At 41.8% G+C, this 72089-nt stretch overlaps 7 non-coding genes and 1 gene segment (V, D, J or C); 6 read left to right on the top strand and 2 right to left on the bottom strand.

The window, feature by feature from the left end:
* Positions 1-11838: 11838 nt before the first annotated feature.
* LOC132884590 (immunoglobulin lambda variable 2-23-like) lies at positions 11839-12373 on the bottom strand. The segment is given in 2 exon segments: positions 11839-12161; positions 12307-12373. Coding segments are annotated over 2 exon segments (390 nt in total).
* A 24574-nt stretch (positions 12374-36947) lies between these two features.
* On the top strand, positions 36948-37019 carry trnaw-cca (transfer RNA tryptophan (anticodon CCA)). Its single transcript has one exon. It is a non-coding gene; the product is annotated as a tRNA-Trp (tRNA).
* Positions 37020-45867: 8848 nt separating this feature from the next.
* Positions 45868-45950, top strand: trnal-caa (transfer RNA leucine (anticodon CAA)). Its single transcript has one exon. It is a non-coding gene; the product is annotated as a tRNA-Leu (tRNA).
* Positions 45951-46077: 127 nt separating this feature from the next.
* Positions 46078-46159, top strand: trnas-uga (transfer RNA serine (anticodon UGA)). The gene has a single exon. It is a non-coding gene; the product is annotated as a tRNA-Ser (tRNA).
* A 1666-nt stretch (positions 46160-47825) lies between these two features.
* Positions 47826-47907, top strand: trnas-gcu (transfer RNA serine (anticodon GCU)). The gene has a single exon. It is a non-coding gene; the product is annotated as a tRNA-Ser (tRNA).
* Positions 47908-54983: 7076 nt separating this feature from the next.
* Positions 54984-55056, bottom strand: trnaf-gaa (transfer RNA phenylalanine (anticodon GAA)). Its single transcript has one exon. It is a non-coding gene; the product is annotated as a tRNA-Phe (tRNA).
* A 5332-nt stretch (positions 55057-60388) lies between these two features.
* On the top strand, positions 60389-60461 carry trnat-agu (transfer RNA threonine (anticodon AGU)). The gene has a single exon. It is a non-coding gene; the product is annotated as a tRNA-Thr (tRNA).
* A 4007-nt stretch (positions 60462-64468) lies between these two features.
* Positions 64469-64541, top strand: trnat-ugu (transfer RNA threonine (anticodon UGU)). The gene has a single exon. It is a non-coding gene; the product is annotated as a tRNA-Thr (tRNA).
* Positions 64542-72089: the final 7548 nt, after the last annotated feature.

Below are 72089 nucleotides of genomic sequence, written 5' to 3'. Positions count from 1 at the left end.
ACGGAAGGAGCTATTCACAAAATTATTTCACATTGAGTGCTACAAGGGTCCCATGAACACATTAATGTAATTTTTTTGTCCCTAGTGTAAAAAATGTGGACACTAGAGCGAGTTAAAAACAAGTGACTTTTCTGATTTTGCAGTAAAAGCGCTGCCACATTTATAATGTGAGTCTATGGGAGAGCGCGGCTGTCCTCTCCTTACTTTCAGGCTTCTCATTCAAAAACTGTAAATCCTATCGCTCAGGTAGACACATTGTGTGAATCAAGACAAGTGTGACTACAACTTTTGAGAAAGTTGTGTGTGTAGAGTGAAAATTGTGGCTGAGAAAACAGTTTAAATGAGAAAGTTAGAGCTTTTTTTTTTCAAGCTGCCTCCACTCTAAACTCCTGAGCCCCACTGGTGTGTAACGCCATAGACACCCATTATAAAGCCTGAATTTCTCCAGATGTGCTCATGGTGTTTGATCTGTGACTGATCAAAAAGTATAGAACCTAGCAAAAAAGTTGAATGCCAGATCCACACAGGAGAATTTTGTCTCCATTTTAAAGTTTGAATCATGTCTCTAGGTGAAAGACAAAATAAGCGTTATCTCTGCTTCTGTTCCCTCCATTGTCTCCTCCGACGGCCCCGACACACTACTGCCTCCGCTGAGTGCGCGCGCACACACTGCATGTCGGGGCCACGGATGAGTTACTCTCCCTTGATCAATGAAGTTGGCGGGGAATTTGTGGTTATTATCGGTACAAACAGCGCGAATCACAACTTAAATGAGTGCGGTTCAGTTTGACATTATTGTCAGTCCGTTAGATAAACATTTAATTTTATTAAAATCGAAAATTAATATTTAGAGCCTGTGGGCTACAAAAATAATAGTCATTAAAGTAGCCGGCTGGACTTAATTGTGTAGTCGGCTGTGTGGCTGGCAGCCGGCGCTTGTGGAAAGCCCTGATTTTCCCAGTGAGTGACAAAAACTTCCGGTTCACGCGGTTGGGTTATATGTAAAAGTCGCGACTGGGAAAAAAACGAAAAAAAAGTTTAGGGTCGGGCGGTACGGATTAGGGTCGGTCGGGTAACCGGAAACACACTTTTTTTTTTTTTGGCCTAATCTGCTGCACGTATTAAGATATACAGTATATGCCATTTTTGCAAATTAACACCACTACTACTGCCATTATGTTCATGTTGTACCGCACCATTATCACAAAAGAAACTGACCTTTAGAATGTTGCCATGTCTTTTACTGTTTAATCACATATGGGATTATGTTTTTCACATTACTTTGCAGAATACACTCTGCAGAAATTTCCCAATGTGGATCTATCCGTCCTGAGGGGAGCCGTCAGGAATAAGTTAAACAATGTCAGCAAGCTGTTCAAGAAAACACAGTAAGTGTACTCAACAGTGAACACAAACACACACACACACACACACACACAGGCATCAGGAAGGTCACCACAGTCTTAATCCATAGTCAGCAAATGTAAACAATCCATGCCCCATGAGAATGGCCAGGATAGGGCTTAACAAAAAAAAAAAAAAAATGCTGCAATACAACTGCATGTTGAAATTGGCTGGTATTCTCCTTTTAGGCTAGCATTTCTTTTGACCCACTGACACTGCCGTAAAATAGAAATCCATATACATTAGTATCCTATGGCAAACATTGTGTTATATCTTTTGCTAGCTAAATAAATAAATACATACATAAATCATTAATCTGTATTATATCTCTTTCTCTGTTCCTCTCTCACACACCTAGGGCTGAAGCTGGATCTGATGGACCCTGATCCCTCAGACATTGATTTATTTGTGGAAAATAAAAACTTTAATTATATACAAATTGATTCTTCTGTTTTTATTTAGGCAGATGGAAGCATGAAGTCATTTAAGTGGGTTTTTTACGTTTGTGGATACAATTAGGCTATTTATTATTGTTTGCTGTGTGAATTATTGTAGCCTACTTTTGAAACTTGAATAAGAAAACCATGGTTTAAAAAGCATGGTTTGGTTGGAAAAAAAAAACCCATGGTTTATGGCAAAGATTATACCATAGTGAAACCATGGTTAAACCATAGTCATGAGCCATGGTTTTCATGGTTACCCAAAAAAAACATGAATAACTATAAACCATGGTTAATTTTCATAAGGGTGAGGCCATGGTTCTGCGCATCTCCTTTCAGTACCTTGCTCAAGGGCACTTCAGCCCAAGTTAACTTAACTACATGTCTTTGAACTGCAGGGTTAACCAGAGCTGACACAGGCAGAACATGCAAACTCCACACAGAAAGGCCCCCACCAGCTGCTGGGTTCAAACCCAGAACCTTCTTGCTGTGAGGTGACAGTGCGAACCACTCCATCCCCCTGCTGCTCAAGTTAATATATTGTTAAAGTCTCCCCATCAGGGAATCAAACCCCGGTCTTCCACGTGACAGGCAGAGATACTGTCTACTATACTAACGAGGATGACGCAATAACCTCATTTATCAATCTAACGTAGAAACCAGTGCAGATCAAAGTGTAGAAATCACCATATGACAGGGTTTATGTGTGATTCAAGAAACGTTTGTATCTTGCCAATCACAGCGTAAGAATGATTGGGCATTGATAAATGTGGTGGGTGAAAACCATTGTCATTTAAATATCACAATCCTAAATATTATCGGTTTAGAGGCCTTGCTCCTTGACTTTACGGCATGGAGAGGCGTAATATGGTCAAGAAGAGAAACTTATCTGCCCTCAGAATAGAAGCTTTAAAATCACAAATCCAATGGAATAAATTATTTATATTTGGCAGCCTGAACAGTAGCATCACAGGAAGGCACTTACTGCTGGGGTCAACAGCGTTCCTGTCAATAATCAAACTCCAGCTTTATCTTTTTATTCTTTATCTTTATTTTATATTATTCTTTTAACAGGGACAATGCATATTAATAAAAACATTTACATGTAAATACGCAAGATTATAGCCAACGGCTAATTTGCATCTTTAGTCCCTGTGGCAGGTTGATCTTTGGAATAATAAAAATAATAATAATAATAAAAATAAGGTAAATAATGATAATAATAGTATCCAGGCATTAAAGTGCTTGAGTGCAACTTTTGATCAACAGGTCAATACAGTATACACAAACATATAAATAAGGTCAGGTAAAAATCCAGAATATAGACAATCATAAAGTACTTAAATGCTAAAGTCCAAGCATGTTAAAGTGCTATGCTTCAGTGCAAAAATGCTTTAGATGTTAAAATGCAATATGCAATGTCAAAAACAAGCTGATGTTTTCATATTTAATTTATAGGCCAACATCCGTGATATTGGACAGATCACACAGCACTCAACTGTTCCTTTTCAAAATTCAACACCCCCCACCCCACTTGCTTATCTATCTATCCATCTATCAATCTTTCTTTCAAAAAAGCTCGTTGGTCAGACATTTCTCTGCCTGTGTGCAATGGCTAATAAATATGTATTGGTGTAAGAGATTGGCCCAGGCCACCTTACCCTCTACCAGCTCAGCTTAAAACCAGTCTATTATTGATAATAGCCCTCTCACTCACCATTAATGAAACAATGTGCTCAAAGCTTGATATTCACGGTGTAAGGAAATCACACTTCAGCCCAAGATGCAGCTTTAGCTCTACTTTCACAATCAGCATTACAACCCCAAATCGGAAAAAGTTGGGACAGTATGGAAATAAAAAAGAAAGCAGTTATTTCAAAATTTACTTTGCCTTGTATTTCGTTGTAGACAGTATGAACCCAAGATATTTCATGTTTTGTCTGGTCAACTTAATTTCATTTGTTAATATACATAGAATAAGGAAGAAAATAATATTTTTGCTTCTGAATTAAGGTTTATTAAACCCCTTACTGCTCAGCCCGAACAACACACAAAGTTAAACATCATTAAATATGAAAAATTAAACTTTTCTCTACTAAAGGTCTCATCAGAAGAAGAGAAAGAACAGTAAAGAAAGAGTTACAGACAAGTTCACTGTTTCTGACACAGCAAGTGCTTTATCAAAGAAATGGAATTAGATGAGGATTTATTCTCATGAAAGTTTAGTCATCCGTGGACAGTTATGTTGTTTTATCAGAATGGTGTCTCTGAAATTAGATACTAAGAGTAACCAGAGCAGGGGTTCAGATAATACATATGCAGTGTGTATGATAGAAGAGCAGGTATACTCTGTCACAGAGGTTTTATTGTGAAAAGTCGTGTTCTTCATCAAAGAACTGAACATCTCTGGAGGATGTGAGCAGGGTTGTGTGGTTCTCAGTACTTTGCCCACAATAAGATAACTGACTGCGCCATCTAGTGTTCACCAAGGAGAAAAACCTTTATACATTCATCAATGTTTACAACACATAGTGTATACATTACAGAAAGACAAAAGAGTTATGAGCTTTCAAAGATTATTTTAATTTTGCAAATTAATATCTGTGCAAAAAAAAACAGTACAAATAAAAAAATTGGACACACCTTCTAATTCAATGTTTTTTCTTTTTTTTTTTTTTTTACAAATTAACATAATCTCTTAAAGTAATGATGGACTGTCATTTCTCTTTACTTAGTTGAGGGATTCCTGACATGATATGGATTATTACCAGTGTTGACTTGAGCTAGTTACTGTATTTTTATTATTTATGATTTACTGTTTGATGTCAAACACATTAAGAAGGCAAGAAATTCCATGAAATAACATTTGATGAGGCGACACCTGTTAACTGAAAAGCATTCCAGGTGACTGCCTCATGAAGCTGGTTAAGATAATGCCAACAGTATGTAAAGCATCGTCAAGGTAAACAGTGGCTACTTTGAAGAATCAAAAATATGAAACATATGTTTGTTTTTTTAACACTATTTCATTTACCACATAATTCCATGTGTCATGTGTTATTTCATAGTTTTGATGTCTTCAGTATTGTTCTACAATGTAGAAGAGTTAAAATACAGAAAAACCTACAGTATTTATAGGAGTCGGTGTGTCCAAACTTTTGACTGGTACTGTGTATAAAAATTCATAAGGAAATAGTTGTTGAATACAATTGTAAACATCAACAACTAAAATTAAATATTCACATGACATACTTTCTGATCTATCTGGGGATTAAAAATGCAAAATTCTCTTTCCATAAATTTACTTAAATGCTTGATCATTCATACTTTTAAAAATGATTTTTAGTCTTTGCTTCATACTGAAGACTGTGTGAAACAAACAATGCATTAATAAATAGGCCAGCTCTATTCATTTGGTGAAAATACAACTAATTGGTTTGTAATGTTTATTCTAGCTGATACATGAATAAGAAGATGTGGAGTGCAGGCCAGTCATTGGTTTCCTCTGTAAAGCTTTAATATTTAAAACAAACAAATCAAAGTACATGCCATATAAATTAATGTGACAAAACTTTAAATCACACAAACTGCAATGGTAAATTACATGGGCAAACTCCATCCCAACAGAAGTGCCAAAGTGTGTGAGGTTTACCCATCCAGTGGCAGTTCTTGCTTGTATGGTGCCCTGAGCCAAATAGTAGAGCAGGAATCATAATCCGGAAACGAGCGAGGGTCAGTCAATCAGCAAACAATGCAACAGAGAGCAAGCAAAAGACAAGGTCGAGGATAAATGTAAACACGGGTCATACACTGGAAATCAGGGGTAAAACAAACAGCTCGGTAAAATTAGACATGGGGTACTAGACAATACTTTGCGAAGTGGAGAAGTGAGAGCTAAGTATATGTAGGAGAGAGGAGGGTGTACCCCGTCTCTCACCCATAGTCAGCTGGGATAGGCTCCAGCTTGCCTGCGACCCTGTACAGGATAAGTGGCTACAGATGATGGATGGATTAATGGATGATAACAGTGACCCAGTGGGCAGCATTACTGCATCACAGCTTCAGGGTTCTCAGTTGGATGCTGAGATCAGGTTGCTGTCAATTTGTGTGCAGTTTTACATGTTTACTCCGTGTCTGTGTTAGTCATATATAATAATAATAATAATAATAATAATAATAATAATAAAACAACCTTGCAGTTGGAAGTTTGCTTGGAGAAATTGCCTGAAGGTGTGAATGAGTGTGTGAAAGGGTTTGTGCATGGTGCTCTATGAAGAACTGACAGTCCATCCAGGGTGAATTCCCACCTCACAGCTGGGAGCCCCAGGACAGGCTTTGTGTTCATGACAACACTGACCAGCATACAGTGGTAACCAAAAAAAACCCAAAACTGTTTACTAATAATGGAATATGTGTCAATAATATAACTCTTCATAAATTTTGAAAGAGAGAGATTCCCACAAAAGTGCATGTCAGTTTCTTAAAATCATCAGCAGAACAACCAACAATACAACAAAACTGTGTGAAAGTTTTTGTACAGTGCAGTTGGATTTCCTGTCACTGTGGGCTGCAGAGCACAGTAGTATAGTGCAGAGTCTGATACAGCAGCAGAGGAGATGAGCAGATCCACTTCTTTCTTCTTTTCATCAACTTCAGCAGACATTCTTGGAGGAATGTTGGGACTTAGATCTCATCTCATCTCATCTCATTATCTCTAGCCGCTTTATCCTTCTACAGGGTCGCAGGCAAGCTGGAGCCTATCCCAGCTGACTACGGGCGAAAGGCAGGGTACACCCTGGACAAGTCATCACAGGGCTGACACATAGACACAGACAACCATTCACATTCACACCTACAGTCAATTTAGAGTCACCAGTTAACCTAACCTGCATGTCATTGGACTGTGGGGGAAACCGGAGCACCCGGAGGAAACCCACGCGGACACGGGGAGAACATGCAAACTCCACACAGAAAGGCCCTCGCCAGCCCCAGGGCTCGAACCCAGGACCTTCTTGCTGTGAGGCGACAGTGCTAACCACTACACCACCGTGCCGCCCGACTTAGATCTCCACTTTGGTAAATATAAAGAAGGAACTCAGGTTTAGATTTTGGATATTGTCTGTACCAATGCAAGTAGTTGTTTGTACCACTTGAGTCATAGCTGCAGGACAGAGTAACATTGCTGCCTTCATCTCTCACTGTCTGAGTGAAAAGTGGCTTTATTGACGCTGCCATGGAGTCACCTGTCATAGAGAAGAGAACATAATGTGTTTAACCTTTACACCATCAAACCAGAACTACATGTCAGACCCACATTCTGATTTTTCTAACCACCACACAGACTAATTAATCACTCATTCTACAATTAATATTTCTGAAATAACAAAAAGTAAATGAATAAATGTATAACTCACCTAGTGAAAGCCACAGACCCATGAATATAACAGTGAACATGATGAACGGTCTCAGCTGAATGAAACTATTATTTGTGTCTCCAATATTGTTAACATCATGCAGGCTGATGAAGCTCCGCCCCACAGCATCACATGACAGACAGAATGAAACAGGCTGATTTTGGGGGTGTGCCTTTCAATTTAAATATGTAAATATATCCACTGTGATTGGCCAGCAGAGCCCCTTTGTGTGTGGATGGCAGAGTTGGATATTAACCAATCAGAGTGAAGCTATTTACATATTTTGAGAGTTCAAGCTGCAGCTGCATAATCAGCCTGGAGTGTTTACATCCCATGATAAAACAGCATGAGGCAAAAGAACCAAGGTGCTTTTTCAATCAAAACAATATCACAAACTTTACAAAAGCACCTCAGAGAATAATATAAATTAATTGAAAAGAGCATGTCCCTTTGAGCACTCTCAATCAATTTATAATAATAATATTAATCAGCATGGTCTTGGAACATATGAGACACTGGTTTTGAACTTCCCATGTGAAGAATCAACATGTCAGGGTCTGTCCATTCTTCATCAAAAGCTCTGCTTTTTTTATCCATGTTTCTCTTTTTAGAGCACCATGTGAAATTACTTTCCTCTGTTTCTCTGACTGTCTCTTGTCTTTCCTGTGTGTGTGTGTGTGTTTCACTGACTCGAGTCCTTGACTTGAGGACTACACAGATTTCATTGGCCAAAGAAACACACAGCATAATTATTTTTTTTACATCCTTATCAGAAATTGCTGTGAATAAGTCATGATAAATAATTTAGTAGAACAAGTTATTATTACTATTATGATAATGTGATGGATTTATTGACTTTGTAATCACAAAGCCTGTTATTTCACTGAGGTGAGGAACAAACCAGCTGCTGCTCTTGGTAATAATATTAAAGATGCCAGTAAGCCATTAGGCCTTAAGGGAGGTGATGCATTTTGTGCGTGAAGTTTGCTGGATCGAGTGAAGGTTGCAGAGAGAGAGAGAGAAACTGGGTGTTTTATTTCCTTTATGTTTCTTATTTCTTCTCTGTAGCCTCGTGTTCTGCCTGGCCTACCTGTCCTCTTTCTCTTTTTATTTATTTTTTTATTAATTTGCCTCTAAAAAATAAATCTCATGATTGCTCGTTGTCATTTAAACATGAAACTCTGTCAGCAAAATAAAGTATTTACATTATCCAATCACAAACACCTCCATTACAAGTGAACCTGTCCAGAGCCCATTTTATTCACTGCAGCTGTAATGTGCTTGTCCATGCTGGAGGTAAATATATTACAGGTCACACATTATTAAGAAACTGTATTTATAGACCAACTGCAATTTCAATTTTGTTCATTAATTCAGAGAAACAAGTCATTTTGTTGATGATGAGTTGACAATTATACTATTCAACTCGATCGAAAAATCAGATTTGATGCTGAAGCTCCAAAGATTGGAACACAACTGCAATAAGATCTCACATTTGGACAAACTGTTTTTTGTACAGTACTATAAGTACTATGTATGTACGATTGAAGAGAGTCTATATTATAGTGAAAAGTAGTATTCATAATCAAAGAAGTTGAACTCTTTGGGGATGTGATCAGGGCCCTCGTGCTTGGCCCACAGTAAGATAACTGATGGTGCCATCTTGTGGAGAAAGGTGAAAGACTTTAACACACCAAGGTTGTTTTGTTTTCTTAAAATGAACCTTGTCCCAGTTTACCCTGAAAACAAAAGTGTTGCTGGGAAAAAGAAGTCTTTTTTTTAAATTCACAAATCATTACAGCAAATAACCGAACTTGAAAAAACTCATGAGCTTGTACAGATCCTCAGCTCCATCACTCAGGTTCAGTATTGGTCTCAACCACAAACCCTGTGGACCTTTCTGTAAAGCCTTCTGTCTACTGTAACTGAGTAAGCTAGAAAGTCTTCATGTGTCCACAAAACCAAGAAATCTTTATGATTTCGACAGTGAAAATTGGTCCATGCAGACAGCAGAAGTTGTACTTGAAAGCTTTGGCATTTGTATGAAAGTCTATAAAAATCAAATTTCTATAATTTGTTTTAATTTAAAAAAATATATTTACATGTTTAAACAGACAACTACTTTACACTTAAAGTGCATAATTCAAAATGTGCCATTAATCCAGTCATCCAAAAAATGTGTAAACCACCATGAGATAAAAGTGATGAATTTGCGATCAGTTATTGACTGACCTGAGAGTTATATTCACTATAGATCATCCCTGAAGCTTTTAGCAACCTGAGACCTTTAACTGTGAAATGTTACCATCTAATAAGATAATCTGCTTTGGAAATCCTGAGTAATGTGTATTCGTTTTTCCACTAAAAGGATATAATTCATAAATATTGAAAATGTGTCTAATCTAGTAGCTTGCTGAATGCGTGTACATGCACTGAATATGGCAATAATTCAACTGGGCATTTATATGCACAGCAATACCATGATTATAATAAAAACAAACAAACAAACAAAATGGATCAGTGAAGTAGAGTGGCGGCTACAATTATCGACACCTTAACGATCTTTTGGCCGTTGCAAAAGTAGAAGACTTTCAGTGCATAAATTGTGCATGAATAATTACTCAAACTTACACTGGAAAAAAAAAAGAGTTGATTCCCGATTACTTAGCGTATCAGATCACGTGACACCGTTCCACAAGTACTGACACCTTTGTCCACAGTTATCGACACCGTTCCACTTATCAACACCCAGATGATTATTTATTTTAAAAAATAATCAGTGTGTGGTATTAAGTTAACAAAACATAGTTTTTATTTAAAATTTGTTTTACATAGACTTATATTTCGTACCAAATATATTTTATATAAATATGTGGATGTCGGTGCTTACGCAAATGAGGAAGTAATTCTAATGTTTGTAAACAAATGAACTGATAATGTTTAACCTGTCAGAAAATCTTTTTGTTCCACTTTCTACCCACTTTCTTAGTATTTTTGTAAATCACATTTTATTCATCATTCATCATTGTTTGTATTAATTTCTAGTTTTGTAGTTTACCAATAAATGGCAACAGGCAATTGACATTGTAACTGCATGAAACTCCAGGTCAAAGGTCACGTGTCATTCCTCGAACCAAAATATAAAATGTCTACTGATATTGTAATATGTGGTAGATATTTACAACAAACTGAAAAAAAATCTGAATGGAATAGAAAAATCTGAATATTTCAAGCATGTAATTTTCATATGCTAGGAATTTAATTCTCGTCTAATTCTATTTATTGCAATCAGATTCCAAATACTCTATAAACATTCCATTCTGTTATGAATCAGAAAATAATTACTATAAATCACAGCACTTTTAATTATTTTTTAAAGTACTTCATCTACTTCAACAATGTTACACAAAGATCGATCCATAACAGTTGTAAATGTCACTTAATTCCACAGGGTGTCGATAATGGTAGACACCGGTGAAAGTGATCATTATCGACACATCACGTGACTTCTCAAACATGCGTTTAGATACAAAATGGTGACTGTCAAATGAAAGAGTAAGAAATAAAGTAGGTTTAGACAGGATATCGTGAAATATCTGTGAATTTGATAAGTAAAAACATGTCCATGATCTTTCCACCATGCTTACCTGCTATGATAACATCCAGGATTTCCTCAACTTGCTGATCGTGCTGAAAAAAATTCCATCTCAGGTAACGAGCATGTCATCAGACGACAAGATCAAAGGGTGAGGCGGGTCTTCTGGTTGATTAATTAACCAATAATAACCGTTGTAACTGAAACTCACCTTTGTAAAATTGTTTTTTATTGGTAAATCTGAAGAGGTGTTGATAATTATGGACTGTTTATAATTGTAGCCATAATAATAACACAAAAAAGTTGGGATAGGAAAAACAAAAGACTGGGAAAGTTGTGTAATGTTTAAAAAATAATAACAATAATTACAAAAACTAATAAGGTTAATTGGCAACAGGTCAGTAACATGATTGGGTATAAAAAGAGAATCCCAGAGAGGCTGAGTCTCTCAGAAGTAAAGATGGGGAGGGGTTCACCGCTCTGTGGAAGACTGTGTAGGGAAATAGTGCAACAATTTAAGAATAACTTTCCTCAAAGTTAAACTGCAAAGAATTTGGGAACACGTCCTCTACGGGACATAATATCATTAAAAGATTCAGAGAACCTGAAGAAATCTTTGTCCACAAGGGACGCACGTCGTATGGTCAAAGCCATCAAAAATCAGGCCAATGCATTACCATATTCTTTTAAGTATGGGGTTATATTTTGCTGTAAATGAATGAAAGTTGATTGGAATAAATCATGGGGTAAACTGGGCAACAAAGTACTGTAAACTACAATGAATTTAAAACAGTATGCAGCAGTAACACCTGACACACTCCCTCTTTAATTTTATTTTCTGTTTTTCAGCTGCATCTGTTACCACAAATGTTCTTTGTATCTGTGGTTAACTGATAAGTTGGTAAAGGAAGTATCTTTGATCCAAACCATTTAACTTCATATGTACTGTTTGAAGGTTTTTGTACAGCCTCTCACTGACTTTGTATTACTGTGCTGCTCCTACTCTCAGTGCGCAGTGATAGAGTGCAGAATCTGAGATCTGTAGATCTTTAATAGTAAGTTCAGTCGAGTCTGAGGATGTTTCTGAATTCAATCGTGAGCCAGAAGGGTTATAGTCAACAGAACTGTCTGACTTAGCGCCTTTATACAGTAAAAACTGTGGTGCGCTGTTAGGATATTGTTTGTACCAGTAAAGTAGAATGTAATCACTGCTTGACTGATATGAGCATTTCAGAGTAACAGTGTCTGTTTCTTTCCCCACAATGTTGGTCTCTTTGTCCATCGGCCCAATGTTATCTGCAAAACTGCCTGTTTGCAAAGAAGAATATAAAGAAATAGATGTGTGAAATATTTCTGTCAACAAAATACTGACTTACAAAATTAAGAAATTAATAGATTCATACACACACGAGTATTAGTTAATACAATTAATGAACTGATGAAGGTTAATTACCTGTTGCTACAGTGAGAATCAGTGGGATGTATCTCACTGTGTACAGTAAGTTGTATAGCTGAGCCATTTCTGAACACAGCTCTGTGAGGATTCTGTATAATAGTGCTGTATGTGCTGAAGCTGAGGTTGAAACAAGGTTTACACATGAGGGAACATGTGTCTCTAGAAGGCCACACCCAGGAAGTGCAGCTGTTGTAGCAGAACGTTACACAGATCATCACTTCACAGCATCAGTGACAGTGAACTGAGTCACCAGTGCAACACAGAACAAGTCCTGCTGCTGATCAACCCAAAGCATTTTTTAATAGCAATTGTAGTTCATGATGATTTTACCTATGAAATTGATGGATGATCATGATTTGACTCTTAAACAGCGTGATTTAAACAACAAAAAAAAGCACACATCCAGAACTGAATATCTCCGCCTCCATACATCCCTTTATCTTTACTAAGTGCACAGTGGATCTGGAACCTTTTCCTGAACACACTGAGCGAGTCGCAGGAATTATCTTCATTTTATTTCAGTTTTTGGAGCTTCACAAAAGAAGACTTTTTTGTCACAACTTGAGGCACAAGCACCTCTGCCAGTTTCTCTGAAATTAATTTTTCTGAACAGGACTTAAACAAGGTGTGGAAAAAGGTTTACACACAGTGGGTTAGTAAAATATATATATTTTTTAAACAAGACAAAATATCCTTGGCAGTTCATCAGTAGATATCGCCAATGTGGAATAAACACTGATAAACAAGATTTTAGCAGATAATTATTGCACAACAATCCTAAAAAACCCTAATGATACCCTGAATATGCTGCTGGTGTGAAATTATTTTTCTTGTACATTGCACGTACATCAAGTTAATTATTAAATAAATATATGCAAAACATTCTGACTATATTTCAATGTGTTATGGAATTATGTATGGATATTGTAATGTCACATTGATATCACCACATTTTAATCAAATTTAACTCCATGAGCCAAGTGATTATCTCATTTAGTGTCAAATTTCTGCACCTGTAACATTGTGTGTGTGTTTATATATGGGAGGCCATTGCCAACTTGGCTTTGTGAATAACAGTTGAAATAATCATGACTCCGTGAATCCACTCTGAAGCTCCACTTCTCTGACCAGCAGGTCTAGTTTTGCCTGTTTAAGGCCCATCCGCTCCTGATGGCGCCACTCATACAGGCCTCGGAGTAACTGGAGCCGCTTCTTCTCAATGCTGATCAGCTCCCGGGTGCACTGACGCTCTCGGCCAGCTGTAATCTGGCTGCCTGCAATCTGGGAAGTGGCACTGCGGTCTGGGGAAGTGATGGGATCGATACTGTACCTCCTTCATATGCCAAACACCACTCAGCTGCATGCCAGTGTATAAGGGACATTAAGCTCTTGATTGGGTAACAATGAAATGAGCAGGCAAAGGAAAAACATTTTACTGAACTACAACCCTGATTCCAAAAAAGTTGGGACAAAGTACAAATTGTAAATAAAACCAATGCAATAATTTACAAATCTCAAAAACTGATATTGTATTCACAATAGAACATAGACAACATATCAAATGTCGAAAGTGAGACATTTTGAAATTTCATGCCAAATATTCGCTCATTTGAAATTTCATGACAGCAACACATCTCAAAAAAGTTGGGACAGGGGCAATAAGAGGCTGGAAAAGTTAAAGGTACAAAAAAGGAACAGCTGGAGGACCAAATTGCAACTCATTAGGTCAATTGGCAATAGGTCATTAACATGACTGGGTATAAAAAGAGCATCTTGGAGTGGCAGTGGCTCTCAGAAGTAAAGATGGGAAGAGGATCACCAATCCCCCTAATTCTGCGCCGACAAATACTGGAGCAATATCAGAAAGGAGTTCGACAGTGCAAAATTGCAAAGAGTTTGAACATATCATCATCTACAGTGCATAATATCATCAAAAGATTCAGAGAATCTGGAAGAATCTCTGTGCGTAAGGGTCAAGGCCAGAAAACCATACTGGGTTCCCGTGATCTTCGGGCCCTTAGACGGCACTGCATCACATACAGGCATGCTTCTGTATTGGAAATCACAAAATGGGCTCAGGAATATTTCCAGAGAACATTATCTGTGAACACAATTCACCGTGCCATCCGCAGTTGCCAGCTAAAACTCTATAGTTCAGAGAAGAAGCCATATCTAAACATGATCCAGAAGCGCAGACGTCTTCTCTGGACCAAGGGTCATTTAAAATGGACTGTAGCAAAGTGGAAAACTGTTCTGTGGTCAGACGAATCAAAATTTGAAGTTCTTTATGGAAATCAGGGACGCTGTGTCATTTGGACTAAAGAGGAGAAGGACGACCCAAGTTGTTATCAGTGCTCAGTTCAGAAGCCTGCATCTCTGATGGTATGGGGTTGCATTAGTGTGTGTGGCATGGGCAGCTTACACATCTGGAAAGACACCATCAATGCTGAAAGGTATATCCAGGTTCTAGAGCAACATATGCTCCCATCCAGATGACGTCTCTTTCAGAGAAGACCTTGCATTTTCCAACATGACAATGCCAAACCACATACTGCATCAATTACAGCATCATGGCTGCGTAGAAGAAGGGTCCGGGTACTGAACTGGCCAGCCTGCAGTCCAGATCTTTCACCCATAGAAAACATTTGGCGCATCATAAAACGGAAGATACGAAGAAAAAGACCTAAGACAGTTGAGCAGCTAGAATCCTATATTAGACAAGAATGGGTTAACATTCCTATCCCTAAACTTGAGCAACTTGTCTCCTCAGTCCCCAGACGTTTACAGACTGTTGTAAAGAGAAAAGGGGATGTCTCACAGTGGTAAACATGGCCTTGTCCCAACTTTTTTGAGATGTGTTGTTGTCATGAAATTTAAAATGACCTAATTTTTCTCTTTAAATGATACATTTTCTCAGTTTAAACATTTGATATGTCATCTATGTTCTATTCTGAATAAAATATGGAATTTTGAAACTTCCACATCATTGCATTCCATTTTTATTTACAATTTGTACTTTCATCTCATCTCATTATCTCTAGCCACTTTACCCTTCTACAGGGTCGCAGGCAAGCTGGAGCCTATCCCAGCTGACTACAAGCGAAAGGTGGGGTACACCCTGGACAAATCGCCAGGTCATCACAGGGCTGACACATAGACACAGACAGCCATTCACACTCACATTCACACCTACGGTCAATTTAGAGTCACCAGTTAACCTAACCTGCATGTCTTCGGACTGTGGGGGAAACCGGAGCACCCGGAGCAAACCCATGCGGACACGGGGAGAACATGCAAACTCCGCACAGAAAGGCCCTCGCCAGCCACGGGGCTCGAACCCGGACCTTCTTGCTGTGAGGCGACAGTGCTAACCACCGTGCCACCCCCAATTTGTACTTTGTCCCAACTTTTTTGGAATCGGGGTTGTATTTAACTTATTGGTTCATAATTTTGTGTGAACATTTGCTCATTTAAAGGTCCCATGGCATGAAATTTTCACTTTCTCTGGTTTTTAACGTTAAAATGAGTTCCTCTGACCTTCTTAAGTCACCCCAGTGGCTAGAAATTTCATAATGTGTAAACCAAACTATGCCCAACATTTGAGAATGGCACGTCAAAACGGCGCATTGATAAGCTCTTCCCTTTACTACGTCAGCAAGGGAGATGATCCCCACGCCCCCCCTCTGGATTCCCACCCACTGTATGGATTGCCCCGCCCAGTTGTAGTGAGGAGACCATAGAGGACACAACAACATGGCATCACCTAAGTGAGCGAAACATGGAAATTGCGCTGTACATGGATGTGACAACACAGAAAAGAGTCTGTTTTTACTGCCGATGGGAGAGCCCCTGAAGACGCAGTGTCTTAATTTTATTTACTTCAATAATACGCCGTCGAGTCTACCTAAGACGGTGTATGTTTGTCGGAAGCATTTTCCTGAGGAATGTTTCCACAACTTGGGACAGTACAGGGCAGGTTTTGCACATCAACTGTCACTGAAGCCTGGGTCCGTACCAAGCATCCCTGCTGTATCAGCAACAAACACCGAACAAGTAAGTGTATAACTGGTCGTTTTGCCGTGTTTTAAAATCGGTGCGTTAGCCTAGCAATGGCTACATTAGCTGTGCAGCTAACTGCTTCCTGCAGTTAGCCAGGTAATCTGCGCTACAAAACTAAAGAGCATGCAGCATGCTCTGTTAAACTGAGTTTAGTCTGGAAATTGACTGTAACTTATGAGCTTATGTTTGACTATTGCTCCGCAATGCATGTCTTCTGTTGGATAAGCGATATGTTGCCGTAGTTGCTGCTTCTATCCTCTTTGGTTATGGAGTGCGTGTTCAAGCCTAGGGTATTATACATTCGTAAACTACCACTCCGAACACTCTCACTCTCTGTTCTCTGTGTCACGTTGAGTTTACGAAAGGAGTCCGAGGGAGAACGGGGTTTTGTCTTAGCAGCGTGGCTACAGGTGCTGATAGCAGCGAGTATGTGTGTGCGCAACTTGGTCAAGCCCCTGCCCCTCCCCCCATGGCCCGCCCCCACCCTCTACCCTTCCCCGCCTCCTGCTTCTCATTAGCAAAATGACGCACTGGGAAAAGCGCTGAAATGGGGCTTTCTCCCAGGAGGCTATATTTACGTGCCGAGGGTTCATTTCAAGAAAGGCTGCGGATATAACATCTGGAAGCCTCCACAAGCCCGTTTAAAGCATCAACAAACCACCATGCCATGGGACCTTTAATAAAAAAAAAAACACGCTTGGAATAAAAAAAACAAGTTATTGTCCAAAATGTAAAAAAGTTTCAATGATTCATTCCCACATTAAATATGTAATGCTTAATGACAACACAATATATTAACATATTTTGACACTTTATATTTCATTGGTTTTTGATTAAAAACAAATACCATGTGACCTCATCGACTGGATTTAGCAACTACTATAATGCCTTTAGCAACTACAGTACAAATACCTTTAGCAGTTACTAATGCTTATTGCGAGGATGCGCATTGCAAAGTCACTCTGAGCAAAGTTGCACTTAAGATTCCTTCTTACGAGTGAGTTCAGGAAAACCACGTACAGAGACAATGTTCGTTGCTTAAGAACATCTTTAAATTTGCTCTTGAACTCTAAAGTGCAACGTTATGAGGAAACCCACCCCAGATGACTAGATAAGTCTATGTTATTGTTTTTAGCAACATAATTGTCATTTTTGTTCTCTTGTACCATAGCCACAAAGTGCACAGAATTAACAAATTAATGGATAATTAACATCCAAACATGAACAGGAAAGGAGAATCTTTACCAGTTTCTTCTCTCAGTTAGTGTTGCTGTTGCTCTGCCCCTCCTCTCTCTCTCTCAGCTCTCTTTTTCTTACATTCACCAACAAAAAAGAATGAAGACATTTCTGCAGAATCTGCAGCCCAACAAATGCTTGCTGATGCAAATATGTTGCCAGTAAAGCTGAGTGCTCGCTCAAAAAAGACTGAACCATCCCTAATCACAGAATTATTATTTAAATTAAATAAATGAAACAATGGCCTTACTTATACTTCATTGAATAGCATATAGTCAAATCTGATTAAAAAACAAAAGAAAGCAAATGCCACAGTTTTCTTCTTCATCCATTTTATCTGCTGTATTTACATGATTGTATGAGAAAGTCTCGATGGAGTGTTTTGAAAAGGCCTTTGCCTGAGCTTGATTTGCAGTAAAATCATACGTACAGGGACATGCCCTGCGAATTACATACATTTAAAGCAAAACATTCCTGCCAGGTTTTTAGTTTTGGCTCGATTAATTTCTTTCAGTATTTTATTCATATGAAATAAGGAAGGTTTATTTCTTCAGGATGGAAACTTGGCTGAGTAATCTTCATAAATAAAGCTTTATTTAAATAGTTTGGCAACGTAATCTGACTTACTTTGTGTGTATACAACATATACAACAACAAAAATGAGTACACACAGCTACCAACAACATGCAGGTAACATCGCATGACCACATGATTAATGGTTTCTGTATTCACATGATTCTAATAACTATAAACACTTCCATGACTTTTTATATATACACATACATGAATTCCTTCACCATAATAAGTGCTTTATTCTGATCAGGGTCACAGTGGATCTGGAGCCAGTTATGGGAACACTGGGTGAGAGTCAGGCATATACCAAATACCTACATCATACAATAGTTTCAGGAAGAAAAAGGAAAGGATTGTAAGATAACACTATTCTTTCTTCCACCAGAAATGTGGTTTGAATACATTTTATTTAAATTCAATTTTGTGGTTTTTGTTGGGAATTCAGAAAAAAAATTTCAGAAGCCAGCTTCACTGAAATACATTTCTCCATGCTCTCTCTCATCTACACCTGCTTGAACTCAAAACTCCACTTCCCAGAATTCACAGCAGCTTTCAAATATGGCCACAACAGACTCCAACACCCACCCTGCACATCACTGCTCACAGTCTCCTGAGTGCTCATCATTTGCACTTGTTCACAATCACCACAGCTCACTGTTTATGGACTTCAGCTCTCACAGTTCACTGTGAAGTGTATGCTCAGTCCTTTGTGTCTGATTTTAAGCCTTTTGTTATTGTTCTGCTGATTCTGGTTTGGACTTTGTTTGGACTTTGCCTTTTGACATTGCCTCTGATGTTCTGTTTGTGCCTCGCTTGACCTTTGCCTGTTTTTTGATACTGTCTTTTGCATCATGATTTGGATCTGATTAACAGTGTGCTCTTTATAAACACTATTCTGCTTTTACATCTGTCTGTTGCACATCAATCTCAATCTCTCTCTCTCTCTCTCTCTCTCTCTCTCTCGCTAATTTCACTGTTATACTGGAAAAAGGCATTCGACATTTTCATAGAAGAGAAAAATAAACAAGTTTTAGCTTATTTTACTTCCTTGATCTATGATATTCCAGCATGCTTAAACAAGCTTTCATTATTGTGCTACAAACTCAATAGTTGTTTAACAGGAAATGTGATGGTCTTTTTTTACCAAATCTCTTCTAGTAAATAACTGAAAAAAAACTTCAATATTATAATATCCCATTGGTAAGAATGATGTTTAGGTCTAATTTAGAAATAAACTTCAGCAGATTAATACACAAATGATGGTTTATCTACAAAAGCAAACTGACATCATAGACTGAGGGTTGAGCCTGCAGAGGTAAACATGTAAAGAGCTCCATCTTGTGAGAAAAGCACGGCTCTGCTCCAGTCATGTGTAGTGCTTTTTGTACAGTGTAGTTGGGTTTCCTGTCACTGTGGGCCCCAGAGCACAGTAGTACAGTGCAGAGTCTGTCACTGCAGCAGAGGAGATGAGCAGATCCACTTTCTTACTTGTTTTATCAAGTTTAATGGACACTCGTGGTTGAGCGTTTGTGACATGTCCACTGCTTTCAACAATCAACAGCAGAAACTCTGGTCTTGATCCAGGTTTTTGTTGGTACCAGTGGAGACTGTAAGCTGATCCAGTATATGTGCAGGACAGTGTGATGTTGCTGCCTTCAGTTCCAGATATAGTGGTTTGTTCTGGTTTAATGCTGTTGTCAGCAGCTTCTGCTATAAATACATAAACATAATATCATGACCATTTATTATTAATAAACTGTGATTAAAAACATTGTTCTTTTTGTTTGTTAAATACTTAAACATTTCATGTATAATGTATCTGACTTACCAATGTCAGCATGAGTGAGGAAAAGCAAGAAGAAGAGTAACATTGTTGTTATGAGTGTTTAGTTCAGAACTCTAGTTTTAGAAATAAATGCCAGTGTTATGTATTTGAGATTGTCTCTGATGGCGCCACATGTAGCTCCACCCAGTCATATTTATTCATATTCACCACGACTCTGCTTAAACTTATAAGACACAAGCCTTTATTTGCATGTCTGTGACTTTAATAAATTCCAACTTTGTGTTGCTATAAACTACAGCACGAATATTACAACTTTGAAAAATCCCCAACTTTGCCATGAGACATATTCTATAATCAGATACAAATTGACTGTGGAACGGGCTGTGGGATTGGTTCTGGACTGACAGCCTTTAGGAGGTGCTCTAGAACATTAACCTCAGATGGACTAGCCCCCTCCCCCCAAAAAAATTATGGGGGTTCTCTTTCTCTAGGGACTCATAAATGAACCAGAGCATGACTGGAAAATCATGTGAGCTCCGAAGGCATGGGTACTGTAATCGCATTAGGTGTGCTTGTCCAGTCAGCCAGGAAATCATGCATGTTACCCAGACAGGTTCTGGAGGCTTGGGTTCTTCAAGGTGTGCATAATAGGTGCCACACTGTATGCTGAAGCCACATGGGTGATACTCTCCATCGTAGGGTGTTGAGTGTATAAGGGTGTTTTCTGGTACACTGCCAGAAAAATGGGCGGCACGGTGGTGTAGTGGTTAGCGCTGTCGCCTCACAGCAAGAAGGTCCTGGGTTCGAGCCCCGGGGCCGGCGAGGGCCTTTCTGTGTGGAGTTTGCATGTTCTCCCCGTGTCCGCGTGGGTTTCCTCCGGGTGCTCCGGTTTCCCCCACAGTCCAAAGACATGCAGGTTAGGTTAACTGGTGACTCTAAATTGACCGTAGGTGTGAGTGTGAATGGTTGTCTGTGTCTATGTGTCAGCCCTGTGATGACCTGGCGACTTGTCCAGGGTGTACCCCGCCTTTCGCCCGTAGTCAGCTGGGATAGGCTCCAGCTTGCCTGCGACCCTGTAGAAGGATAAAGCGGCTAGAGATAATGAGATGAGATGAGACTGCCAGAAAAATGAGGCTAGAGGCTGAGATACAAAATTCTAGAAGTGTTGTGGCACGGTGTACTGGAACCCTTCTGCTGCAGCCACTATTTGACGAAGTATTCTGTCAGGGAGCGGTGGGAGACGGATGCAAGTGCAGAAGTATTTATTAAAAACACTGTGTCAATCAGGTAAACACACAGACAAACAATCCAAAGCGACAGGCAATCTCAAGAACGGGAAACAAGCAAAAGGTTGGGTGAGGTATGAACAGACTATCACAGGCAAAGAGAACAACGAAAACTAGGAACAGGCACAGCAATCAGAAAACCAGGAAATCTAGCACAGGGAAATAAGGCTTGGTGATGCGCACTGAGTGTGAGAGTCTGCTTGGTGTGCGTGCAGGCCGGAGTGCATCCCAGAGTCCTTCTGGTGCACCAAAGTGCGCAGGACGGACAGTGATGTATTACTTAAAGACCAAAAGAGGCATGAACTGACAAATGAGACAAAAATATTATACTTGGTCATTTATTTATTGAGGAAAATGATCCAATATTACATATCTGTGAGTGGCAAAAGTATCTGAACCTTTGCTTTCAGTATCTGGTGTGACCCCCTTGTGTAGCAATAACTGCAACTAAATGTTTGCGGTAACTGTTGATCAGTCCTGCACACCAGCTTGGAGGAATTTTAGCCCATTCCTCCATACAGAACAGCTTCAACTCTGGGATGTTGGTGGGTTTCCTCACATGAACTGCTCGCTTCAGGTCCTTCCACAACATTTTAATTGGCTTAAGGTCAGGACTTTGACTTGGCCATTCCAAAACATTAACTTTATTTTTCTTTAGCCATTCTTTGGTAGAACGACTTGTGTGCTTAGGGTCATTGTCTTGCTGCATGAGCCACCTTCTCTTGAGATTCAGTTCATGGACAGATGTCCTGACATTTTCCTTTAGAATCCTCTGGTATGATTCAGAATTCATTGTTCCATCAATTATGGCAAGCCGTCCTGGCCCAGATGCAGCAAAACAGGCCCAAACCATGATACTACCACCACCATGTTTCACAGATGGGATAGGGTTCTTATGCTGGAATGCAGTGTTTTCCTTTCTCCAAACATAACACTTCTCATTTAAACCAAAAATTTTCTATTTTGGTCTCATCCGTCCACAAAACATTTTTCCAATAGCCTTCTGGCTTGTCCACATGATCTTTTGCAAACTGCAGACGAGCAGCAATGTTCTTTTTTGAGAGCAGTGGCTTTTTCCTTGCAACCCTGCCATGCACACCATTGTTGTTCAGTGTTCTCCTGATGGTGGACTCATGAACATTTGTGAGAGAGGCCTTCAGTTGCTTAGAAGTTACTCCGGGGTCCTTTGTGACCTCGCTGACTATTACACGTCTTGCTCTTGGAGTGATCTTTGTTGGTCAACCACTCCTGGGGAGGGTAACAATGGTCTTGAATTTCCTCCATTTGTACACAATCTGTCTGACTGTGGATTGGTGGAATCCAGACTCTTTAGAGATGGTTTTGTAACCTTTTCCAGCCTGATGAGCATCAACAATGCTTTTTCTGAGGTCCTTAGAAATCTTCTTTGCTCATGTCATGATACACTTCCACAAACATGTGTTGTGAAGATCAGACTTTGATAGATCCCTGTTCTTTAAATAAAGCAGGGCACCCACTCACACCTGATTGTCATCCCATTGATTGAAAACACCTGACTCTAATTTCACCTTCAAATTAACTGCTAATCCTAGAGGTTCACATACTTTTCCCAATCAGAGATATGTAATATTAGATCATTTTCCTCAATAAATAAATGACCGAGTATAATATTTTTGTCTCATTTGTTTAACTGGGTTTTCTTTATCTACTTTTCGGACTTGTGTGAAAATCTGATGATGTTTTAGGTCATATGTACACAGAAATATAGGAAATTCTAAAGGATTCTCAAACTTTCAAGCACCACTGTAGTCTAGCAAGGTTACAGTCCACAGAATGAGGCAGTCATGGCAGCACTACTTGTACCGGGGATATATGAAAAGTTACCTCCCTGCATTCAGTCTCATAGAAATACATCAGCTGTTCACTATTCCCTCGCTGTTTATCAGTGACATCAGTATTATCTTTCCCCCTCCACTTTTTTGTTTGAGAAATGGAATTTTTTTTTCATATAAATTTTTAATGAAATGATCTCCAGTCAGGGGCAGCTTCAAGTCTTACTCGCTATGTGGAGCTTCTGTGTCTTGAGCCCAAATTATATCAGAGCATTGCTGGAAACAATTGGGGGGATTTTTCTGATTGGTTAAAATATTTGCAATGGCGGCCTCCATGAAATCGTCCATTCTGCATAGAAACCGACTTTTGGAGATGGATATCTTATTTGTGTGAGCTCCTTATTTTCAATTATTCACATGAATCGTTAGTTGATATCATAATCTATCTTCATAACTGTATTTTAAAAATGGATTTTCTTTTCTTTTAAGATTTCATCACCTAAAACAAGTGTCCAGTGGAAAGCAGAAAATCAGTAAATATGTATGAATTTGGAAACATAAAGCCAAAAATTCTGCATTTGGATGTTACAATAAAATTGTTTACTTACATGGTTACAGTTAAATTGTTCAGTTAAGACACTCAATAGAGAGGCCTCTGCAGTACAGTTTGTTAGAAAATAATTTCTTTGTTTAACGAAGAAAACATAATAGGCAGTCACAGCTTCTATTTTTTTTTCATTTTGATTATAAACTGTAACATAAATCCTCTGTAATATCCTTCTACATATGGAAATGTACTGAACATGTAAAATTTCATGCATGCAGGTTATCTGGAACCTGAGACTTTTTTGGTTCTGGGGGAAAAAAAATAGATTTTTTGTTTGGGGGAAAAACAGATTTTAATGGAAACAGTTTTAGAAATACAAATGTGGTTTAACATGTTTCCACTCTAGTTAATTTCTAAGGAAACTCACATGTACACTCACTGGCCACTTTATTAGGAACAACCATACACCTACGGTAGTGTTTTATGCAGTTATCTAATCAGCCAATCACTTGACAGCAGCACAATGCATAAAATCATGCAGATACAAATCAAGAGCTTCAGTTAATGTTCACGTCAAACATCAGAATGGGGAAAATTGTGATCTCTGTGACTTTCACTGTGGCATGGGTGTTGGTGCCAGATGGACTGGTTTGAATATTTCAAAAACTGCTGATCTCCTGGGGGTTTCACACACAACAGAAATTACAGAAATTACAGAGATCTAGAGATTACACAGAAAGGTACAAAAAAAAAAAAACAGTGAGTGAGCGACAGTTCTGTGGGTGGAAACACCTTGTTGATAAGAGAGGTCAGAGGAAAATGGCCAGATTGGTTCAAGCTGCCAGGAAGGATATAGAAACTCATAGCAACTCTTTACAATTGTGGTGAGCAGAAAAGCATCTCAGCATGCAACAGCAGAAGACCACATTTGGTTCCACTCCTGCAGCCAAGGTTTTTGTACAGTGCAGTTGGATTTCCTGTCACTGTGGGCGCCAAAGCACAGTAGTATAGTGCAGAGTCTGATACAGCAGCAGAGGAGATGAGCAGATGCACTTTTTTATTCTTTTCATCAACTTCAGCAGAGAGACGTGGTGGGATTGAGTCACTTTTATATCCACTTTGTGATATATAAAGAAGGAAGTCAGGTTTAGATTTTGCATATTGTCTGTACCAGTGCAGGTCGGGTGATGTACTCCTTGATTCATAGCTGCAGGACAGAGTAAGATCACTGCCTTCATCTATAACTGTATGAGTGAAAAGTGGCTTTATTGACTCTGCCATGGAGTCACCTGTCATAGAGAAGAGAACATAATGTTTTTATCATTTCCACCATCAAGCCAGAACGACATAAGTCAGACCCACATTCTGATTTTTCTTCCCACCACACAGACGAATAAATCACTAATTCAACACTGAATATTTCTGCAATAACAAAAGGTCAAAGTTAACTCACCGAGTGAAAGCCACAGACACATGAATATAACAGTGAACATGATGAATGGTCTCAGCTGAGTGAAAGTATTCTTTCTGTACTATGATATGTTCACATCATAAAGGTTCATGAAGCTCCAGCCCACAGCACCACATGACAGCGTCACCATTGTTACTGACAGATTGTTGATTCTTACTGAAGCATCCTGGCTTTACATTCAGCCTCACATGGGGAACCTGTCTTCAACTCCGACTGTCAGCAGAATTCATGGAATTAAGAAAAATCAATCATTCTATTCTGTAAAAATATAATCTAATCAATACATTATTAAATGTTAAATTTCCTGTAATATTTGTTTTTATAAGTGGTTTTGTTGCATTTGGGGTTTTGGCCTGATCAGAATTTGCTGTGAATAAACACAAATCATGATAAATAATTTACAATAACAAGTTATTATTACTATGATTATAATATAGTTGACTTATTGACTTTGTAATCACAAAGCCTGTTATTTCACTGAGGTGAGGAACAAACCAGCTGCTGCTCTTGGTACCAGCAAGCCATAAGAGGTGTGATGCATTTTGTGTGTGAAGTTTGCTGGATCGAGTGAAGGTTGCAGAGAGAGAGAAACTGGGTGTTTAATTTCCTTTGTGCTTCTTATTTCCTCCCTGTAGCCTCATCTGCTCCCTGGCCTACCTGTCCTCTTTTTCTTATTGATTATTTTTTATTCATTTGCCTCATATGATTTTAATATCATTATTCTGCTTAATAAACATGAAAATAAAAAAAACATACCTCATGGTTGCTATTTGTCATTTAAACACTCAACTGTGTAAGCAAAATAAACTATTTACATTATCCAATCACAAACACCTCCATTCCAAGTGAACCTGTCCAGAGCCCATTTTATTCACTGCAGCTGTAATGAGCTTGTCCATGCTCCAGAAAAATATATTACAGGTCACACATTATTAAGAAATTGTATTTATAACCTGACTGCAATTTCAATTTTCTTCATTAACGCAGAGAAACAAGTCATTTTGTTGATTATGAGTTGACAGTTACACTATTCAGTTTGACTTGAATAATCAGATTTGTTGAAGCTCCAAAGATTGGAACACAACTGGAATAAGATCTCACATCTGTACAATACCCCCCCCCCCATGCATTATATATAAAAGTACTATGTATGTCTGATAGAAGAGAGTCTGTGTTATTGTGAAAACTAGGATTCATAATCAAAGAAGTTGAAATCTCTCAGGGATGTGAGCAGGTTCCTAGTACTTTGGCCCACAATAAGATAACTGACGATGCCATCTTGTGGAGAATGGTGAAAGCCTTCAACACACCAAGTTGTCTTTTTTTTTTTTTTGCTTGTTTTATTTTCTTTAAATGAACTGTGTCCCAGTTTACCCTGAAAAAAAAGTGTTGCTGGGAAAAAATAATTCTTTTTTTTTTTATTCCAAAATCATTATAGCAAGTTGTAATTTGCAAAACATAACTTTATGCAACCCCCTCCTAGAACTGCCACCTTATTGTGGTGGAGGGGTTTGTGTGCTTGAATGATCCTAGGAGCTATGTTGTCGGGGGCATTATGCCCCTGGTAGGGTTTCCCAAGGCAGACAGGTCCTAGGTGACAGGCCAGACCAAGAGCAGTTCACCAAAAACCCCCTATGGAGAAAAAATCCAGGACCGTGACGTCGCCCGGTAGGACGCAGCCGGGGCCCCACCCTGGAGCCAGGCCCGGGGTTGGGGCTCGTATGCGAGCGCTTGGTGGCCGGGCCTTTGCCCATGGGGCCCGGCCGGGCTCAGCCCGAAGAGCTGACGTGGGCCCGACCTCCTGTGGGTTCACCACCCACAGAGGTAGCAGTAGGGGTTTGGTGCAATGTGGATTGGGTGGCAGTCGAAGGCAGGGGCCTCGACGACCTGATCCCCGGACACAGCGGCTGGCTGTTGGGACATGGAATGTCACTTCGCTGGGGGGGAAGGAGCCTGAGCTTGTGCGGGAGGTTGAGAGGTACTGGCTAGAGATAGTCGGGCTCACCTCCACGCATAGCTTGGGCTCTGGAACCCAGCTCCTCGAGAGGGGCTGGACTTTCCACTTCTCTGGAGTCACCCGTGGTGAGCGGCGGCGGGCTGGTGTGGGCTTGCTTATAGCTCCCCAGCTCAGCCGCCATGTGTTGGAGTTTACCCCAGTGAACGAGAGGGTCGCCTCTCTGCGCCTTCGGATTGGGGAGAGGGCTCTTGCTGTTGTTTGTGCCTACGGGCCAAATAGCAGTATAGAGTATCCGGCCTTCTTGGAGTCCCTGGGAGAGGTACTGAGGGGTGCTCAGACTGGGGACTCCATTGTGCTACTGGGGGACTTCAATGCTCACGTGGGCGACGACAGTGACACCTGGAGGGGCGTGGTTGGGAGGAACGGCCTCCCCGATCTGAACCCGAGTGGTGTTTTGTTATTGGACTTCTGTGCTAGTCACGGTTTGTCCATAACGAACACCATGTTCGAGCATAGGGGTGTCCATAAGTGCACGTGGCACCAGGACACCTTAGGTCGGAGGTCGATGATCGACTTTGTAGTCGTTTCATCTGATCTCCGGCCCTATGTTTTGGACACTCGGGTGAAGAGAGGGGCTGAGCTGTCAACTGATCACCACCTGGTGGTGAGTTGGATCCGCTGGCGGAGGAGGAAGCTGGACAGACCTGGCAGGCCCAAACGTATGGTGAGGGTCTGCTGGGAACGTCTGGCCGAGCACTCTGTTGGGGAGGTCTTTAACTCCCACCTCCGGGAGAGCTTTTCCCAGCTTCCGAGGGAGGCGGGGGACATTGAGTCTGAGTGGACCATGTTCTCTACCTCCATTGTGGACGCAGCTGTTCGGAGCTGTGGCCGCAAGGTCTCCGGTGCCTGTCGTGGCGGCAATCCCCGAACCCGGTGGTGGACACCGGAAGTAAGGGATGCCGTCAAGCTGAAGAAGGAGTCCTATCGGGCCATGTTGACCTCCGGGACTCCTGAGGCAGCCGACGGGTATCGGCAGGCCAGGCGTGCTGCAGCTCGGGCAGTTGCGGAGGCAAAAACTCGGAACTGGGAGGAGTTCGGGGAGGCCATGGAGAAGGACTATCGGTCGGCCTCGAAGAAATTCTGGCAAACCGTCCGGCGCCTCAGGAGGGGGAAGCAGTACTCTGCCAACACTGTTTACAGTGCGGGTGGGGAGCTGTTGACCTCGACTGGGGACATTGTCGGGCGGTGGAAGGAATACTTTGAGGATCTCCTCAATCCCACCGTCATGTCTTCCACTGAGGAGACTGAGGCTGATGACTCAGAGGTGGACTCGTCCATTACCCAAGCTGAAGTCACTGAGGTGGTTTGCAAGCTCCTCGGTGGTAAGGCACCGGGGGTGGATGAGATCCGCCCTGAGTATCTCAAGTCTCTGGATGTTGTGGGGCTGTCTTGGTTGACACGCCTCTGCAGCATCGCGTGGCGGTCGGGGACAGTGCCTCTGGAGTGGCAGACTGGGGTGGTGGTCCCTCTTTTTAAGAAAGGGGACCGGAGAGTGTGCTCCAATTATAGGGGAATCACACTTCTCAGCCTCCCAGGGAAAGTTTACTCCAGGGTACTGGAGAGGAGAATTCGACCGATAGTCGAACCTCAGATCCAGGAGGAACAATGCGGTTTTCGTCCTGGTCGCGGAACACTGGACCAGCTCTTGTTAGGACTAGGACTGTTTTGGCCTCTAGAGGCCGCTGTTATTTCCTTTTCATGTCGTGTTCATTTTGGCCTCTAGAGGCCGCCACTGTTCCTGTGTTTTGAGTTTGTGTTAATTGCCTAATTATCTTCACCTGTGTCCTTAATTAGTTTGTCTATTTATACCCCTGAGTTCAGTCCTCTTTTCACGGAGTCTTTGTGCTGTTATGTTTATCTCCAGTTTCCTTTGTACTGTGTTTTTTGATCTTCTTAGCTTTTGTATTTTTGCACTTTGCTTTTCTTTTGGATTATACTCTTTGGTTTTTTTTTGTCTTTTGTTTTGCCCTGTATATAGTGTATATAGTTTAAATAAACCTTTTGATTCTTTTTCTACTTCCGCCTCACGCCTCTGCATTTGAGTCATCCCCCTGGTGGCCTAGTGGGGGTTTGCTGGATTATCACACCAACGAACCAGGTTCGAATCCCAGCAAAACCCTAACAGAAAGACTCCGTCATGACCGACTCAGCAGAGGCTGCTTCAACTGTCTACCCGGCCAACCTTCAGGGAATTATGGCAGCTTTGACACGCTTCGGAGCGACCATGGACGTACGCTCACCAGCCAACGTGAGGCCCTCGCTCGCCACGAGGAACTGCTTCAGCAAATTGGGAAAACCCTGGCACAGCTGACATCTCTGCCTGCATCTCCTGCCCCTGATCCAGTTCCTGCTCCTGATCCAGCTCCCACTCCTGCTCCAGTGCCTCCTGCAATGCTGCCTTCTTCACCTCGCGAACCCAGCCTTCCTGCACCACAGAGGTATGACGGCAAGCACAGTGAGTGCCGAGAGTTCCTTACCCAGTGTCAACTCACCTTTGAGCTTCAGCCTACCACCTACACTACGGATCGCCGCAAGATTGCCTTTGTGATCACCTTATTAGCTGGTAAGGCGCGAGCCTGGGCTACTGCTATCTGGCAAAGACAGGGACCTGAGTGCTTTGATTTCCAGCTGTTTTCTGAAGAGATGCTTCGGGTCTTCGATCAGGCAGACATCAGTACCGACGCAGCCCGAAAGCTCATGTCCATCCGGCAAGGAGGAAGCGTCGCAGATTACGCCATCTCGTTCCGAACACTCGCAGCAGTAAGTGGATGGAACGAGACTGCCCTGGTGTCAGCCTTCCACCATGGTCTGTCTGACCCCATCAAGGACGGTCTGGCCTCTATTGGATGCCCAAGTGACCTCGAAACCCTCATCTCACATGCTATTCGTCTGGACAACAGGATGAGAGAACGCCACCAAGCCTTGAGCCCCCCCAGCCTCCCTACCTCTACCTGGAGACCGTCTACCTCCTTCAGTGACTGTCCAGAACCCATGCAAGTGGGTCGTACTCGCCTCTCCGCATCTGAGAGGGAGCGCAGAAGGAGGGACAAGTGCTGCATCTACTGTGGCAAGCCTGGTCACTTCCGAGCATCATGTCCCGAACTCTTGGGAAAAGGACCGCCCCGTCCAGCCGAGGGAGGGTTGTGACGGGGCCTACCCTCTCTCCCGGACTCCCTGGCCAAGGAATCTACATCCCGGTCTCCATCTCCTGGGGTGAGTCTGTCCACTCTTGTCAAGCTTTGATAGACTCAGGGGCGGCTGGGAACTTTATGGATATTCACTTCGCCCAAAGCATCAATATACCTACTGCACCTCTTGAAGTCCCTCTGTCTGTGTCTGCCCTCGATGGCCAAGCGTTAGGTGATGGAAGAGTCACCCAAGTTACTTCTCCAGTTTTCCTCCAGTCTCAAGGTCACAAGGAAGAAATATCCCTGCACCTGATTCCTTCACCTGAGTTCCCAGTTATTCTAGGCCTTCCTTGGCTTACTCGCCACAACCCTCGCATAGACTGGGTAACAAGCCAGGTTGTGGAATGGGGCCCTGCATGCCATGCCTCTTGTCTGCTCTCTAGCTCTCCTGTGTCTCCTGCCGAGCCCCCTGATCTCACCGAGTTATCTCAAGTTCCCACAGAGTACTGGGATCTCAAGGAGGTATTCAGCAAGAGCAGGGCCGCCGTTCTTCCTCCGCACCGGGCCTACGACTGTGCCATCGACTTGCTCCCTGGGACTACCCCTCCTCGTGGCAGACTGTTTTCACTCTCTCAGCCAGAACGCAAGGCCATGGAGGAATACCTCAAAGATGCCCTGGTCTCTGGGTTTATTCGACCCTCCACTTCACCTGCTGGAGCCGGCTTCTTCTTTGTCGGCAAGAAGGATGGGGGGCTCCGACCATGTATTGATTACAGGGGCCTGAATAAGATCACTGTGCGCAACCGATATCCCCTTCCGCTGATGTCCACAGCTTTCGACCTGCTCCAAGGCGCCACCGTCTTCACCAAGTTGGACCTACGGAACGCATACCACCTCATCCGTATCCGACAGGGAGACGAGTGGAAGACTGCCTTTAACACCCCGTCTGGGCACTACGAATACCAGGTGATGCCCTTCGGACTCACCAACGCACCAGCTGTTTTTCAGGCCCTAATCAACGACGTCTTAAGGGACATGATTAACCTATACGTTTTTGTCTACCTCGACGACATCCTTATCTTTTCCAAGACCGTGCAGGAGCACCGCCACCATGTCCGCCAGGTTCTCCAGAGGCTGCTACAGAACAATCTGTTCGCCAAGGCCCAGAAATGCGAATTTCATGTTCCCGAGGTCTCCTTTCTGGGATTTATTGTACGGACAGGCCAACTCCAAATGGACCCTGCCAAGACCCTGGCCGTCCGGGATTGGCCTACTCCCAAGTCCGTTAAGGAGGTTCAGCGGTTCTTAGGATTCGCTAACTTCTACCGCAAGTTCATCAGGAACTTCAGTTCTGTGGCAGCACCCATGTCAGACCTCACCAAAGGGACAGGTGGATCTTATGGCTGGTCTCCTCAGGCAGAAAAGGCGTTCAAAGACCTCAAGGACCGCTTCTGCACGGCACCCATTCTGGTTCTCCCGGACACCTCCCAACCATTCATCGTGGAGGTGGACGCCTCGGACAGTGGTGTCGGCGCGGTGCTCTCTCAACGTTCGGAAGGAAAGCTGCACCCCTGCGCTTACTTCTCCCACCGCCTGAGTCCTGCTGAGTCCCGGTACGATGTGGGGGATCGAGAACTGCTAGCGGTCAAACTGGCCCTTGAGGAGTGGAGGCACTGGCTGGAGGGAGCACAACATCCATTCCTGGTTTGGACTGACCACAAGAACCTGGAGTACCTCCAGCAAGCCAAGAGACTGAACCCTCGACAGGCTAGGTGGGCCCTGTTTTTCAGTCGGTTTGACTTCACCCTCTCATACCGCCCCGGCTCCAAGAACACCAAACCTGACGCACTGTCCAGACTGTTCTCTGCCACTAACAGGGAGAATGAAGTCGGGCCTATTATCCCTGTGTCCCGGATTGTGGCCCCTGTCCGCTGGGGTATTGAGGAGGCTGTCCGACGAGCCCAACGCCAGGACCCCGGTCCTGGGACGGGGCCACCAGGCCTCTTGTACGTCCCACATCAAGCCCGGGCCAAGGTTCTCCAGTGGGGTCACTCTTCCCCTCTCACCGCCCACCCAGGAGCTCGGAGGACCCTGGACTTCCTGAAAAGACGCTTCTGGTGGCCTAACATGGAGAAGGAAGTAAGGTCATTTGTCCTGTCCTGTGAGGTTTGCACCAGAACCAAGAACCCACGACAGCGTCCCCAGGGTCTCCTGCATCCTCTGACCATTCCCCGGCGTCCCTGGTCCCACGTAGCAGTCGACTTTATCACGGGTCTCCCTGAGTCACAAGGTAACACGGTCATTTTGGTCTTAGTTGACAGATTCTCCAAGGCCTGCCGCTTCATACCACTGTGCAAACTCCCCTCTGCTCTTGAAACTGCGAAACTTTTGTTTAATCATGTCTTCCGAGTCTTTGGTCTTCCACAGGACATCGTCTCAGACCGAGGGCCCCAGTTCTCCTCCCGAGTGTGGCACGGGTTCTGCAAGGTCATCGGAGCCACTGCCAGCCTCTCCTCTGGGTTTCACCCACAGTCCAATGGTCAGACGGAGAGGCTCAACCAGGACCTGGAAACCACCCTGCGAGGCCTGGCTATGGATAACCCGACATCGTGGAGCACCTGGCTGCCATGGGCGGAGTACGCCCACAACACCCTGCAGTCATCGGCCACCAAGCTGTCGCCATTCCAGTGCCAATTCGGGTTCCAGCCACCTCTGTTCCCGGACCAGGAGGAGGACGCGGGGGTGCCCTCGGTCAACCAATATGTGAGACGGTGTCGCAAGACCTGGAGCAAGGTCAGGAAGACCCTCATACAGACCTCCAGAACCAACCAGACTCAGGCCAACCGCCATAGAAGACCTGCACACGCTTTCCGCCCTGGGCAGCATGTTTGGCTGTCCACTAAGGACCTTCCACTGCGGGTGGAGAACCGCAAGCTTGCTCCTCGCTACATTGGCCCCTTCAAGGTGGTGCGCAGGGTGAACCCTGTCTCCTACCGGCTCCAGTTGCCCCGGACTCTGAGGATCAACCCCACTTTCCATGTTTCCCTGTTACGGCCCGTACTGACGTCTACGTATGCCCCTGCCCCTAGGAACCCCCCACCCCCCCGCATCTTCCAGGGGCAGACTGTGTTCACTGTGAATCGCCTGCTTGACTCCCGCCGGGTCCGCGGCGGGTTGCAATATCTGGTGGACTGGGAGGGCTATGGTCCTGAGGAGCGCTGCTGGGTTCCTGCTCGGGATGTCCTTGATAAAGAACTATGTCGGGACTTCCATTCGGCCCATCCGGATCGCCCTGGGAACGTCAGGAGACGCTCCTAGAGGGGGGGGGGTCCTGTTAGGACTAGGACTGTTTTGGCCTCTAGAGGCCGCTGTTATTTCCTTTTCATGTCGTGTTCATTTTGGCCTCTAGAGGCCGCCACTGTTCCTGTGTTTTGAGTTTGTGTTAATTGCCTAATTATCTTCACCTGTGTCCTTAATTAGTTTGTCTATTTATACCCCTGAGTTCAGTCCTCTTGTCACGGAGTCTTTGTGCTGTTATGTTTATCTCCAGTTTCCTTTGTACTGTGTTTTTTGATCTTCTTAGCTTTTGTATTTTTGCACTTTGCTTTTCTTTTGGATTATACTCTTTGGTTTTTTTTTGTCTTTTGTTTTGCCCTGTATATAGTGTATATAGTTTAAATAAACCTTTTGATTCTTTTTCTACTTCCGCCTCACGCCTCTGCATTTGAGTCATCCCCCTGGTGGCCTAGTGGGGGTTTGCTGGATTATCACACCAACGAACCAGGTTCGAATCCCAGCAAAACCCTAACAGCTCTATACCCTTCATAGGGTGCTCGAGGGTTCATGGGAGTTTGCCAAACCAGTCCACATGTGCTTTGTGGATCTGGAGAAGGCATTCGACCGTGTCCCCCGTGGTATTCTGTGGGGGGTGCTTCGGGAGTATGGGGTTCGGGGCTCTTTGCTAAGGGCTGTCCGGTCCCTGTACGAACGGAGCAGGAGTCTGGTTCGCATTGCCGGCAGTAAGTCAGACCTGTTCCCAGTGCATGTTGGACTCCGGCAGGGCTGCCCTTTGTCACCGGTTCTGTTCATAATTTTTATGGACAGAATTTCTAGGCGCAGCCAGGGGCCAGAAGGAATCCTGTTTGGGAACCACAGGATTTCATCTCTGCTTTTTGCGGATGATGTTGTCCTGTTGGCTTCTTCAAACCAGGACCTTCAGCATGCACTGGGGCAGTTTGCAGTCGAGTGTGAAGCGGCTGGGATGAGAATCAGCACCTCCAAGTCCGAGGCCATGGTTCTCGACCGGAAAAGGGTGGCTTGCCCTCTCCAGGTTGGTGGAGAAGTCCTGCCTCAAGTGGAGGAGTTTAAGTATCTCGGGATTTTGTTCACGAGTGAGGGAAGGATGGAGCGTGAGATCGACAGGCGGATCGGTGCAGCCTCCGCAGTGATGCGGTCGCTTTACCGGTCCGTCGTGGTGAAGAAGGAGCTGAGCCAAAAGGCGAAGCTCTCAATTTACCGGTCGATCTACGTTCCGACTCTCACCTATGGTCATGAGCTTTGGGTAATGACAGAAAGAACAAGATCGCGGATACAAGCGGCTGAAATGAGTTTCCTTCGCAGGGTGGCTGGGCGCTCCCTTAGAGATAGGTGAGAAGCACAGTCACTCGGGAGGAGCTCGGAGTAGAGCCGCTACTCCTCCACATCGAGAGGAACCAGCTGAGGTGGCTCGGGCATCTTTTTCGGATGCCTCCTGGACGCCTCCCTGGGGAGGTGTTCCAGGCATGTCCCCCCGGGAGGAGGCCCCGGGGAAGACCCAGGACACGCTGGAGGGACTATGTCTCTCGGCTGGCCTGGGAACGCCTCAGTGTTCTTCCCGAGGAGCTGGCCGAGGTGTCTGGGGAAAGGGAAGTTTGGGCTTCCATGCTTAGACTGCTGCCTCCGCGACCCGGTCCCGGATAAGCGGAAGAAGACGAGACGAGACGAGAAACTTTATGCAACTCCTGAACATGTACAGATCCTTTGCTAAATCACTCAAGTTAAGAATTGGTCTCAACCACACACTCTGTGGACTTTCTGTAAAGCTTTCTACCTAATGTAACAGTACGCTCTACCTAATGTTCAGTGAGCTAATGTTCAGTACCTAATGTTCAGTGAGCTCTGCTCGTAAGGGGCAAGGCCAAAAACCAACACTGAACATCTGTGACCTTCAATCCCTCAGGTCAGGGGCGTATCAAGCTTTCCAAAAGTGGGGGTGTTCTGGAATGGGGAAGCCATATCATTAGAAATCGGTTTATGGCTATATACACGCCTGGTGTGTACACTGTGATGTACTGTCAATGACCGATATGGAACTTTTTCATACCCGTGGTCCATGGATGCAAATGAAAGGGAGGACAGCAGAAAGCCTATAAATCCAGTTGACTCCAGTCAAGTTCTGCATTTCATGCAGAGATCTATCATGTTGGGTTTTGGTGTTGTTACTGCCAGGGCTATGTAATTATTCAGTAAGTGAAGGCAAAAAGTATTGAGTGATAATTCTAGGTAACAGGATAGTGTTCTATAACAGAGATGTCAGTATTGCTGCCTACACTGGTATACACTGATATAAACAAAACCAAAAACTTCACATAGCCCAATAAGTCATACACAGTGTATAGATCATACACCATCATGCATAACAGTTTGGACTGGGATCGCTTTGTGTGAGCAGGAGGCATGGCTAATCAGTTCATGTTGGAGAAGCGCAGCATCCTGGAAGGACCTCTTTAGTATAGCATTCAAATAAGACGGGGCAGTTCCTGCTTTTAATGTCTTTAATTATTCAAACTCGTGTACAAAACTTGTTTGCATCATGCATTACATCAGGTTTAATGCATAAAATTTGAAAATGATGCAATAGACTACACATACAACAAACACTTAATGGCCAAATAACATTACTGTACAACAATTATTGAACATTCATTCGATTTGAAATGCCTTTAAATCTCAATTGAAAAACTCTTCTAAAAAGTGATAAACAGTAATAATGCATGAAAAGTAGACTTGGTACAAACACACACACTCGTAATAAAAAACTTGCCTCAACTGACTTTACAACTAGTAACTACTACTATTTAACATCACTGTCAACAAATCCCGACAACCTTACTTTACCCTGACACACTATTTGTGTTTGAAACAACCAAATGTGTTTTTTCTTTGCTCCTTATAAGAAACAAATTGTTGAGCAATCATTTGTCTGTCCAACAGGTCAAGGTTGTTCTTCTGAACATGACACACAGCTACACTATTAAGACGTGTTTGTGTCATGCTACTTCGCAGCCATGTTTTCAGCCTTCTTAGAACAGATCATTCATACATTACTCACTTTTTAATATTATACAGACATTTAAGTGCACATGTCAAGCAAACCTATCCAAGTTGCTTTGGATAAAAGTGTCTGCTGCTACTAAGTATCATGTAATGGAACTTAACATTTTTGGATGACATAATCAAGAGCAGTAATATAATCAATGTAGGTTCATATAATCAATCAAGGTTTTGGAGGTTGTTGATATAGACATGCATCATTAAAATGGTGTACCCCTACTTCAAAACCAAAAAGTTAGCCACTCCTGTGAGATTGAGGAGGACTCAATATGGTTCTACAAAATAGCTTAATTATCCCCAACATGATCACACAAAAGCCTAAAAACATGTTCTACTTCTCCATGTACTCAGGGACCTTGTGGCGCAACGGTAGCGCGTCTGACTCCAGATCAGAAGGCTGCGTGTTCAAATCACATCGAGGTCAAGCTTATTTGGACCTTCTGGCAAGATGGCGTGCTGAGTAGTCACGCATTTGGTATGCTCTGCAAGCCTAGTCCCAAATTGCAACAAAATTAAAACATTCTCCCAACGTTTACCTCTTTTTTAGTCAGCCGAAGCCAGAAAAATGATGTTCGAGGAAGTTAAAGCCTCGGGAAGTGAAATAAAGTTGACGCTGGAAATAGGAGCCAAGGTGAGCCTAGCATCGGCTAATGAAGCTAACGTTAACGTTCGCCAAGAAGAAACAGAGGATATGGAGGCAACTTGCTCTGTGGTAAGAAGAAGACAACACAGCCCTCCATCCAATGTCACTGTCTCTGCTAAGAAACAGAAGGGAATGCCGAAACTACAGCCGGAATTCGTGTCTAATGTGGACGTCCTAGCTGCTATGCAGAACTTAACGGCATTAGTAGAGGACTTCGGTGCACAGCTAAAACAGAACAACATCATGATAGCTAACGTCGCAAAGGCAGCGGAGTTTAACACTGCGAACATCAAAGAGGGACAAGAAAAGACTAAAGTGCTTGAAAATGCGGTGCGGGAGCTTCAGAAGGAGAATTTGGAGCTGAAAGAAAAAACTGAGGAATTGGAGCGATATCAAAGAAGATGGAACCTCCGTCTAAATGGGCTCCCCGAAACTGAGGGCGAGAATGCCCGACAGGAGGTAGCAGAGCTAATAACAAGGATGATACCAGAATGGTCACACAAAATGGACATAATTCTGGACACTGTTCACAGACTGAGGAAACCGAAACCAGGAAAGACTCGTCAGATCATCTTACAATTCACCTCAAGAACCCACCGCGATGCACTTTGGAAACAAGCGAAGGACGACAGGGTGTGCGCCGAGAGGAAGGTACGCTTCAAAGAGGACCTCACCACAGCGGAACGAGATGCTCGCAACGCGCTCTGGCCAAAGATTGAAAGAGCGAGACAGCAGGGAATGAAGGCATTCTTCAGAGGACCCTTCGGATTCATCAACGGACAACGCATTCAGGAATAGGAAAGGTGATCGGGTATACCAGCTGACTACGATAAAATGTAAAGGGAGGAAAATGTTTATTAGGGGCGTTGCTGAAGTTAAAAACTTACCGTTACTTTTGATGGCAGGTGCTTGATTTAAAGCCACTAGAGTAGCCTGTTTGGCTCTTTTCTTTTTTTTTTGTCCATCGTTCTTTTATTTATGTCGTTGTTTACCACAGAAGTTTCAGTTACATCTCTAAATGTAAGGGGTCTTAAAGACAACACGGAAAGGAAAGCTTTGTTTTTGTTTTGCAAAGGGCAGAAAAATACTTTCACGTTTATGCAGGAGACACATTCTATGAGGGAGGATGAAACGTTTTGGACACAACAATGGGGAGAAAAGATTTTTTTCAGTCATGGCACAGAACAGTCAGGAGGAGTGGCCATTTTGCTAAATAACTGTTCTGGGAAACACTTGTATGTGAAGGCAGATGAACATGGACATTGGTTGATTGCAGTGATGGACTTAGTAAGTAAGTAAGTAAGTAAGCTTAATTTGTATCGCACATTTAAACACAGCATGCACTGACCAAAGTGCTGTACAGAGTCAGTATTAAAAGACAAATGATCAAAAAGAAAAATAAAAAGAAATAAATAAAATAAGGGGCGGCACAGTGGTGTAGTGGTTAGCGCTGTCGCCTCACAGCGAGAAGGTCCTGGGTTCGAGCCCCGGGGCCGGCGAGGGCCTTTCTGTGCGGAGTTTGCATGTTCTCCCCGTGTCTGTGTGGGTTTCCTCCGGGTGCTCCGGTTTCCCCCACAGTCCAAAGACATGCAGGTTAGGTTAACTGGTGACTGTAAATTGACTGTAGGTGTGAGTGTGAATGGTTGTCTGTGTCTATGTGTCAGCCCTGTGATGACCTGGCGACTTGTCCAGGGTGTACCCCGCCTTTCGCCCGTAGTCAGCTGGGATAGGCTCCAGCTTGCCTGCGACCCTGTAGAAGGATAAAGCGGCTAGAGGTGATGTGATAAATAAAATAAAACTATAATGATAACAACAATAACAATAAGCTGATGGTTAGGGAAAGGCCAAGGAATAGAGATGGGTTTTTAGCCTAGATTTAAAGGCAGAGATGGAGGGAGCAGATCTAATGTCCGGTGGGAGCTGATTCCAGAGACGTGGAGCAGCAACAGAAAAAGCTCTGTCACTTCTCTGCTTCAGCCGCGAGCAAGGTACATGAAGAAGCCCTGTGTTAGAGGATCTTAGAGACCTTTGGACTGAGTGGGGCTGTAAAAGGTCATTGATGTAGGCTGGGGCCAGCCCACTGAGTGCTTTAAAAACAAATAATAAGACTTTAAATTGTATTCTGAAAAAGACTGGGAGCCAGTGCAAGGACGCCAGAATGGGAGTGATGTACTCACGTCTCCTGGTGCCAGTTAACAGACGTGCAGCTGCGTTTTGGACCAGCTGTAAACGTCTAAGTGAGGTTTGAGGGAGGCCAAGATAAAGGGAATTGCAGTAATCCAGTCGTGATGTGATAAAAGCATGGATGACTATTTCAAGATCGTTATGAGATAGGAAGGATTTGAGGCGGGAAATCACTCTGAGTTGGTAAAAACTATTTTTGAGTCACTTAATAGGAGGGGATCTTAATTATGGTAAATGATGAATGGTTGGATAGGTCTCCCCCAAGAGGCCATACTTATTCACCGAATAAGACATTTCAAGAATTCTGCCATTCAAATGCGCTACAAGACGCCTGGAGGCACTACAATGGTAACAAAGTACAATTTTCTTGGTTTCAACCAAATGGGAGTCATCTGTCTAGGTTGGATTACTGGTTGCTATCAGACCCTCTTTTAGGACTGGTGTCTGATGTAAGAATGTCAGCAGCTCCGTTAACAGATCATTCAGTTATCTCTCTAGTACTAAAACCCCCGAACCACAATTTCATTCTAAGGGTTATTGGAAATTCAACTCAGAGTTACTTTCACATGATTGTTACTGTACGGGTGTCAAGCAACTTATAAAAGAGGTTATGGATATGGAGGATTTTTCCTCATACATACTGAAATGGGAATTCTGTAAGTATAAAATAAGACAATATTCAATCGCTTACAGTAAAAATCTTAAAAAGTCTCAAAGACAAGAGGAACTGCAGCTCATTAAGGAGCTGAATGCCACATGCAACAAGCCCACACTTACAGATAATGACAAACAAACTCTATTGACTCTGCAGACAAAGTTGGATGATACTGTATGTATGCAAGAAAAGCCAAGGGTGCTTGTGTTAGATTTCGGACTAGGTGGATAGAAGAGGGGGAAAAAAACTCAGCATATTTTTGTCGCCTTGAAAAAACCAGACAGCAAAGGGATGAAATACGATCTTTACTGATTGATAATAACCTATGCAAGGATCAAAGGGTTATTTCTAAAGAGATTCTAACCTTCTATTGAGGTATTTCACCTGACGTCACAGGGTCACGTGACGCCCCGGTGTCCACCATTTTGGACGGCAAGCTAGCTAATGTCAACAACATCGTAGCTGGTATGTTACTGTAGCAATATTTACGTTCAGTCATTTGGATGACTGTTAAAACCTTTCAGTCTCAAGTTATTCCTTTACTGGATTTACTAGTTTACTGAGCTAGTGTGCGATGGCTCCCGGCTTGGCCGGCGAGCGCGCGATGGCTCCCGGCTTGGCCGGCGAGCGCGTGATGGCTCCCGGCTTGGCCGGCGAGTGCGCGATGGCTCCCAGCTTGGCCGAGCGCGCTAGCTCAGTAAACTAGTAAATCCAGTAAAGGAAAAACTTGAGACTGAAAGGTTTTAACAGTCATCCAAATGACTGAACGTAAATATTGCTACAGTAACATACCAGCTACGATGTTGTTGACATTAGCTAGTGCTAACAGCTAGTTGCTAATACACTGCTACAACTACACCGACCCTAATAATACAGTTCTTAGTCATTGCCTGGTAACAGCAAATTTATAACGGGCCATGTCTCAACAGACTAAGAAGTTATTTCAATGACATTTAATAACATTTTGTTTATCCTGAGGACCGAAAGTAAATGAAAATGTGAACAAACCTTAGCTGTAATCAGATGGCGACCACCGGCTCCAGGGACGACCCACTGATGTAGGCATGTTACCCAGCCTGACACAAAATATTTGTAGGCATCCAAACTTGTATACGCTTTCAGATCAATACCTGTGTATGGCGATGGGTTTTTAATGACATAGGTATACAGATCATGTGGGCCGAAGTCAGGTAAAGACGAGGGCTTCGTGTACTTCCATACGTCAGTGAACAATCCTGGTGGAAGCAGGTAAACGTCGTTCTCTAAGCCTGCTAACCTCAATTTTTGCAAATACCTCTCCCTCTGCTCGCCCTGTAAATGCCCTACATCACTGGATAGTGAAGGTGTTTTCTGCATCTCGCTCCTTTTTCTTTTATGTTTTTCGTTTGTCGCCTTCCTCGCATTCAAACTGATTCGAGCCGTGCCGTCCAAAATGGCAGCATCACATGACTTGGTCACGTGAGTGAAATACCTCAATAGCCAACTGTATACTTCCAAGTTCTCAGAGAACGAGACACTCACTTTCTTTGAAGGTATTAAACACCACATTCCACAAATTACAGAAGTATTCAGGGACACTTGTGATGGAGAGTTACAGCTTCAAGAAATGGATGCAGTTATCAGTAAAATTAAAATTAACAAATCCCCGGGGGTTGATGGCTTAACTGCCAATTTCTACAAACATTTTTGGCCAGACGTGCACCATTTTCTTTTCCATACATTCCTTGAAATATTAAACAGCCACACACTTTCCCCATCCATGAAACAAGGTATTATAATACTAATTCCCAAACCAGGGAAAAATTCACTGGTTTTAGATAATAGAAGACCTATTACACTTCTCACAACAGACTACAAGATTTTAACTTATGTTTTTGCAAACTGTCTTAAAACAGGTATTGAACAATGTGTTAGTGAGTCTCAGTCAGGCTTTATGAAGAATAGATCTATTCATAATAACATCAGGTTAATTCTGGACATTATAGATTACAGTGATATGATAGAAAATGAAGGTTTTATACTGTTTATAGATTTTTTCAAAGGATTTGATACTTTAGAACATAACTTCCTCTTTCAGTCTCTTGAATACTTTGGTTTTGGGAATGGATTCTGTAATTTTGTCAAGACATGTTACAAGGACATAAATAGTGTGGTTGCTCTACCCAGCGGAACAACCACACGTTTTCCAATTCAAGTAGGGGTAAGACAAGGCTGTCCTATTAGCCCATACCTATTTATCTTGGCAGTAGAAATGTTGGCTATTCATATTAAAAATTACACAGAACTAACAGCACTCTGTGTGCTTGATACAGATATAGTCATAAGTCAATTAGCGGATGACACAACAATTTTTCTGAAGGATAAACATCAAATCCCAGTGGCGATTAAAGGGATTGAAATGTTCTCCAAAGCCTCAGGTTTATGCCTTAATATCACCAAATGTGAGCTCATGCCTATCAAACAATGTGAAGAGTTGGTCATTAATAGTATACCAGTTAAAAGGGAAATAAAATACTTGACAAACAGAGAAGAATCAAGCTTAATATAACAGACACCATTCAGAAAGGGAAAACAAGGCTGGATATATGGCAGCAAAGAGACTTGTCTGTTTTTGGCAGGGTGTACCTAACAAAAATGGAATTTTTATCTAGGTGCATCTATCCTTCACACTCCTTAGCCATCCCAAAAGATGAAATTAAAGCTGTTAATCAAGCTAATTTCAGCTTTATATGGAGGAATAAAACTCACTATTTACAGAAAGCATACATTGTCAAGGACTTTAAAGAGGGGGGGTTAAAAGTTATTGACTTTAACTGTTTAAATGGCATGATTAAACTTAACTGGATTAAGGAGTACTTGAAGAAGAGTGAAGCCTTTTGGTACTGTATACCCAGACTGATCTTTAGTAGAGTTGGTGGCTTGCCTTATCTCCTGTCATGTGACTTTGCATTTCAAAATTACCAATCAAATTGTCAGACTTTCACCAGCAAGTTCTAATGTACTGGAAACTTATCTACAAGCACAATTTCACACCCCATTCTTCCCCTATTTGGAACAATAGATATGTTACATTGAGTCGTAAATCCTTGTATATAAAAGAATGGAAAGAGAAGAATATTTGTTCCATATTGGATATTTTGGATGATGAAGGGAGCATTTTTTCTTATAATACATTTTGTGTTAAGTATGGTTTCACCCCCCCCAAACGACAATTTCATTAAAGCTATCCCTGAAGGTTTGATTAAAACTATCCAAAACTATTTGAAATATGACAGTTTACAACCCAAGTTGCCTGATTTAATTGTGAAAGGTGTGCATCTACTAGATATTAAAAGTACAAACAAGTTTATAAGAGAATGCTTACGAGAAGAGTTTCACCCGGTGAGACCAATAAGAAATACAACTTCTTTTACTGAAAGCCAGTTAGTCTCACTCAGAACTAAATATTTGAAGTTCCCAATTCCACCAAAAGCAAAAGAGGTGCATTTTAAAACCATTAATAACATATATCCATCAAAAGAATTGCTACACCACAGATTTAATATTGATTTAGAGCTATGTGTGTTCTGTAAGAAAGAAATAGATGCAACTGTACACATTTTCAGTGATTGTTTGGGAACACAAAGTTTTTGGGTTGCTGTGAAGAACTGGTTGGCAATATCTGGACCTAGACTTACAGCTGAAGAAATTCTTTTTGGCACCACAAGGGGAAACTCAGAAGAGAATTACATGGTGAATGTTGTTATAATTTTAGGTAAATTCTTTATTCATAAAACCAGATATCTAAAAATGTTCCCTCACTTTATAGTATTTAAAACAGAATTTAATACATACTGGAATTCACTTAATAAAATGACAAGTAAGAAAGCAATTGTCCTTAAAAATATTATCTGCAATTTTATCTAACAGCCCTTGTACATGTAGAAATGAAATTACTGTCCTATTTTTATTGTCTGTGGTAGTTGTGTTAGTACAAAGAGACTTGGCTATGTAGATGGCAGTGGGTTTTTTTTCTTTCTTTGTTATTTTCTTTCTCTCTTTCTTTCTTTGTTTTGTGTTTGTCTTGTTTGTTTTATGTTTTTTGACTACATGTGAGATGTAATGTTAAGTTCTTTAAAATACTCTTATATGAGCATGTAACATGTACTGGGTTATAATCTTAAGTGTACACATGCTTTGTATTGAGATTGAATTTCAATTAAAAAAAAAACTTCTCCACGTACTCGATTGGAATACTAAATACTGGCCTATAGTGGTGACACAAACAAGACAGTTTTGGTGACTGAGCGAGTCCGCCAAGTTCGGGTGAGAAAAACTGTTTTGAGTCCGTTGCGTGGCTGTTTTTTGTCTAACGTTATGGCAATAGTTTACTTCCTTGTTACACATTTTATAGTAGCTGTATAATTTTCATAATGATGTCATTTTAATCTGACAAAAGTGCGGGGGATGAAATTGTGTTTCAACAAAAGTGGGGGGGATGAAACGTACGCATCCCCCGCGGGTGATACGCCCCTGATCACACGTGTTCAGCTGAGGCTTGTGCACTGAAACTCCTCCATATTCCTTGAATAAGTTAATGATATAATGCAATGTAGAGGGTGAAATATCCAAATCCCTTCCTTTATTTCTTTGAGGAACATTTGTTTTTCAACATTTCAATAATTTTCTCACGCATTTGTTGACAAACTGGAAATCCTCGGCCCATCTTTGCTCCTCAAAGACTAGGCCTTTCCTGGATATCGATTTTGTACCAAATCATGAATACAATCACCCAGGGGCGCAGATAGGATTTTTGAACTGGGGGGGACTGAGCTGTCAGCAAATGATTCAATTTTGTGTATATATGTCTGTGTGTATATATATATATATATATATATATATATATATATATATATATATACACACACACTACCATTCAAAAGTTTGGGGTCACTTTGAAATGTCCTTATTTTTGAAAGAAAAGCACTGTTCTTTTCAATGAAGATCACTTTAAACTAATCAGAAATACACTCTATACATTGCTAATGTGGTAAATGACTATTCTAGCTGCAAATATCTGGTTTTTGGTGCAATATCTCCATAGGTGTATAGAGGCCCATTTCCAGCAACTCTCACTCCAGTGTTCTAATGGTACAATGTGTTTGCTCATTGCCTCAGAAGGCTAATGGATGATTAGAAAACCCTTGTACAATCATGTTAGCACAGCTGAAAACAGTTGAGCTCTTTAGAGAAGCTATAAAACTGACCTTCCTTTGAGCAGATTGAGTTTCTGGAGCATCACATTTGTGGGGTCGATTAAATGCTCAAAATGGCCAGAAAAATGTCTTGACTATATTTTCTATTCATTTTACAACTTATGGTGGTAAATAAAAGTGTGACTTTTCATGGAAAACACAAAATTGTCTGGGTGATCCCAAACTTTTGAACGGTAGTGTGTATACCGGTACATGTTATTTCACCTCCCTCACTGCCATCACCAGGAACTACCTGCAGGCCAGGGCATGATAACATTTTAACATAGCCTATGGAAATCCAAAGTTTACACATTATCATCACGCACAGAAATTGCAAAACTAGTTTTAAAACCGCTAAATTCCAACTGTTAAACATAGCGAGAGGCTGGGCTACGTGTGTGTGTGTAAAGTGTAAACCAGTGCATCCTGACTTTCTAACTATGCCTGTGTGTTGCGTGAGCGGCAGTCAGTCAACAACTCTTCACAAAGTTTCCTTAAAACGTAAAACGTTTGCCGGAAAGTCCGTGTTTTCTGCAAACTTGTAAAAGTGTGGTGAGTCAGGGTAGCCGAGCGGTCTAAGGCGCTGTGTTCAAGTTGCAGTCTCCTCTGGAGGCGTGGATTCGAATCCCACTTCTGACATTTGCTGCAGCGGGTTGTTGATGGGCCGCGTGGCGTGAAAATGGAGGCTTTGGCTGGTGTGCCTTTGCAAAAGAAAAAAAAGTTGCTCAAAGCAATTTTTTGTCGCACTTGAATTTCGGCGCCTCCAGTAGTCATGGCCGAGTGGTGAAGGCGACGGACTTGAAATCCGTTGGGGTTTCCCCGCGCAGGTTCGAATCCTGCTGGCTACGTGCGGTGTGAAATTTGGGGCCTGTAGAGTGTTGCCCGGCTGGCGGCGGACGGGTTTTGCCAGGGCCCCTGTGCTCTCGGCCTGAAACGGGGCGGCGGTCTTCCTTTGATCAGTGAATATAGGCATTTGAGCAGTGACCCCAGTGCGTGGCCGGCTCAAGACCTGGGCATGGTCAACGATGCGTCTCGCTTTGGTGTCTGGCCGAGCGGACTAGGAGCAGCGTCCGGCTAGCGGTGTCCAGTGAAGAAGCGTTCTTCTATCTTGATCCTGAGGTCTGTTGAGTCCTGCTTACTAATGTTCGGGATGGTGTACTGATAGCACGCTGAAATCCAGTTTTGCATCTTAAGGTACTGAAACGGATGCCTTGAGGTTTCCCTACGCGATATAGCATGCTTACGAGTAAGTCTGAGATTCCGTTTGCCGTACGATGGGTGAAAACTGGTCATTGCAGTCCATTCAGGGGTTTCATTTTACAACCCTGCCTTTGTTTAGCAGCGCTGCCCACAGACGGTTGTACGTCCAGTGAATCAACGAGGCTAGGCCGTAGACTCGTTCACGTCCAACCTGAGGATTTTGCCTCCCTGAAGCGTATGCGTTTTGAAACGAAGTGCACCAAAGCGTCTCCTGATAATTCATCCACGCTGTCCCGAGGCCCCGTGTGCAGTCGTGGCCACCTGCTTAAAGCGATGTCCTCGACGTCCGCTCGACGTCTCCCACGCTGCTTTGAGTGTGCTGCCGACGCCATCTGAAATCGGGTTTGTTGAAAGGCAGCCGGAGCCTTGTTCTGTGGCGGCTTTTACCCGAGCTTGTCTGGCAAAAGACGGAGCGGGTCCAAGTCCAGGAATCTGCCCGAAACGGAAAGGGCTCCTCTCCCGGACAGGTCGAGTCAAAGCACGGCCGTAAAACGTTTGCCGGAAAGTCCGTGTTTTCTGCAAACTTGTAAAAGCACTGCCCAGAGTATTGCAATAGTGAGCCAAGCGCATGGCCCACGCGTGAGAGCAGCATGAGACCTCAGCATGTTCCACGCCGGATTCGCGCTCGGCGATTGGTTTCAAATGATTATAATTTCATTTTCAGTCAGACTTCAGTTGAGCATTTTAGACGGATTTATTTTTGAAGATGTAATTTTCACATTTTCATAACAGGCTTATTAAATATACAGCAACAATGTTCCAACAAATATTTTAATGAGTCTGAGTTTTGACTTTGACAGAATTACTCATCCCATCCCCTCATTATCTCTAGCTGCTTTATCCTTCTACAGGGTCGCCGGCAAGCTGGAGCCTATCCCAGCTGACTACGGGCGAAAGGCGGGGTACACCCTGGACAAGTCGCCAGGTCATCACAGGGCTGACACATAGACATAGACAACCATTCACACTCACACCTACGGTCAATTTAGAGTCACCAGTTAACCTAACCTGCATGTCTTTGGACTGTGGGGGAAACCGGAGCACCCGGAGGAAACCCACGCGGACACGGGGAGAACATGCAAACTTCACACAGAAGGGCCCTCGCCGGCCCCGGGGCTCGAACCCAGGACCTTCTTGCTGTGAGGCGACAGCGCTATCCACTACACCACCGTGCCGCCCCACAGAATTACTCGCTCTGTCAAAGTCCAAAGAGCATTGCATCATATAAAATAAATAAACACACACATAAATGTGGGTGAGGTGGCCGAGAGGTTAAGGCGATGGACTGCTAATCTATTGTGCTCTGCATGCGTGGGTTCGAGTCCCACCCTCATCGCATGTCTGTTCTTTTGGTTAGCACGGTCGCCTCACAGCAAGAAGGTTCCGGGTTGAACCCAGCTGCCGGCGAGGGCCTTTCTGTGTGGAGTTTTCATGTTCTGTCTGTGTGGGTTTCCTCCGGGTGCTCCGGTTTCCCCCACAATCCAAAGACATGCAGTTGGGTTGACGTGGGGCGGCCTTGGGCTGAGGTGCCCTTGAGCAAGGTGCTGCTCACTGGGTGTGTGCGCATGTGTTCACTGCTTCAGATGGGTTAAATGCAGAGGACTAATTTCACTGTGCTTGAAGTGTGCATATGACAAATAAAGGTTTAAAAATAAATATTAACATAGAGTATATAAAATGCAATTTTAACAAACAAAGGTTTAGGAAAAATGTAAACACCTGTAACTTAATTCATGACACCTTTTCTCGTTATCTGTGCAAAGATCTGTACTATTAATTCAGATTTATTCCCTTTGCAGACTTTTTAATTCAAATCAATGTCTTGAAGTGTCAGATAGAAACACATCCTGGCTGATCGCTTCATCAGGGGGAAATGGGGGAACTGTAGCCTGGGCCCGCCCATCCTAAGCATGACGCAACACGAGGGCCTGTTCCGAGCTTAGTCTGGCCAGGCAGGCTATCTACAGCATTTCCAAGCTCCCAAAAAATCGGGAACCAATCAACTTTGAGCATCTCCAACGGCCCTGGGTAGAGGCGTGTTCAAGGCAGTGACGTAGTAGAACTGCGACCGGAAGCCATAGATTGTTTGCAGAATCTATGCTGGAAGCGCTTCATTCACATCACGAACATGGAGCAGCGGCAAGCCTTTAACACAGCGGTAGATGCTGTATTGAAAGCATTCAACGGGAAGTTCTCATTGAAAACAGAGCAAAGAGCAGCCCTGGAGGTATTTATTGAAAGGAAGGACGTTTTTGCCTTGCTCCCGACCGGCTTCGGTAAGAGTTTAATCGACCAGTTAGCCCTGTCGCGTCGCATACGTCAGAGGAAAGAGTGATGTGATTGGTTTAAGCTTCGTCACAGCCTTTTCTGGCTTCGATCAGTAGCAAACTGAGGCATTTCAGGGAGGCGGGTCAACCACGGGCTCTGGGAAACGGTTTGGCTTAATAGCTTGGCCAGACCAAATGCTCGCAGAGCTTTGAAGTCGCGTTAGCCAGGCTAGGGGAACTGTCCTTAGACTGCTCACACACACAAAATACATTATGATTTAATGCTGTGACAAAACACAGACAGACAATAATCAGCAATTATTGGTCGGTAGTGATGGCCGTCTGAAGCCGAGGCTCCGAAGCGCGTGTCGAGTATAAGGGGGTGTGGCAGATGAAGCCCCGCCTCGAGGCATGGATCGTTCAGAAGAAAACCACGTGAGGGAACCACGTGAGGCTGGGGAGGGAATTTCGAAGAAAAGGAATCACCTCAATCCAAACACAGTGAAAAAAAATCTGTTCCTCAACAATAATCAATAAAGGTTCCCCTAAAAGTTACTCTGTGCACTGCACGGCTGCAGTAGCACTCACAGTCCCATCACACAAGCACTGGACACAAAGCTTACTCCGTTTATGTACACCTTTTTATTGTGCAGACAAAATTATACTGATCATTAATCCATAGAAAGACACAAAGTGTGTGTGTGTGTGTGTGTGTGTGTGTAAGAGAGAGACAGAGGGTCAACATCAAATAACATATGGGCAAATAAGTAAAACAAACAAGCAAATAAAATCTGATGACATAAGTTATTTTAAAATGGAACATTGTGCAAATTACTGTACATGCAAAGAATAATGTAAAGTGGCAGAACATTGACGCGAGGTAGAAATTAAACATGCTGTACATTTCTCTTAGCAGTAGGTCGCAAGTGAAGTCTGCTGAATGAGAGTCTGAGTAATGAACTTTTTAGTGAATCACAACCGAGGCCTTGTTTATCATGGGTCATGTGGTTTTCTGCTCAACGATACAAAGCCTCAAAGCGGGGCTTCATCTGCTCCCTTATTCTTGATATGCGCTTCGAAGTCTCATTTGGCCATCACGATCTTTAAACAGTGATATCAATGAAAACTATGGTCAGGCAAGGCAAGACTAAAATGGCCATTATGAGTCTTGAAAGTATTTGTGTGTGTGTGTGTTTTGAATATATTATGAAGCCATTGACAACAATAACAAAAATCTACGAAATCATTGTACTTAGCAACCAAAAAGTGTGATCCTGAGTGTGAACATAGATCTGGAGCAGGAGACAGAGCCAAGACACCTCATCTCATTATTTCTAGCCGCTTTATCCTGTTCTACAGGGTCGCAGGCAAGCTGGAGCCTATCCCAGCTGACTACGGGCGAAAGACGGGGTACACCCTGGACAAGTCGCCAGGTTATCACAGGGCTGACACATAGACACAGACAACCATTCACACTCACACCTACGGTCAATTTAGAGTTATCAGTTAACCTAACCTGCATGTCGTTGGACTGTGGGGGAAACCGGAGCACCTGGAGGAAACCCATGCGGACACAGGGAGAACATGCAAACTCCGCACAGAAAGGCCCTTGCCAGCTACGGGGCTCAAACACAGACCTTCTTGCTGTGAGGCGACAGCGTTAACCACTACACCACCGTGCCGCCCCAAGCCAAGACACACTGAATATAGATTTTATTGACTGATCTAACGCCCAATTTATTTATTTTAACTCATTATATCATTGATATTATATCATCTGGAATTATGTAACTTTGACAAGTGATCAGCCTTCAGTATAACATAACTGTGTGAAAGTTTTTGTACAGTGCAGTTGGATTTCCTGTCACTGTGGGCTGCAGAGCGGCGGCACGGTGGTGTAGTGTACATCGCCTCACAGCAAGAAGGTCCTGGGTTCGAACCCCGGGTCCGGCGAGGGCCTTTCTGTGTGGAGTTTGCATGTTCTCCCCGTGTCTGGGTGCTCCGGTTTCCCCCACAGTCCAAAGACATGCAGGTTAGGTTAACTGGTGGCTCTAAATTGACCGTAGGTGTGAATGTGAGTGTGAATGGTTGTCTGTGTCTATGTGTCAGCCCTGTGATGACCTGGCGACTTGTCCAGGGTGTACCCCGCCTTTCGCCCGTAGTCAGCTGGGATAGGCTCCAGCTTGCCTGCGACCCTGTAGAAGGATAAAGCGGCTAGAGAGATGTGATGTGGGCTGCAGAGCACAGTAGTATAGTGCAGAGTCTGATACAGCAGCAGAGGAGATGAGCAGATCCACTTGGTTATTCTTTTCATCAACTTCAGCAGAGAGACGTGGTGGGATTGAGTCACTTTTATATCCACTTTGTGATATATAAAGAACGAAGTCAGGTTTAGATTTTGGATATTGTCTGTACCAGTGCAGGTAGTTTCCTTTACCACTTGCTTCGTAGTTGCAGGACAGAGTAACATCACTGTCTTCATCTATAATTGTATGAGTAAAAAGTGGCTTGATTGAAGCTGCCATGGAGTCACCTGTCATAAAGAAGAGAACATGCACATACATTCTGATTTTTCTTCCCACCACACAGATGAATAAATCACTAATTCAATGCTTAATATTTCTGCAATAACGAAAAGTCAAAGTTAACTCACCGAGTGAAAGCCACAGACACATGAATATAACAGTGAACATGATGAATGGTCTCAGCTGAGTGAAAGTATTCTTTCTGTACTATGACATATTCACATCATAAAGGTTCATGAAACTCCAGCCCACAGCACCACATGACAGTGTCACCATTGTTACTGACAGATTGTTGATTCTTACTGAAGCTCTTACTGGCTTTACATTCAGCCTCACATGGGGAACCTGTTGTAGGTATCATGCCGCCATCTTGTGTCAGAACTACAATTCCCAGGCAACTTCCGCGTGACCTACATCACGCGTGGGTGGGATCATCTACGTCAGTCCGCCATGCGCGCATAAGTCCAAGCGGAAGCTCCACCATTTTGTCTCTCGCGTCCGGTTTCCGAGGAGTCTGGACGCATAAAGAAATGCTCTCAAACCCGAACACTTCTTTCTTGCAAGATTCACCATCCAGCGCGTTCTGTGCCTAACCACTGGCCAAGGTAAAAGTCCAGAATAGCGCGATCTTTAAACTCAACCTGAGTTACAACCGGTTTATGCGTATTAGAAGTGACGTCACGACTGCAGCCCAGGCAGTTAAAAGTTATGAAGCGATTGAATCCTTTTTAACTCACAAGCGCTGTGCATCTTATTCTGATCAGAGACTTTTCCTCACGAACGCTGAAGTTCGGACCAAGAGTCCTCTGCTTTCCACGGGAACCACCCAAGTGCTCTGCCGGACCCAAGAAGACTCTGCACTTTCTACACGGGCGGCTCACGTGCTTCATGAACAGCGAAGCTCTGCAACGGTGAATAGTTCTTCATATCTTGCTAAAGGCAGGATTAAGTAAGATTTTGGCATTTGGGCATAATTAAGATAGTCTTAGGAATTTGCTTTTATTTGAAATAGTGTGAATTTAAACCCAGGTTGATCTGTTACACTGTTAAACACGCAGCGTGTTGATTTATTTTGGTTCTATGTTCTCTCAATTGTTTGATAGGCTGTGCATGCTCCTTCTCTCTCTCTTATTCTGACTAACACTAATTTCCTTATCATACATTTTGACCTTATCAAGGTTTCAGTGAGTTTGGTAATGTTATGTGTGGAATCTTTTTGTTACTGAGAAAACACGTGCTCAACAGGCCTGACCAGGCCTGATACACTTTAGATAGCTTCCCTTTGTCTTTAGCTACCTCGTGCTCAGTAGGCCTCACCAGGCCTAACAAACACACTTTAGCTAGGCCATAGGGCCTTTCACAAATACACTAGCAACACAAGGCTAATCTAGGCCTCCACCATGTGTAGTTAGCTACACAAGGCTAAACACATGGTCAAGTCCTTCACACACACACAAGCACACGTTAGCAACAGAGCTAATCCTTTGTTCTATTTAGATAACATTCCTTTGTTTTAGCTAGCAACAAGCTAGGCCATACACACACACACACACACACACACACACACCTCACTACTTGTATATATTGATTTATTATTTTTATCTTTGTATAATAAATTCATTTATTAAACAAACTGTGTTTATTTGTGTGAACAATATCTGAAGTCCCCAATCTCTCAAAGAATTCAAAAAGGTGCATATAAGTTATGTAATATGGTAAGTGATCATAATAATTTGGAAATATACCATAATTTAGCTGTTTGGTAATTTATTATTAAGCACCAGGATTAATGGTATGATTCACTAAATGATTCACTAAATTATTCATTGAACGATTCACTATATGATTCACTAAATGATTCATTGAACAATTCACTATATGATTCACTAAATGATTCATTGAACGATTCACTGAATGATTCACTTCAAATGAGACTGATTCTATGGTATGATTCAATTCAAAGGAGTCAAAGTAAACGATTCAATGGGATTGATTCATTTTAATTATTAACCTTCAAATTTAATGAGACTGATTTAATGAGATTGATCACTTAATTTCAATAATTAACTGATTGCACCCACACTGTCTTCAACTCCGACTGTCAGCAGAATTCATATAATTATGAAAACTCAATCATTCTGGTCTGTAAAAATATATCGTAATTGAATAAATAAATCATTAAATTTTTAAATTTCATGTTGCATTTGTTTTAAAAGTGGTTTTGCTGCATTAGGGACTTTAGCCTTATCAGAAATTGCTGTGAATAAGTCATGATAAATAATTTAGTATAAAAGCTATTATTACTAGTAATAATGAAGCCTGAGGTGAGGAACAAACCAGCTGCTGCTCTTGGTAATATTATGAAAGATGCCACCAAGCCATTAGCTTATAATCAAAGGCTTGAATTTAGCTTTTCCCTGCTATTAAAAAACACAACCTAGTTACTGTTATTACATTACTGCACCGACGGTTAATGGAAAAATAGTGAATTAAAGATTATTAAACTCACCTGGCACTGATGCTGCATGAAAAACTCACGAGTCTCTCGACAATCCGGTTTTCCAGTTGCACTCAGTACAGACAGTGTTGTATTGCTCCGCTTATTTTAACAGGCCATTGTTAGGGAAATAGTCTTCTTCCGCCGGTGGAAGAAGTCCCTTCTTGTTTACTGCAAAATGTGTATATTTTGGATAGAATTCAAAATATGACTTATCTGCAATGTATTCCCATTCTTCAATGTTGCCTTAAAGACACTGCAAACAGTTGTTTTTTTCTGTAGCTCCCATCCCCCATTCCCGCCTTATTTTTCCTCTCCTTTTTTCCAACTGATGACTTACAAACCCAAGTTCAATCAGATCTGACAAATTCCCAAATAGTCAACAAAATGAATAAGTTTTAATTTCCCGCCTTTTTTCCTCTCCTTTTTTTCAACTGATGACATACAAACCCAAGTTCAATCAACACATACAAATCTGCAAAATTCTCAAATAGTCAACACAATGGATAGCAATAAGTTTTACTTTCTAAAACTCATAAAGTTGAGTTCAAAATCCAAAAATTATCAGGGCTCTTTGTGTTAAAGAGAGGTAGTAAGTGGACATAACTAAATGAGGCTGCAATTTTTTACAGTGTACGGTTATTCCGCAGTGCCAAATACATTACTGTTTCTGAAATGTGATCAGGAAATTTTACTGGATCACAGCAGATATATACTGGGGCATGTAACCCAGTAAAATGGGTCTGGCAACGCCGATGGACAACTCATAAATTCAAGCAACAGGTTAAATGCAAGCTTGACCCTTCCTGTGCGGTGAGCTCTTTGGGATGGTGCTTCTGACTTTTGTTTCCAGATTGTAGGAACTGCTCCGCGTACCAGACATCAATCAAATCCTTCTATGTGAATCTGCCTCACAAATTTATCTTTTGCAAAATGTATGGAGCAGACACCAAACTGTCCAGTCAGCTTGAAGTTACCTCTCTTTGTTGGTACAAATCAAACCCATTCATTCTGCAAGTGTCCTTCTGATTTTGGGCTACAATGGATCAAAGTTCTGCTTTTTTTCATCAGCTACACTTGAACGACACACCTTTTAAGTGTGTCACAGTTGAGTGTGTCACAGGGCCAAAACCCAGGATTGAACCAGGGACCTTTAGATCTTCAGTCTAACGCTCTCCCTACTGAGCTATTTCAGCAAGATCATGCCACCATCTGAGCCAATATAAACATGAGTAGTTGCTAAATCCAATCGGTAAGGTCACATGGTGTTCCTTTTGAACCAAAATCTAATGAAATATAAAGTGTTTAAAATAATAGATAGTATCATCTGGAAGCATGACATATGTAATGTGGTAATTAATTAATGAAACTCTTTTATGTTGTTGGCAATTTTATTCCAAGCATGTTTTTAATTAAATGAACAAATGTTCATATGAAAGAATGAGCAAATAATAAGCTAAATAATGAGGTAAATGTGTTCTCTGTGCTCGCTCATTTCACTGTTACCCCCCAATCATGCAGTCTTGATTATTTCAACTGTTATCCACAGTGTCAAGTGGATAACGATCTCCCTTATAAGTGCACACATGCACACACAGAGAGAGAGAGAGAGGTTTTGATCTGTGTGTAGTGTATAAAATAGATTGTGAAATAAAAAACTGAATAAAGAATAGGGAGATTTTGATTATATAATCAAAATCTTTGTCTCTCTCTCTCTCTCACACACACACACACACACACATTTGATGTGCAGGAGAGATGGCATGAGGTCATTGCAGTGCAGTTCGAGCACAAAGCTGCACACTGGTGTTGGCTCTACTCTCCCGTTTGCTGCCCTGTGTTTGGTCTGTCTGGGGTCCTGGGGGCGGTGATGTGACCCATCGGTGGTTGCTGTGTCTGTATCGGGCCCCTGCCTGCTTCGCTGGTGGCTGGTGGGATGGTGGGGTTTTTGCACTATCTTTTACTGTTCTTTTGTATTGTGATCATTGTGTAGGTGTTGTGTAGGTTTTGTCATTGATCTTTTCTTTCTATTGTCCCTGTTGTTCTAATTTTTGTATCCCCTTGTTTCTTATGCGGTCTGTCATTCCTGTGGGAATTTTTTTTTAAACTTTTTTGTATGTCACATAGTTCTGTGTGTGTTCCATATGTTTTTTTTTTTAAGTTTTGGTGTCTCCAGTATTGTTCTGCGGTGTAGAAAATGGTAATAGAAAAAAATGATAGAAATCACTGATACTGTATAAATCACATAATGATTTAATTTGCACTTTTGAAAATCTACCTATTCATTTGGTTCATTGCACATCTTGTGTTCATTGTTTGTGCACTGTTGTCTTTGTTTTGTTTTGTTGTACTGTATAGCTTTTGTGTTGGTATAAAAAAACAGATTGTGTAAAAAAAAACTGAAAAAAGGATATAAACCCCAAATATCCAAACTCACTTTTAACAGAAGTCATCAAGGAATCACTGAACATTTTTGTGAAACAGTATTTTTCATTGAAAAACTGTCATTAAACATAAGAAGTACATTAAAAGGATGACTTAAAATCCAACAATCAAGACAATGATGGAATCAGTTTTCATGCTCTCATTATGTTAAAGAAGAGTATTGCTTATGGATCCTCTCAGAAATGAAAGTTCGTATGAACAGAACTGGTAACTGGTGCCAATGTTCGGCTGTTACCAATGTTGCTGAAAGATTTTCTCTCATTGTTTAGTCTTTGTTTGCAGAAATATTTTTACAAGCCTTGAGACATATTGAAGCATTTAAGAATAATTCACAAATAAACAGTTTATTATAAAAAGAGGAAACACTGAAAGTAGATTGCACACAAGCATGACAATTTTCTCATTTTTAAGTAAATATATAAAAGGTATAAGATTATGTGTAATAGTTGTACTGTGTATCCAGCAGGCTAATATATATCAGAAATTCTCAATATTGACTTCATTTCACTAAAACACACCTCACTGTGTAAAATCACTGTGGATTACAAAAAGCTAACACACAAAAATTATTGTAAAATTCAGACTCTGCAGGATCTTGACTTTAGAAAGTGGGATGTATATGAACTTATTGAAAACTTGTTTAGTGCTTTTAGCAAGGATATAGCAACTCACAGCAACTCTTTACAACCATGGTGAGCAGAAAAGGAGCTCAGCAATCAACAGCAGAAGACCACACTGGGTTCCACTCCTGCAGCCAAGAGCAGGAATCTTCAAATCAAGAACAAGTTCCGATTACACTGGCAGGTGAGTGTATATTTTTATTGACCTCTCAAACCATCCATTTATTTATTTTTAACTGATTATATCATTGATATTATATCATCTGGAATTGTGTAACCTTAGCAGTTGATCAGCCTTCAGAATAATATAACTGTGTGAAAGTTTTTGTACAGTGCAGTTGGATTTCCTGTCACTGTGGGCTGCAGAGCACAGTAGTATAGTGCAGAGTCTGATACAGCAGCAGAGGAGATGAGCAGATCCACTTTTTTATTCTTTTCATCAACTTCAGCGGAGAGATGTGGTGGGATTGAGTCACTTTTATGTCCACTTTGGGATATAAAAAGAAGGAACTCCAGTTTAGATTTTGTCTGTACCAGTGCAGGTAGTTTCCTGTATCACTTGATTTGTAGCTGCAGGACAGAATAACATCACTGCCTTCATCTATAACTGTATGTGTGAAAAGTGGCTTTATTGAAGCTGCCATGGAGTCACCTGTCATGGAGAAGAGAACATGCACATTCTCATTTTTCTTCCCACCACACAGAAGAATAAATCACTAATTCAACACTTAATATTTCTGCAGTGACAAAAAAAAGTCAAAGTTAACTCACCGAGTGAAAGCCACAGACACATGAATATAACAGTGAACATGATGAATGGTCTCAGCTGAGTGAAAGTATTCTTTCTGTACTATGATATGTTCACATCATAAAGGTTCATGAAGCTCCAGCCCACAGCACCACATGACAGTGTCACCATTGTTACTGACAGATTGTTGATTCTTACTGAAGCATCCTGGCTTTACATTCAACCTCACATGGGGAACCTGTCTTCAACTCCAACTGTCAGCAGAATTCATATAATTATGAAAAATCAGTTTTTCTAATCTGCAAAAATATAATCTAATCAATACATTATAAAATGTTTAAATTCCCTGTTATATTTGTTTTATAAGTGGTTTTGCTGCATTAGGAGATTTAGCCTGATTTGAAATTGCTGTAAATAAGTATAAATCATGACAAATAATTTAGTATGACAAGTTATTATTATTATTATTATTATGTGATTGATCTATTGACTTTGTAATAATGAAGCCTGTTATTTCATTGAGGTGAAACAATAAACCAGCTGCTGCTCTTTGTAATATTATGAAAGATGCCACCAAGCCATTAGGCCTTAAGAGGTGTGATGCATTTTGTGTGTGAAGTTTGCTGGATCGAGTGAAGGTTGCACAGAGAGAGAGAAAGAAACTGGGTGTTTTATTTATTTGTGTTTCTTATTTCCTCCTTCAATCCTCATTGGGGCCTTTGACAGACCTGAAGGGAGAAAGATTCCGTCTCAGGTTCTGATCTAAAAATATTGGGACCTGAGAGAAGTGGTGCTTGTGAGTTCTTGCTGCTGAGGAAGGAGAAGTTTCTTCAAAACATGTTACACTTAAGTCTCTATCATCAAGCCTTTGACACCAACAAAAATACTTCAATTAAAGCTCTAAAGGATTCTTATAATGCTGTAAATATTTGTAAGTTCCTGGTTACATAGCACTAGGAAACTCGGGACAAGAACTCCATGAGATGTACATGGAAAAAGCATGAGGTTGAGAAAATTACAAGTTAAAAAAGAAAAGAAGACAGAGTCATCTATATCCCTCACCCTATATACCAACTATATACCAAGTTTCAAGATATTATTTGTCACATTTTTCAAATTCTGCTGCAGGAAACCAACCCTACCTCTTTATACTGACCTCAGCAGCCCATGGCATAAGCTCACCAGACCTTTGGTCCAGGTGAGCTAAAAATTAAAATTTCTCACATTTCTTAGTATCAAAAGGCACATATACATTACTTAATCAACACATAAAGAAAAGAAAGCACAACTTTATTCATCACACACTTGTGAAATTTCCTCTCTGCATTTAACCCACACACGCATACCTAGAGCAGTGGGCAGCCATGCTAACAGTGCCCGGGGAGCAGTTGGGAGTTAGGTGCCTCGCTCAAGGCCATCCCATATTAACCCTTTGGTGACTGCCCCAAAATCGCCTGTTTTCAACTACATTAGATAAAAACATCATAACTCACCATTGACTTATCCAAATCATATAAGTAACCCATCATTTTAAAGCTAAATGATTGAACATAATCAAGTTATTCTCAAAGGTGTAATATTATTCAAGTAATATGGAGGAATGATTTTCAAGGGGTCAGTCACCAAAGGGTTAACCTAATCGCATGTCTTTGAACTGTGGGGGAAACCAGAGCACCCAGACACAGGGAGAGCATGCAAACTCCATACAGAAAGGCCCCCTCTGGCAGCAAACCTAGAACCTTCTTGCTGTGAGGCAACCATGCTAACCATTTACACCACCATGCCACCCAAAATTATACCTACTCAGTTAGCTTTTTTTTTTCTTGCCATGACCCGGATTTGAACCGGGGTTGCTGCGGCCACAATGCAGAGTACTAACCACTATACGATCATGGCAAACTACTCAGAGATAGGTACATGCCAACTTTCAAGACCATACCACTCATAGTTTTCATGTTCTGCTCTGGAACCAAAACCTCAGACTTAGTCTGAAATTGTTTCCATGGAAACATGAAAAATTTAAATTTCTCAAATTTCTTTGTATGAAAAGGCACATCTCTATCACCTTGTTAATATGTATACCAAGTTTCAAATCTGTATCATGAATAGTTTTGGATATATGCTCCAGAAACAAACATTGCTCTTAGAAACTAAGTCAAAATCTATTTTTTATGTAAAAATTTGAAAAATACTTGAGAAAGTAGCCAGAATGTACAGTCCATTGACACACTGCATTATTTAAAATGTGTGTCCTTTTTTTGTGAGGCAAATAGTAATTATGATTATAAAATACATTCATTGAAAGATGTGTAAAGTACTTTTATATAACAATAAATTGCTTAACAATTGTTGTAATATTAATTATAATTGTTAATTAATACTTAATTAACAATTATAATTATTATTACAACAATTGCTAAGCAATTTATTGTTATATAAAAGTACTTTACACATCTTTCAATGAATTTATTTTATAATCATGATTTATTTCTTTAATATACATGTATTTATCAAAAGTGAGGTGATGTTGGGTGCGGGAGGTTTTTGCATGACCCAATAAAAATAACTTCAAAAAAGTAATATATGAGTAAAAGTTCACCAAATGCAACATCAGGAAAGTAGAAATTTTGCAAACACTTTCACAGTCATAACCCCAGTGCAGGGGCTTCAAGGTTCTGCTGTGGCCCCAAGCTTCAGCAGCTGTGAAAGAGTTAAGGCTCCATAGCTCAGTGGTGAGAGCACTGATCTAGTAAACCAGGGGTTGTGAGTTCAATTCTCACTGGGGCCTGCAAGGAATGCTTTGAAGGTGGAAGGATGATCTAGGTAAAAGAGGGGATATTGTGAACACTGACACCAGAAAGTGCTGCTCATGATTTCCCATCACCTGAAGACTGCTTTCTGCTGGTCAGAAGGGCCTCATGTAGACAGTTTGAAGATCAGTGAGACTGCTGAGGATCTGAAGTTGTCTTTGGTGTGTAATTTCTGCAAAGCACTTTGCCCTCAAGTCTCCATCAATGCCCATTGTCAGGTGGTATTTGGCTACTTTGCAAAATTTACCAAGTCTTGTTTTTGGTAATAATATACAAGTTCAGATATGAATTCATAAATCTGGGCTTGTTGTAATGTTTGTAGGCTGCTGTTTCATAGTTAATTATGCAGGGGAATTTTGCGCATAAAAAGAGCCCTGAAACCACATATAGGAAATTGGTATAAAAGTATTACATCATTAATATGCAATTATTGTATCCATAATAGGTGTTATTTGTGGCACACAACCTTTTTACTCAAGTCAAAAGCAGGGTTCATACATTAGATACCCATTTAACCCTAAAAGGACCTAAACTACTGAGTGGGATCAGTTGGAACCTCAGAGGTGGTGTGCTGCTCAGTCAATTCAACTGACATAACTTTCTGCTTTTCGGAGTTTGTTACTCTATAGATTCTTTATCTAAATGTATGTTTGTTTCAAGATTGATGAAAAAAGTGTTTAACAAGGTGACTGATTTTCTGTTGGGGTCCCATAACTGTGAGATTTGTTGCAAAAATATTTCAGCAAGTTAGTCGCTTCTTTGTGTGTCTATCTTTGCCTATCTGTACATTTGCATGCTTGTCTCAGATGTCTGCCATAATTAAGAATATAACACTTTCTTACAAATTGTAGATAACTAGTGAACCTGTTAGTTATAGAGGTACTGAAATGTCTGATGTCTGATGCTTATCTGTCCATGCACTCTCCATACAGAACAACAGACAGTCCAGCAGATACAGAGGAAACTGACATTGTCTAGTTGTGAAAGTGACATTGTTTACTTTTGAAAATAGTCCAGTGGCTGTTCTGGTCATAATATGTGTTACCAATAACTGCTTTTATCTCAGTGTTTTGTGTTTGAATCCTTAGGCAAAGTGTTACTTCTTGATGTAGTTTGGACATTAAAAAAAATAAAAAATAAAATAAAAACAGGGAGCAGCTTAGTAATAAATGTCTCACAGAAATTTCTAAAATGAGAGATTGTGAGCTGAGTTCTGGAATGTACACTGTAAAAAAAAATCCGTTGTTTTTACCGAAAAATACTGGCAGCTGTGGTTGCCAGAATAATCCTGTTAAAAATACAGTGAAATGTAAACAACATTACAGAATAACTTGTACATTTCATTGGGATTCCATGTACAATTAATGATAACTAAATGTAAATTTTACAGGTATTCAATGTACAATAATCAATACATAACTGTTAATTTTACGGATATTCATTGTACAATAAACAATGATTGTATTAACATTTCACCGGGATTCAGTGTATGATGGTTACAAGCAATGATCTACTAGACAGATATTTTATTTGATTTAGAGTTTTACGAAATGTGCCGGAGAGCCTCTACTGACATTTTTTTTATTTTTTTAACAGGGCAATGATGTAATTTTAACTATCACATTCTGTTTTAGTATTACAGTTTGTCTGTGTTTAAACTACAACAATTTGTAAATTCTACAAAAAAATATGATCAATTCAACATATTCTTACTGTTAAATTAACAGTGCTATTTGGTTAGGAGTTTTACAGTATATTGATGTAAATTACACACTGCTTCATTGTTTTTGTATTTACAGCTTTTTTATGTCATGATTTTACATAAATTCACTGTTAATTCTACGGACATTTTTTACAGTGTAGATAAGCTATAAATATTCTCAAGTTCTGTAGCAATAGTGTAAAATATTTCTGGCTTTTTTAAGTTCTCTATGTACTTAAATGTCTCATTTTAAACTTAACTTGATAATATCATGTAAATATATGATTTCTATTCATATAAAGTTAGTAAATGGGTAATTTAAAAAAAATACAGATGTTATAATGGACTTAAGTGATACGGATATATGGTTGGGTTTTTTTTTACGTTTTTACATGCGATATTTAGCGTTTCCTTTTTTTGGTGAAAATGGTGATTGCTGACATTACAACAAGTAAAAATAATTTGTTTGGGATGTAAATAAAGGGTTAATACTGAGAAACCAGACTTGGCAAATTTTGCAAAGTAGGTTACATATGCTCCCTGACTATAAAGTTTCTTCAAAACATGTTGCACTCAAGTATCTATCAGTGAGCCTTTGACATCTCATCTCATTATCTGTAGCCGCTTTATCCTTCTACAGGGTCGCAGGCAAGCTGGAGCCTATCCCAGCTGACTACGGGCGAAAGGCGGGGTACACCCTGGACAAGTCGCCAGGTCATCACAGGGCTGACACATAGACAACCATGCACACTCACACCTATGGTCACCAGTTAACCTAACCTGCATGTCTTTGGACTGTGGGGGAAACCGGAGCACCCGGAGGAAACCCACATGGACAACATGCAAACTCCGCACAGAAAGGCCCTCGCCGGCCCACGGGGCTAGAACCTGGACCTTCTTATTGTGAGGCGACAGCATTAACCACTACACCACCATGCCGCCCCTAGCCTTTGACATCTTAAACAAAAGACTTCAATTAAAACTCTAAAGGATTCTTATCATGCTGCAAATATTTGTAAGTTCCTGGTTACACAGTTCCAACTTTTAGCTCTAGGAAACTCAGGACAAGAACTCCATGAGATGTACACGGAAAAAGCATGAGGTTAAGAAAATTACAAGTTAAAAACGACAAGAAGACAGTCATCTATATCCCCCACCCTATATGCCAACTATATACCAAGTTTCAAGATATTATTTGTCACATTTTTCAAGTTCTGCTGCAGGAAACCAACCCTACCTCTTTACACTGACCTCAGCAGCCCATGGCATAAACCCACCGGAGCTTTGGTCCAGGTGAGCTAAAAATGTTAATTTCTCACATTTCTTAGAATCAAACGGCACGAATACATTATCTTGTTAACATACATTCCAAGTTTCAAATCTGTATCATGAATAGTTTGGGATTTATGCTCCGGAAATGAACATTGTTCTTAGGAACTAATTGAAAATCAATTTTTTATGTAAAAATTTGAAAATTAATTTTTTCCAAAAATCCAAAATAGCAAAACGCAGCAGTTCACAAGTTGCTTGATACTTATACAAATTTTCATGAAAATATCTTCAGTAGTTTTAAAGATATGGCCTGGAAATGAAAACATGACCAGATGAAACCCGTTTCTATATCCCCCACCAAACTTCGTTTGGGCGGAGGATTAAAAAAAAGAACCAAAAATACTGTGGATGGTAAAAGAGAGCAAAAGGACTTGCTTGAGGATTCTTGAAGACGTTTCACCTCTCATCCGAAAGGCTTCTAAGACAGAAGAAGTATTCAGATGAGAGGTGAAACATCTTCAAGAATCATCAAGCAAGTCCAGTTGCTCTCTTTTACCACCCACAGTTTACTATGACCTGGATGACTGAGAATCTTCACAGACATGCAACCAAAAATACTGTTTGGATTTTTTTTTGGTTGGAGTTCTCATCACCTGAAAACCATTGGCTGCTGCTGAGGATGACCCCACATGAAGAGCTTGAAGATCAGGAGGTCACTCATGGTGCTTATGGTTCGTCTCTTGAGGGCTTGGCCTGTCCAGTGTTTTTGTTAGCTCAGATGAGAAAGTAGCCAGAATGTACAGTCCACAGCCCATTCTACGATTGGCCCACCACATAATTTAAAATGTGTGTCTTTTTTTGTGAGGCAAATAGTAAACAGAAGCTAACTGCAGCTAAGAACTAAAGTTGTGAGTGACGTGACGCCAATTTCTGTGGGCTGTTTTGAGGATCGGTGCAGGGGCTTCAAGATTCTGCTGTGGCCCCAAGCTTCAGCAGCTGTGAACGAATTAAGGCTCCATAGCTCAGTGGTGAGAGCACTGGTCTTGTAAACCAGGGGTTGTGAGTTCAATTCTCACTGGGGCCTGTAAGGGATACTTCTAAGGTAAAAAGATGATCCAGACAAAAGAGGGGATATTGAGAACACTGACACCAGAAAGTGCTCCTCATGATTTCTCACCACCTGAAGACCACTTTCTGCTGGTGAGAATGGCCCCATATGGACAGTCTAAAGATCAGTGAGATTACTCTGAATGAGATTGAGGACCTGAGGGTGTCCTTGGTGTGCAATTTCTGCAAAATACTTTGCACTCAAGTCACCATCAATGCACAGATGATAACGTCAACAAAAAAAGACTTCAAATTAAGACTAATATATAGATTGAGGCACTGCCTAAAAGTGGAGCTCCCATCTGGTTTGTAGAAGTTTCTTATATCATAGCCTGCCTCTTTTGTTTTATTTCTTTACCGTTATAGTTACTATACTGTTTCCTTATGTTGCACAAAACGTCAGGCGACAACAGTGACAAGTTACTCACTACTATACTGTCCCGACTACTACTCTACTTCACTAGTTGTTGGGTTTCCTGTGGTGGCAGGCATGCACACACAGGACCGAAACCATCAGAAAACAACTCGATGGGTTTCTTTATGTCTCCACACTCTATGCCTATGGGGCTCCGCTCACATGGGCCGAAGGAGCTCCACTAATATGAAGATTTAAATTTTAATTACAGATTGGAGTGTGGTTCAGTTAAAGGTTAAACTGATTTCCGTGGTGAGTAAATACCGATAGAGCTAGTGTTGGTGTGGGGATGTTCTAAAGCAGCCTGCAAAGCATGTCATTTAGAATGACGAATCCACACGACTTGCTGCTCTCTAACAGTTCCAATACAGCCAGTCAGCCGTCTGTCACAGAACACGACACATCTGGAGTTTGTCATTTTCATCTTTGGCACTGTGTCCATCTTAGAAACTCACTGCGCTCGTGAGATAATCTGCTCTCTGACGTCATTTCTGTGGATTGAGCGGGACAGAAACCACCCCTCCCCCACCCAGGTTTTTCCTCTGCTCTACACCAAAATCATAGGTGACATGCTTTCTTATTTTGAATGCAGAATGGCAAATTTCACCGAAAAGTAAGCAAAATATATAAAGTTTTCAAGGTCTTTGGTTGAAATGTTTCCCCTCATGGGCCAAGTTGCAACAGGAGCCAAACCGTGCAGGCGATATTAAAGCTAAGCTAACAGAGCATGCGCAGTGCGCAGGCAGCCTTTTGCCACCACTTTACCATCAGCTGACCTGTTGCTAGTGTATTGCTGTTTTCTTTCTTTGTCCATACTGTTTGAATTGATCAGTATAACTGGTTTCATAAGCCATGCTCAGCATTAAATCACTGTTTGCCATCACTTCATTCTCATGCATTTAACTGTGCTATGGGGAGAGCGGGGAAAGGCCGAGCAGCATTTTTTGGATACCAAATGTTTGTCATCAGGGTTGCCACCCATCCCATAAAATACAGAATCGTCCTTTATTTGGCAATTAAATCTTGTGTCCCGTATTGAACCGATACGAGACGCGATTTGTTCCATATTTTCATAAATGTCCAATACACATGTCTGTCTCACACATATCAAAACTAAATCTAACAATAATGAACAAAATAAAACAGGAAATACTCCGTTGCGGGATCTACCCAGGACACAAACCCCTCCACTCTGCGTAAACGCTTACAAAAATACAGACGTGAGTGGGAAGAGGCACATCCTTGGCTGGACAGCGTGAGTGGAGACGACTACACAGCAAACTGTAAAGTCTGTCGGCGAGTGTTTTCAGTGGCAGACGGTGGGCTGTCTGACATTAGACAGCATTCGTCGGGAGAGCAACACTGCAGATATGTAAGAACACAGAAGACACAAGCGTCAGTGTCACAGTTCTTTATACCCCAATCATCTCCTGAGAGTGATACGGTATGGGACATTATGTTATGATTGTCGTTTGTTTGATTGATTGTTTGTTTGAATTAATGATCATTCATCCGTCCGAATGGATGTGTTAAAAAGGATGACAGAGTTGATCCACAAATCAAGCTCTCACTAAATCTCAGCACCTCACTCACTCACACACAGGACCCCTGTCTTCCACACTCACCCCGCCCCCTCGCTTTCTCATCCAACCACGTACTTGCCCGTACTATACACATTCACTGACAATCAGAAAACACACAACATTATTATTATTATTATTATTATTATTATTATCATCACACAGCATTCACAGTATAATAGTAACAAATAAATAAATAAATAAATAAATACATTTCCTCGATTAAAAATTTTATTTTATTAGTGTGGTTTACTTTAACTGTTTGGATGACATGACTTCATTTCAAGTCATAAGACAGACAGCAGACAAATACCGTTCAATTTAATCTGTTGACTGTTTAACCTCCTAGGGCTTAGCGGTCACATGCGTGGACAGCACTTTTTAGAAATTTGGAACAAGAATCCACATATGTGGACATACTTTTTCTCTAAAAGTACATCTTATCAAAAGATGATGCTTAGTTTTTATTCTAATCAGGTTCGAATAAGCCCAAATAGCAAAGAGAAATAAAAAATACATGTAAAAAACAGCTTGGGCCTTAGGAGGTTAAATCTGGTCTACTCCACAGACAAGAGAAACACAACAGTTCCTGATGAACTCAGGACTGTTGAGGGAAGGAGTAATGTTTTGCACTTTCTTGTTTTCTGCATTCTTGAATAAGCAGATATACGTTTGTTGTGTTTTTGTTGTTTTTTGTTCTCTTTTTTCCTCTCTAAGGAAAAATGTCCCCAAGGTTCACAAAGAGAGTCCCTACACCAAGAACAGTTATGCACTTACATTTACAGTGATATTAAGTTCTCAATATCTCATCTCATTATCTCTAGCCGCTTTATCCTGTTCTACAGGGTCGCAGGCAAGCTGGAGCCTATCCCAGCTGACTACAGACGAAAGGCGGGGTACACCCTGGACAAGTCGCCAGGTCATCACAGGGCTGACACATAGACACAGACAACCATTCACACTCACACCTACAGTACGGTTAATTTAGAGTCACCAGTTAACCTAACCTGCATGTCTTTGGACTGTGGGGGAAACCGGAGCACCCGGAGGAAACCCACACGGACACGGGGAGAACATGCAAACTCCGCACAGAAAGGCCCTCGCCGGCCACGGGGCTCGAACCCGGACCTTCTTGCTGTGAGGCGACAGCGCTAACCACTACACCACCGTGCCGCCCAGTTCTCAATATATTTAGATTATATTTTAAAAGTTCATTGTTGCCTACTTGTACATTATACATTTTTACAGCATTGGCAATAAAGCATTTCAAGCCTTAAGTATGAGTAATTGCTTCTTGATCACCCCTTTACTAAAAACACCTACAAAATAAAACATACCACTGCTGCGGGCACCCCACCCCATGGGAGTCGTGCCCGTGGTGGTCATGGCCCCAAGGAACCGTGGTGGGCGTCCCTTATTTTCATTTCTGAATGGTGGCAACCCTATTTGTCATGTCTCGTTCAAAATGCTCATTGTCATTTACATCTCTCATCTGTGTTCACTTTATCTAATATCAAGAAATGCAAATGTACACACTGGCTGTGAAAAACACTCATTTATTGGGTAAAACTTTGTGATGACATTTCCATATTCACTTTACTCACTGGCAATCAAACTCTGGCACTTCCGGGTTTAGGTGGGGAAACTGAGGGACTGTACCACTTGGGTCAGATAGAGGGGTTTCGTGGGTTGAACCATTTTGACAGGGTTGCAAGTGGATTCTGGGCAACTTGTCAGATCCTGAAGAATTTCGCAGTGATTTCAAAATCAGCATCACTATTTAGAATTAAATTCCTACAACTCATCATTTATATTAATTCATTTTTTACCCGTTTTCTTCCTCTTTCTGCTTGTGGCTTTTCTTGTGAAAGATTTCTTCGCCTTTCTCTCGCTCTTTCACTGCTTCTTTCCTTTTCTTCCTCTGGCAAAACTCCCTTTGACTTCATCTTTCTCTCCTTGGTTCACTTGCTTTGACATCTTTTTAAAGTTTGTATTAAAGTGTGTAAAGTGATGATTATTGTGTTGCGCTGTTTGAGTTGCTCTCAGTGGAAAAACCCAATAAACACGAAATTATCTGCAGACAAAAATAAGTGACGTAGGTGTGCTCGCGCTTCTAGTTCCGGCCAAAATCAAACAGCCAATCAGAATCTCGAGGGGCGGGGACGGACACAGCTGGGATCCCTGTGTGTCTTCAGGATGGAGCTCCGCGATGAATAAACTTATCAATAAATAATTGTTCTTTTTGTTTGTTTTAAAGGTGTCATTCCATGACAAACTGTTTAATACTTGCTCTTTTTGAAATACCATAGGTCACTCTGAGTTGCATATGCATGCTGCACGTGAAAATGTTCTTCTACCCCCATTCCCTGGATTAGCCTATGAAAGAAAATAGATGGAAAAACGAGCGAATCAGAAAAAGCCCTACAAACTTACGTCACTTCAAAAATTAGTAGTCATGGCCTTGCCCATAACCCACTGGAGGGAGCGTCAGAAGACGCAGAAGACGGCAGGACAGAGCTCAGGTTGATAAACCGTTTTATTGTCACACTTTTTAGTCTAACTTGGTTTGAAAACACAGACAGCCACACACACAACCGGCGTCTGGTTCGGGGGAAGCTCCTCTGCTCTCTGCTTTCCCTCTTTAAGTAGGGCGCGGTCACTGGGAAGACACACACAAACACAGGATAATTGACGTCAGGTGTAGTGATTCTGCCACTTACCTTCCCTGACTCCGCCCTCCTGTCACAGACCAGCGCTTGACCACGCCCCCGCTGCCACAATGAGTAAGAGCTGAAATCCTGTCGTTCTCTCCCCACCCATTCCTCCACCAAACTAGAACAGCCTGAAACAGGAGCACCACAGCATTTTTTTTTGCCAAAACTGGCTCACAGGGGATTCATTCATACTAGAGACCACCGCATAATTAATGAAAAAAATGATGCAATGACACCTTTAAAACATAAAATTTCACGTTTTATATATATATATATAGAGAGAGAGAGAGAGAGAGAGAGAGAGGGAGGGGCACGGTGGTGTAGTGGTTAGCGCTGTTGCCTCACAGCAAGAAGGTCCGGGTTCGAGCCCTGTGGCCGGCGAGGGCCTTTCTGTGGGGAGTTTGCATGTTCTCTCCGTGTCCGCGTGGGTTTCCTCCGGGTGCTCCGGTTTCCCCCACAGTCCAAAGACATGCAGGTTAGGTTAACTGGTGACTCTAAATTGACCGTAGGTGTGAATGGTTGTCTGTGTCTATGTGTCAGCCCTGTGATGACCTGGCGACTTGTCCAGGGTGTACCCCGCCTTTCGCCCGTAGTCAGCTGGGATAGGCTCCAGCTTGCCTGCGACCCTGTAGAACAGGATAAAGCAGCTAGAGATAATGAGATGATATATATATATATATATATATATTTATGGCTTACCAGTTTCAGCAATGGTGAATAAAAGCATGAAGAGGAGTAACATCGTTATCCTGAGTGTTTAGTTCAGACCTCTAGCTTTAGAAATAAATGTCATTGTTGTGTATTTGAGATTGTCTCTGCTGTCTCCAGATGTAACTCCACCCTCTCATATACAGTGTCCTCCACAATTATAGGCACCCCTTGTAAAGATTAGTGAAAAGGGTGAGAAAAAATTCCACCATTTGGTGAAGTAACTTCATCTCACACTGAAGTAAATGCGAAAAATCAAACCTTTAATTGAAATAAATTCATTCAGAGAAAATCAAATCCCTCATCAAGAAATAATTATTTTCAAGAAAAACACATTTATCACTATTACCTGCCATAATTCCATAATTCCTAATGTGGTTTTCCTGAACAACGTCATAGCCAAAGTAGTAATTTAGTTCGCTCTTAACTGAGGATGGACCTGGATCACTCTTTCACAACAAAGAGCGTCTCCTCACAGCCAAATAGACAGAATGCGCATGGGACTCTCACAATCAATAGGGGAAACTGGTGTTGAATCTGCTGCCAGTCTTCTACTAGTTTTCTTGTACACTGCAAGTACATTGAGTTAATTATGGAATAAATATACAGAAAACATCTCATCTCATTATCTGTAGCCGCTTTATCCTGTTCTACAGGGTTGCAGGCAAGCTGGAGCCTACGTAGCCAGCTGACTACAGGCAAAAGGCGGGGTACACCCTGGACAAGTCGCCAGGTCATCGCAGGGCTGACACAAAGACACAGACAACCATTCACACCTGCGGTCAATTTAGAGTCACCAGTTAACCTAACCTGCATGTCTTTGGACTGTGGGGGAAACCAGAGCACCCGGAGAACATGCAAAATCCGCACAGAAAGGCCCTCGCCGGCCACAGAGCTCGAACCTGGACCTTCTTGCTGTGAGGCAACAGCGCTAACCACTACACCACCGTGCCGCTCTTACAGAAAACATTACGAATATATTTCAATATGTTACGGAATTATAACATCTCATTGATATTGTCACACTTTAATCACATTTAACTCAATTCGGCAAGCAATTATCTAATTTGGCATTGTGGGTAACAGTTCAAATAATCATGACTGCATTCCAGTGAATCCTGCAACTCAGTCACAGAAACACATCTCATCTCATTATCTCTAGTCACTTTATCCTGTTCTACAGGGTCACAGGCAAGCTTGAGTCTATCCCAGCTGACTATGGGCGAAAGGCAGGATACACTCTGGATAACTCACCAGGTCATCACAGGGCTGACACATAGACACAGACAACCATTCACACTGAATTTAGAGTCACCAGTTAACCTAACCTGCATGTCTTTGTGGGAAACCAGAGCACCCACAGGAAACCCACACAGACAACATGCAAACTCCACAAAGAAAGGCCCTTGCCAGCCACGGGGCTCAAACCCAGATCTTCTTGCTGTGAGGCAACAGCACTAACCTCTACACTACCGTGCTACCCTAAAGAAATACATGAAATGCAAAAATAAGACTTCATCTCAATCCACTGGAACTCTACATTGATGAAGCCATCCAAGACAGGTACAGGCTACCCAGAGCTGAAATCCTATCGTTGCACTGCAAAATATGATATCTTAGCCAGTGAAAATATATTGAAAATAGTTGAAACAATCTAGCATTTCCTATTCGAAGAATACAAGACACCAATTCTGAGATTATTAAACCTAGTTCTAGATTGCAATCAACTTATTCTAAGATGTCTTTCCATTTCATTTCATTATCTCTAGCCGCTTTATCCTGTTCTACAGGGTCGCAGGCAAGCTGGAGCCTATCCCAGCTGACTATGGGTGAGAGGCGGGGTATCAAGTAAAAATATCCGTCCATGCAGCAAGATAATTTCATTAGCATTAAGTAATTTTCTTCTCAAATTCAGTTTTCAACTTTTTGCAGTCTGGAAGCTCTCATAGGCGGAGAGTTGTAATGAGCTCCTTGTCATAACTTTTCCCTCAGGCCAGCAGTCCAGCTTCTGACAGCTCTGCCACTGGGAGATTCCTGCAGATGATTGGGGAGGGCTATGGCCTCAGTGTGGCTGCTGTGTCTAAGGCTGTGCATTCAGTCACAGCAGC

This window comes from Neoarius graeffei, chromosome 1 (assembly GCF_027579695.1).
Source record: "Neoarius graeffei isolate fNeoGra1 chromosome 1, fNeoGra1.pri, whole genome shotgun sequence".
NCBI classification, from domain to species: domain Eukaryota; kingdom Metazoa; phylum Chordata; class Actinopteri; order Siluriformes; family Ariidae; genus Neoarius; species Neoarius graeffei.
The sequence above is the reverse complement of the archived record's forward strand: the minus strand, read 5'-3'. Positions and strand labels throughout refer to the sequence as shown.